Source organism: Bos indicus, chromosome 8 (assembly GCF_029378745.1).
Source record: "Bos indicus isolate NIAB-ARS_2022 breed Sahiwal x Tharparkar chromosome 8, NIAB-ARS_B.indTharparkar_mat_pri_1.0, whole genome shotgun sequence".
NCBI classification, from domain to species: Eukaryota; Metazoa; Chordata; class Mammalia; order Artiodactyla; family Bovidae; genus Bos; species Bos indicus.
The window spans coordinates 86,356,067-86,417,259 of NC_091767.1; the positions used below are offsets into that span (position 1 = coordinate 86,356,067).

General features: G+C 41.8%; 1 protein-coding gene across 3 annotated transcripts; it reads left to right on the plus strand.

Moving 5' to 3' along the window:
- Positions 1-36,165: 36,165 nt before the first annotated feature.
- NFIL3 (nuclear factor, interleukin 3 regulated) lies at positions 36,166-49,559 on the plus strand. Of its 3 annotated transcripts, XM_070795170.1 has the most exons (3): positions 36,166-36,381; positions 42,517-42,643; positions 47,692-49,559. In XM_070795170.1, the coding sequence occupies exon 3, from the start codon at positions 47,867-47,869 to the stop codon at positions 49,253-49,255; it is 1,389 nt and encodes a 462-aa protein (XP_070651271.1). In that variant the 5' UTR covers positions 36,166-36,381; positions 42,517-42,643; positions 47,692-47,866; the 3' UTR covers positions 49,256-49,559. The 3 variants fall into 3 exon arrangements, with proteins under 3 accessions (XP_070651271.1, XP_019822178.1, XP_019822180.1); XM_019966619.2 differs by lacking the exon at positions 42,517-42,643; XM_019966621.2 differs by lacking the exons at positions 36,166-36,381; positions 42,517-42,643 and adding an exon at positions 36,615-38,020.
- The last annotated feature ends 11,634 nt before the right edge of the window (positions 49,560-61,193 follow it).

The following is a 61,193-nucleotide window of genomic DNA, read 5'->3' on the forward strand; positions in this document are numbered from 1 at the left end:
GCAAATGACAAGATTTGATATTTTTATGGCTAATAATACATTTTTAAATTTCTTTATCCATTCATTTTTGACAGACACTCAGGTTGCTTCCCTATCTTGGCTATTCTAAATAATGCTTCTATGAACATTGTAGTACCTGTATCTTTTTCAATCAGTGTTTTAATTTCTTCAGATATATATCTAGTAGTGTGAACTGCTGAATCATAAGGTAGTTCTACTTCTAATTTTTGGAGGGATCTCCATAATATTTTCCATAACAACTGCACCGATTTCCAATTCCTTTAACAGTACACCAGGGTTCCCCTTTTTACATCCTCGCCAACAATTGTTGTTTCTTATCTTTTTGATAATAGCCATTCTGACAGGTGTAAAGTTATACCTCATTGTGATTTCGATTTGCATTTTCTTGATGGTTAATGATTTCAAGTGTCCATTGTTCATCTGTAGGTCTTCTTTGGAAATGTGTCTATTCAGGTGCTCTGCCCATTTCTAAACCAGGTTGGTTCTTTGATATTGAGTTGTATGCGGTCTTTGTATATTTTGGATATCAACCTTTTATCGGGTATATCATTTGCAAATCTCTTCTCCCATTCAGTAGATTGCTTTTTTATTTTGTTGGTGGTTTCCTTTGCTATGCAAATCTTTTTAGTTTGTAGTTTTACTTTGGTTTCTTTTGCCTTAGGAGACATATCCAAAAAAGGGTTGCTAAGATTGATGTCAATGTGGTTACTGTCTATGTTTTCTTCTATAAGTTTTATGATTTCAGGTATCATACTTAAGTCTTTAATACACTTTGAGATTATTTTGTATATGGTATAAGAAAGTAGCACAGTTTGATTCTTTTGCATGTAGCTCTCCAGTTTCCCTGACACCATTTATTGAAGAGACTGTATTTTCTTCATTTTGTACTCTTGCTTCCTTTGTCATGCTGTTGTTGTTCACTCACTCAGTTACGTCCAACTCTTTGCAACCCCATGGATTGCATTTCACCAGGTTTCCCTGTCCTTCACCATCTCCCGAAGCTTGCTCAAACTCATTTCCATTGAGTTGGTGATGCCACCCAACCATCTCATTCTCTGTCGTCCCCTTCATCTCTTGCCTTCAATCTTTCCCAGCATCAGAGTCTTTTCTACTGAGTCAGCTCTTCGAATCAGGTGGCCAAAGTATTGGAGCTTCAGCTTCAACATCAGTCCATCTAATGAATATTCAAGATTGATTTCCTTTAGGATTGACTGGTTTGATCTCCTTGCATTCCAAGGGACGCTCAAGAATCTTCTCCAACACCACAGTTCAAAAGCATCAATTTTTTGGCACTCAGCCTCCTTTATAGTATAACTTTCGCATTCATACATGACTACTGGAAAAATCATAGCTTTGACTAGACAGACCTTTGTCAGCAAAGTAATGTCTCTGCTTTTTAATACACTGTCTAGATTTCTCATAGCTTTCCTTCCAAGGAGCAAGTGTCTTTTAATTCTGTGGCTGCAGTCACCATCTGCAGTGATTTTGGAACCCAAGAAAATAAAATCTGTCACTTTGCGTTGTTTCCCCTTCTATTTGTCCTGAAGTGATGGGACCAGATGCCATGATCTTTGTTTTTTGAATGGTGAGTTTTAAGCCAGCTTTTTCACTTTCTTCTTTCACCTTCATCAAGAGGCTCTTAAGTTCTTCTCTGCTTGCCATAAGGGTGGTGTCATCTGCATATCTGAGGTTATTGATATTTCTCCAGTCAATCTTGAACCCAGCTTGTGCTTCTTCTGGCTCGGCATTTCTCATAATGTACTCTGTATATAAGTTAAATAAGCAAGGTGACAATATGTACTTGATGTACTCTTTCCCAATTTTGAACCAGTCTGTTGTTCTATGTCCAGTTCTAACTGTTGCTTCTTGACCTGCATACAGGTTTCTCAGGAGGCAGGTAAAGTCGTCTGGTATTCCCATCTCTTTAAGAATTTCCCACAGCTTGTTATGATTCACACAGCCAAAGGGTTTAATGTAGTCAATGAAGCAGAAGTAGATTATTTTCTGAAATAGATGTTTTCCTTTGTCATAGGTTAATTGAACATATGATAGTGGTTTTTACTTCTAAACTCCCTAGTCTTTCCCATTGATCTATGTGCCTGTTTTTGTGCCAGCATCATACAGTTTTAATTACTATAGCTTTCTAGTATAGTTTCAAGGCTGAAAGCATGATACCTCCACCTTCATTCTTTTTTCTCAAGATTGCTTTGGCAATTTGGGGTCTTTTGTGGCTCCATATAAATTTAAAACTTTTTGTACTATTTCTATGAAAAATTCCATTTGTATTTTGAATAATAATTGCATTGAATCTGTATATTTCTTGGGGTAATAGAGACATTTAAAAATATTAATACTTCCATTCTGTGAGTATAATTAATCTTCCCATTTATTTGTACTGTCTTCAATTTCCTTCCGCAATATCTTATAGTTTCCAGAATACAGATCTTTCACCTCCTGAGTTAAATTTATTCCTAGGTATTTAACTATTTTATGATATGATTATAAATGAAGTTGCTTCCTTAACTTCTTTTTCTTATATTTAATTTTAGTGTATAGAAAGGCAACAGATTTCTTTATATCATTTTTGTATCCTCTTGCAACTTTACTGAATTCATTTATTAGTTCTAGTAATTTTTTGGTGAAATATTTGAGGCTTTTTTCTAACATACAGGATCATGTCATCCACAAACAGGGACACTTTTACATCTTCCTTTCCAATTTGGATGACTTTTCTTTCTTTTTCTTGCTTAATTTCTGTGGCTAGGACTTTCAATACTATGTTAAATAAAAGTGGCAAGAGTAAGGCATCCTTGCCTTGTTCTTTATCTTAGAGGAAAAACTTTCAGCTTTTGACTATTAGATGTATTGCTAGCTGTGGGTTTGTCATACATAGCCTTTATGATGCTGATGTATGTTTCTTGCTGGAGAAGAAAATGGCAACCCACTCCAGTATTCTTGCCTGGAGAATCCCAGGGACAGAGGAGCCTGGTGGGCTGCCGTCTATGGGTTCACACAGAGTCAGACACAACTGAAGTGACTTAGCAACAGCAGCAGCAGATGTTTCTTCTATCCCACTTTCCAAGAATTTTTATCATAGTGGGTGTTGAAATTTGTCAAATGCTTTTTCTGAATCTATTGAGATGATTATATGATTTTTATTCTTCATTTTGTTAGTGTGGTATATCACATTGATTGACTTACAGCTGTTAAATCATTTCTGCATCTCTGGAATGAATCTCAGTTGATCATGGTGTACTTTTTTAATGTATGGTAGAATACAGTTGGCTAATATTTTGTTGAGGATTTTTCATCTATTTTCATCAGAGATTTTGGGCTGTAAATTTTTTCTTTTCTTTTTTTTCCTTTACTTTGGTTTTATATCAGGGTAATAGTAGTCTCATAAAATGAACTTGTATGTGCTCCTTCCAATTTTTGGAAATAATTTGAGAATAATAGGTATTAACTCCTCTTAAAATGTTTGGTAGAGTTAACCTGTAAAGACATCTGGACCTGAACTTTTACTTGGGGGAATTTTTAAATTACTGATTCAATTTCATTTTAAGTCATTGGTCTTTTCCGATTTTCTATTTCTTCATTATTCATTCTTGGAAGATCGTATATTTCTAGGAGCTTATCCATTTCTTCTAGGTTGTCTAACTTCTTGACATAAAAGTATGCCTTGTATACTTTTATGATCCTTTGTGTTTCTGTGGTGTTTGTTGGAATTTCTTTTCTTTCATTTCTGATTTTATTTATTTGAGTTCTTTTTTTTTTTTTCTTGAGGAGACTCCTTAAAGGTTTTTGATTTGTTAATATTTTCAAAGAATCAGCACTTAGAGTCATTGATTGTTCCTATTTTTTTAGTGTTTATTTCATTTATTTCCTCTCTGATTCTTATCACTTTCTTCCTTCTACTAACTTTGGACTTTGTTCTTCTTTTTCTAGTTCCTTTAAATACAAATTTAGATTGTTTATCTGAGATTTTTCTTCTTTCTTGAGGTAGGCCTGTACTTCCCTCTTAAAACTGTGTTTGCTGCATCTCATTGATTTTGGACAGCTGTTTTCCATTTTCATTTGTCTCAAGGTATTTTTCACTTTCCACTTTGATTTTTTTGTTGTTGGTCATTGATTGTTGGGTAGCATGTTTTTAGTCTTTACATGTTTATTGTTTTTCCCATTTTCTTCTTGTAGTTTATTTCTATACCATTGTGGTGGGAAAAGATGCTTGATACGATTTTAACCTTCTTAAATTTGCTGAGTCTTTTTTGGTGTCCTAACATGAATTCTATCCTCAAGAATGCTCCACGTACACTTGAAAAAATGTGCAGAGCTGTATCAAGGTGTGTGCTTTGGCAGCCTATCTTCTGATGGATGGGCTGTTTTCCTATCTCTCGGTTGTTTGGCCTGAGGCTTTCCAGCATTGGAGCCTGTAGGTTGTTGGGTAGAGCTGGGTCTTGGTGCTGAAATGTAGAACACCAGGAGTGCTCATTCTGATAAATTTTCCCTGGAGCTTCTGCTACAAGTGTCCTGTACCCACCGTCAGGAATAGTTTACATTCACCTCCCCAGGAGAACTTTCAGGATCCCCAGGCAAATGTACCCCAGATTCCCATGGAGGCACTGTGTTGTGCTACATCCCCGTGCATATGATACCTTGTATGCACTCTCCAAGAGTCAGGTCTCTGTTCCCCCAAGGAGCAGTGACCAAAACCATCCCAAAGAAAAAGAAATGCAAAAAGGCAAAATGGTTGTCTGAGGAAGCCTTACAAATAGATGAGAAAAGAAGAGAGAAACAAAAGGCAAAGGAGAAAAGGAAAGATATACTCAAATGAATGCAGATTTCCAGAGAATAGCAAGGAGAGATAAGAAAGCCTTCTTAAGTGAACAATGCAAAGAAATAGAAAAAAAACAGGAGAATGGGAAAGACTAGAGATCTCTTCAAGAAAATTAGAGATACCAAGGGAACATTTCATGCAAAGATGGGCACAATAAAGGACAAAAACCACAACTACCTAACAGAAGTAGAATATATTAAGAAGAGGTGGCAAGAATACACAGAATAAGGTGGATGAAACTGGAGCCTATTATACAGAGTGAAGTAAGCCAGAAGGAAAAACATAAATACAGTATTCTAACGCATATATATGGAATTTAGAAAGATGGTAACAATAACCCTGTGTATGAGACAGCAAAAGAGACACTGATGTATAGAACAGTCTTATGGACTCTGTGGGAGAGGGAGAGGGTGGGAAGATTTGGGAGAATGACATTGTAACATGTAAAATATCATGTAAGAAACGAGTTGCCAGTCCAGGTTCGATGCACGATACTGGATGCTTGGGGCTGGTGCACTGGGACGACCCAGAGGGATGGTATGGGGAGGGAGGAGGGAGGAGGGTTCAGGATGGGGAACACATGTATACCTGTGGTGGATTCATTTTGATGTTTGGCAAAACTAATACAATTATGTAAAGTTTAAAAATAAAATAAAATTAAAACCAAAAAAAAAAAAAAAAAGAATACACAGAATAACTGTACAAAAAAGATATTAATGACCTGGATAACCACAATGGTGTACACTCACTTAGAGCCCGACATCCTGGAGTGTGAAGTCAAGTGGGCCTTACGAAGCATTACTGCAAACAAAGCTAGTGGACATGATGGAATTCCAGCTGAGCTATTTCAAATCTGAAAGATGATGCTGTCAAAGTGCTGCACTCATTATGCCAGTAAATTTGGAAAACTCAGCATTGGACAGGGGACTGGAAAATGTCCATTTTCATTCCAATCCCAAAGAAAGGCAATGAGAAACAGTGTTCCATACAACTGTGCTCATTTCACATGCTAGCAAGGTAATGCTCAAAATCTTTCAAGCCAGGCTTCAGCAGTACATAAACCAAAAATTTCCAGATGTACAAGCTGGATTAGAAAAGGTAGAAGAACCAGAGATCAAGTTGCCAACATCTACTGGATCATAGAAAAAGCAAGAGAATCCCAGAAAAACACCTACTTCTGTTTCTTTGACTACCATAAAGCCTTTGATTGTGTGGATCACAACAAATTGTGGAAAATTCTTAAAGAGATGGGAATATCAGACCACCTTACCTGCCTCCTGAGAAACCTGTATGTAGGTCAAAAACAACAGTTAGAACTGGAGCTGGAAAATTGGGCTGGTTCAAAATTGGGAAAGGAGTATGTTAAGGATGTACGCTGTCATTTGCTTATTTAACTTCTATGCAGAATACATTATGAGAAATGTCAGGCTGAATGACTCACAAGTTGGAATCAAGATTGCCAGGCGAGGAGAAGTATCAACAACCTCAGATACGCAAGGTAACCACCCTAATGGCAGAAAGTCAAGAGGAACTAAAGAGCCTCTTGATGAAGGTGAAAGAGGAGAGTGAGAAAGTTGGCTTAAAACTCAACATTCAAAAAATGAAGATCATGGCATCTGGTCCCATCACTTCATGGCAAATAGAAGGGTACAAAATGGAAACAGTGGCAGATTTTATTTTCTTGGACTCCAAAATCACTGTGGACAGTGACTGCAGCCATGAAATTAAACGATGTTTGCCCATTGAAAGAAAAGCTATGACAAACCTAGACAGCGTATTAAAAAGCAGAGACATTACTTTGCCAACAAAAGTCCAGCTAGTCAAAGCTATAATTTTTCCAGTAGTCATGTACAGATGTGAGAGTTGGACCATAAAGAAAGTTGAGCACTGAGGAATTAATGCTTTTGAACTGTGATGTTGGAGAAGACTCTTCAGTGTCCCTTGGACTGCAAGGAGATCAAACCAGCCAATCCTACAGAAAATCAACTCTCAATATTCAGTGGAAGGGCTGATGCCAAAACTGATGCTCCAATACTTTGGCCACCTGATACAAAAAGCTGACTCATTAGAAAATACCCTGGTGCTGGGAAAGACTGAGGGCAGGAAAAGAAGGGGGCAACAGAGGATGAGATGGTTGAATGGCATCACTGACTCAATGGACATGAGTTTGAGCAAATTCTGGGAGATAGTGAAGGACAGGGAAGCCTGGTATGCTGCAGTTCATGGGGTCACAAAAAGTCGGATATGACTTAGTGACTGAACAGCAATATCATACTTTAGGTACTTCTCTGTTGAGTACATAAATGATTGAAAATTCTTTGTTGGATTGACCCCTTTATCATTATTGCAATACCCTTTTTCTTTTGTTACAGTCTGCGTTTTAAAGTCTATCATGGTTGATATAAGCATTGCTACCCAGTTTTGTTTTCTTTTCTTTTCTATTTGCATGGAATATCTTTTTCCATCTCTCCACATTCAGTCTATGTGTGTCTTTAGATCTGAGCTGAGTCTCTTGTAAACAGCATGTTTATGGGTCTTGGTTTTTTATCCATTCAGCTATACTACATCTTTTGATTAGAGCATTTAGTCCACTTACGTTTGAAGTAAGTAGTGACAGGTATACACTTTTTGCCATTCCGTTTATTGTGTTTTGGTTGTTTTGGTAGTTCTCTGTTCTTGTCTTTTTTTCTTGGATCCATCCTTTGTTGTTTCAAGGATTCCTTTAGTGTTGTGTTAGGATTGCTCTTTATTTTTTGCACGTCCGTTGTAGGTTTTTGATTTGTGGTTACCATAAGGTGTATATATAAGCTTTCCAGGTGGCTCTAGAGGTAAAAAACCCATCTGCCAAAGCAGGAGACGTAAGAGACATGGGTTCAATCCCTCGGTCTGGGAAGATCCCCTAAAGGAGGGCACGGCAACCCACTCCAGTATTCCTGCCTGGAGAATCCTACAGACAGAGGAGCCTGGTGGGCTACAGTCTTTGGAGTCACAAAGAGTCAGACACGACTGAAGCAATTTGGCAGGCACGCATGCATTTATATATACCCATATATATAGTTATCTATTTTACCGACAGTCACTTAAGTTCAAAGGCATTCTGAAAGTACTACATTTTTATCTTTTAACCTTCATATTAGCTTTTTAAATGACTTATCCACTGTCTTTACCATATATTTGCCTATACCAATGAGATTTTTTTCTTTCATGTATTTTCTTATTTCTAAATGTGGTATTTCTGCTTAAAGAAAATCTTTAAACATTTCTTTGGATGCCAATTTAGTGGTGATGATCTCCTTTGATTTCTGCTTGTCTGGAAAGCTCTTTATCTCTCTCTCAATTCTTAATGATAATCTTTCCATATAGAATATTCCAGGTTGTAAGTTTTTTCCTTTCAGCACTTTAAATATATTCTGCCACTTCCTTCTGGCTTGTAAAGTTCCTGCTGAAAAGTCAGTTCATATTTTTATAGAGTTTCCCTTGTATGAGATTAGTTGTTTTTCTCTTGCTGTCTTTAAGATTTTCTCTTTAACTTTCCCCATTTTAACTACAGGGTAGCTTGGTATGGCTCTTTTGGGGATCATTTTGTTTGGAACTCTCTTGTGTTTCCTGTCCTGATGTCTGTTCTCTTTCACAGGTTGGGAAGCTTTCAGTCATTAATTCTTCAAATAAGTTTTCTGTCTCTCTCTCTCTCTGTTCTCTTTCTGGGATTCCCATAATGTGAATGCTAGCATGCTTGATGTTGTCCCAGAGGTTCCTTAAATACTCCTCAATTTAAAAATGTCTTTCTTCCTTTTCCTGTGATTTCCATTATTCTACCTTCTATATCACTTATCTCTTCTTCTCTACATCTTATCTGCTGCTTATTCTCTCTAATGTACTTTTTTAATTTCAATGATTATATTCTTCAGTTATGGTTGATTCTTTTTAACTTTTTAAATCTTTGTTGAAGTTCTCACTGAGTTCCTCTATTTTTCTCTCGAGTTTAGTGAGCATCTTACCATTTAAAAAAAATTCTTTATCAGGTAAATTAATTATCTCCATTTCATTAGGATTTTTCTGGGGTTTTATTTTGTTCTTTCAAAATAATAGAAAATGAAACAACTGACAAAGTATTAATTTCAAAAATATACAAACTGATTGTGTAACTCAGGACCAGAAAAATAAAAAACCCAATCAAAAAGTGGGCAAAAGACCTAACCAGACATTTCTCCAAAGAAGACATACAGATGGCTAATAAACACATGAAAAGATGCTCACCATCACTCATTATTAGAGAAATGCAATGAGATATCACCTTACTCTTGTCAGAGTGGCCATCATCAAAAAATCTACAAACAATAAATACCGGAGAGAGAGTGGAGAAAAGGGAACCCTCTTGCACTGTTGGTGGGAATGTAAATTAATATAACCACTATGGAAGACAGTGTGGAGATTCCTTGTTTTGTTCTTTCATTTGGAATGTGTTTCCTTATCTCCTCATTTTGTTTGACTCTCCATTTTTGTTTCTATGAATTAAGTGAAAGAGCTACATCTCCTGATCTTGAAGGAGCGGTCTTGTGAGGAACATTCCCATGTAGATGACCTGCGCCTGGCAGTTCTGGCAAGCTTTCTGAGCCAGCATGGCCATAGGCTACGGGCAGTCCCTGAGAAGCACAGAACCTAAGGCCATCTTCGCATGGTGGCTGGAGCTGGAGTGGATCCTGCCCAGGGACAGTCCCTGAAGAGTGCCCCACTGAGGCTGCCTTGGAGGGGCAGCTGGAGTTAGAATGGGCTTAGTCTGGGGAGAGTCCTGGAGGAACTCAAAAGCACTCACCAGTGCCTCCAACCCCCAAACAGGCTCCAGCAATTTCCTTCCTATTTGGCAGGAAGTCTAAGGTTAGTAAATGGATTTCGTTCCTGTATAGTCAAAATGCCCTATAAACTCCGGGGATTTATTGCTGTGTCTCCAGGCAGGCCAGTGTGTGCTAGGCCCTCTCAGTTATATCCCTCTGTCCTGCAGTTTCTTGCATCAGGAGTTGCGTTCCTGTGGATACTGTGTCTTTCTTTTTCCTACCCATTTCTATTGTGCACATAGCTGTTCAGTTAACCCTCAGGTCTTCTTCAGGAAAAATTCTCTATATGTAGGTTTAGATGTGTTGTGTTTGTGGGAGGAGGCAAGCTCAGGTTCTTCCTACTTGTCCATCATCTTGGGTCCCTCCTGAATTGTGATGTTTCTTATGGAAGCTTTTAGAAAGTAAAATTTGGTTGTTATTATGGCCCTCTATAGAAAATGTATGGATCTTCTACAAAATCAAGGCACCATGGTTTTATGATAGTATTTTTCAGAGACAAAGACCTTGTTTTTTGTAAACAAACAAACAAAGCAGCAAATGCTGTTGTGATAAAAAGACTTCCTAAAAGATATTTTCCATGGAATAGGAATAATTTTTCATTTACAACTGTCTTGTTTGCTTATACTTAGGAAACATAAGTTATGAGTTATTTTATTTATTCTGTTCTTTAATTGTATTCCTCAAGGCTCATTCACTTGAAATCTCTTTTCCACATCAAAAGCTAATGCTTAATTCTATCAAATAAACAAAGCAAGAGATGAGATACTGTAAACTATAAAGATAAATCTCAAGTCAATATAGACTGTCCTCATTAAACCACTATGACTACTTATAGTGGTTTAATTCTATCAGTTCTCTTAATTAGATATCTAACAATACAAAGTTCACGCTATTCCTATGTTTTAATTTCAGGGAAAAATTCAGACTAATATGTGTAATAAATGACTGTTTTAGTGTATTGTCAGAAATGTCCCTGCTTAAGAATACAGTTTCAAATTATCAAAAAGATCTATCGGTATAACCACTTGAGGAAAATGCCAAATTGCAAGGATTTAAGAGCAGTTTTTGAAATATCTAGGCAAAAATTAAGTTTGTATCACTCCAAAATAATCTTGAAACCATCAAGATTATTTTAAAATTATTTTTGTTAATAGGTTATTATGTATAAAAAAGGCTGTTAGGCCATAAAACCTGATGAATGTTTGTATGCTGATTTTGTTTATCATGTTGTTATGGGCTGCTGCTGCTAAGTCACTTCAGTCATGTCCAACTCTGTGCGATCCTATAGATGGCAGCCCACCAGGCTCCCCCGTTCATGGGATTCTCCAGGCAAGAACACTGGAGTGGGTTGCCATTTCCTTCTCCAATGCATGAAAGTGAAAAGTCAAAGTGAAGCCGCTCAGTCGTGTCTGACTCAGCAATCCCATGGACTGCAGCCCAACAGGCTCCTCCGTCCATGGGATCTTCCAGGCAAGAGTACTGGACTGGTTCATATGTTTGAGTCCAGTATCAGAATGTGACCATATTTGGAGATTGGATCTTTACAGAGATAATTAAGTTGTATGAGATCATTCCTAGGTGGCTCAGTGGGTAAAAAACCCGCCTGCCAAGTAGGAGATGCAGATTCAATCCCTGGGTTGGGAAGATCCTCTGGAGAAGGAAATGGCAGCCCACTGAAGTATTCTTGCCTGGGAAATCCCATGGACAGACAAGCCTGGTGGGCTACACAGTCCAAGGGGTCACAAGAGTCAGACATAACTTAGCAAATAAACAACAATCAAATATGACTGATGTCCTACTAAGAAGTTTGGACATAGAACACAGTGTGAAAACACAAGAAGATGGCCATCTACCAGCCAAGGAGGGACATTTGGAGCAGATACTCCTTTACAGCCCTCAGAAGGAAATAAACCTTCTAACTCTTCAATCACAGATGCCTCGCCTCATAGAACTGTGAGAATATAAATTTCTGTTGTATACACCTAGTCTCTGGTTCTTTGTTAAGGCAGCCCAAGCAAACTAAAACAGGTGTTAATTCCAGTTCTCACTCTTACAGCCAATAAATATCTCTTGATCATATCAAGGACTGTGAATAGTCTAGGATTTTACTCTACTTTCAAGCTAAATATTTAGCCTGTTAATGCTTCTTGACTGCCAGCAGAAGGCATGAGGTTCCTGGGTCAGAGATAAGGACTTCATTACTGATGGCAAAAGCAGCAAGTGTACATGGGTTCCCTATTGCCTCCATATCCCACGGGGCCAAAACAAAGGTTCCATGATGAATGCCTGTAAGTGCAGTGAGTTGCGTTACAGGACAGGAGCACACAAACCTTAGGAGAATCATCACTACTATAGTAAATCAAATGAGGCCTCCTCTTTACCTGGGAAGAGACACGAGCTCATCTCTCAGGATTACTCACTGCAAACAACTCTGATAAGTGACCCAAAAAGAGTGGTCCAGGCCTTATATTCTTGGTATACTCAGCGAGAACACGCAAAAATACTCAGGATCAACTGTGGCTTGCCTCTCCAACAGAGTTATTATGTGCCAGGCACAATGCTATAGGCTCTAGTGATGGAGAGCAACAAGCCAAAAGATAATTACAATATGGAATATTAGGTGGTATGACAAGTGTCAAAATACACAGAAGCTTGGAATTTTTTAAAAGGATAGAGAGACTACCTGATTTTGTATAAGGAAGTCAATATGTGTTTCCTGTAAGATTTGATAGCTTAATTGACACTTAAAGGATCAATAAGAATTCTATATGTGAAGTGCTAGAGAAGAAGAATGAGAGGCAGTTCTAAGCAGCATAAAAATTAAAGCAAAGGCCAGGAGGCAAGAAAGGGAGATTGGTGTAATTGGAAATATGAAACATTTAATATATCTATAAATATATATGTTTATACTTACATGAAATCTCTAATATGGGCAAATTCATGGAGACAGAAAGTAGATTGGAGATTACCAGTGGCCTAGGGGAGTAGAGAGTTACTCCTTTGGTTACACAGATTCTGTTTGGGATGACGAAAAAAAATTGGAAATAGTGGTAATGGTTATACATCATGAATGTAGTCAATGCCATGAAATTGTATGCTTAAAATGACAAATTTATATATGCTATATCAGTTCAGTTCAGTTCAGTCACTCAGTCATGTCCGACTCTTTGCAACCTCATGAACTGCAGCACACTAGGCCTCCCTGTCCATCACCAACTCCTGGAGTCCACCCAAACCCATGTCCAATGAGTCAGTGATGCTATCCAACCATCTTATGCTCTGTCCTCCCCTTCTCTTCCTGCCCTCAATCTTTCCCAGCATCAGGGTCTTTTCAAATGAGTCAGCTTTTCACATCAGGTGGCCGAAGTATTAGAGTTTCAGCTTCAACATTAGTCCTTCCAATGAACACCCAGGACTCATCTCCTTTAGGATGGACTGGTTGGATCTCCTTGCAGTCCAAGGGACTCTCAAGAGTCTTCTCCAACACCACAGTTCAAAAGCATCAATTCTTTGGTGCTCAGCTTTCTTCACAGTCCAACTCTCACATCCATATATGACCACTGGAAAAACTATAGCCTTGACTAGATGACATTTGTTGGCAAAGGAATGTCTCTGCTTTTTAATATGCTGTCTAGATTGGTCATAACTTTCCTTCCAAGGAGTAAGGGTCTTTTAATTTCATGGCTGCAATCACCATCTGCAGTGATTTTGGAGCCCAGAAAAATAAAGTCAGCCACTGTTTCCACTGTTTCCCCTTCTATTTGCCATGAAGTGATGGGACCGGATGCTATGATCTTAGTTTTCTGAATGTTGAGCTATATTTTACCACAATTTACAAACATGAACAACTTGATGTTACATATCAAATCCCACTGAATTGTACACTTTAAACAGATAGATTTTATGGCATGTGACTTGTATCTCAATAAAGCTGTTTAGAAAAGGAGAGATTTAGGAGGTAGAATCAGTAAGAAACTGTAATTTACTATGCATTAGGATGTAAAAAATATTTGTCATTCTTTATGTCCACTCAGCAGCTGAACCTCTTCCTATGTTAAAGAACAGAGCCTGCCTCCTATCACAGAAGTTAAAAAAGCATCTATTCATTTTCCCAGCTTCCTGGTAGCCACAGCTCTGGCACATGATCTCTGACAATCAGAAATACCTACTCTCTTTTTTTTTAAATTTTTTTTATTATTTTATTTTATTTTTAACTTTACAATATTTTATTGGTTTTGCCATATATCAACATGAATCCACCACGGGTATACACGTGTTCCCCATCCTGAACCCTCCTCCCTCCTCCCTCCCCATACAATCCCTCTGGGTTGTCCCAGTGCACCAGCCCCAAGCATCCAGTATCGTGCATCGAACCTGGACTGGCGACTCGTTTCATATATATTAAACATGTTTCAATGCCATTCTCCCTACTTTCTTTATAGCTCCTCATCCCCACCTCCTAATCAGAAGATGATTTGAAACAGTAGAGTCATGCAGGTTGCTTCCCCATGGGGGTAGTGCCTATGAAGTTGGCTGCATCCCATTTGCAGGGGCATTGAATCTGGTGGCAGCACCAACAGAGAGATGGCAATGCCTTCAGGGGACCATTTCTGCAGTCTGCTTTGGAGGGTGGCTTCTAGCTCCATGGCCTTCAAACCTGGTTTGCCAACCAGTGCATAGATCCTATGAGTTGCCTGGTGTTTTTAAAATAAATGGCTGTTTTGCTTGCTTTAGTCAGAAATGGTCTCTGTTGCATGCAACCAAGTACCTTGAATGATGTAAGAATTTGTCCCAGGTCCTCAGGAGGTTGAGTGAAATATGGGATGGATTTTTCTGAACAATATGTAACTGAAAGGAGTAAAAATCCAGTTAGTGTTAGAGATAGGAGTACTAATAGCATCTGGCATGTATAGGTGAACGGTGAACTAGATTATCAACTGTGGACCCTGGAATACAGTACTCACTGAAACCTGACCAAGTGGTCTGAATAACCACTGTCAAGGGATAGAATAATAAGCTTGAAGACATGGTAAAGTCCTAGTCCTTACCCCATAAGACAAACTAGTCTCCAGTTTGCCAAGGTGTGCACACTCTAAGTTGCTTCAGTCATGTCCAACTTTTTGCAACCCTATGGACTATAGCCTGCAGCAGTCACTATAATTGAGCCACTGCCAGAGTGGCCATGCAGCTCCCTTGTAGCAGATCAATTAGATTGGGCCTCAGAGGGAGGGCCATGGTGAATTGGCACTCAGGCCCCACTCCAATCTCCTTAAAGAGTCATTTCATGTACCCACAGAAGCTGAATTCCCCCCCTCCCTTTATTAGCTTCTCTTGCAGCTGGGGTTTTGGATGCAAATTGAGAGAAAATTTGATGGTTCAGGAGGGGTGATGCTCATCTTCCTGTGGATTTAACAACTGCAGCAGGAAAAAGGTCATAGAGATATTGGGTTTTTCTGTGGCAGCGTCTCCAAGGGCCTGACACGTGTATTAATCTATCATTCAGCTGCATCAAAATATTTTATTCCAATCCTCATAACTCTAGACTCTGATCATTTAAAGGACTAAATATCCAAGAGGGAAATGCTCCCACCAGTTGGCACTGCAATTATGTGTTCATACCGGAAGTGAAATTGCCATCTGGCCATTTTATGGCTTCATATGACGTTCAGTCAAAAGGTAATCAGTGAGAAACTGTGCCGTTAGATGCAAAGACTGGTTTCAATTATCAAGGGGAAAGAAGAATGGTTTCACACGTGGGAGGAGGGTGGAGAGTATGGAGGGACTCAAGGGATTTTCTGGGGATCCCTAATAACTCCTGACTTTTCTTTTCCAACAGTATAGAAAAGAAAGTCTGAAACTCTATGATGACAGGATCACCAAATCCTGTCTCAGATCTTTCAGAGATAACTGTTTGCCTTAACCCACAAGATCAACTGAGGAATGACAAAAGAAAGGGAATAAGAATTCAAAGAATCACTTCAGTTCAGTTCAGTGGCTCAGTCGTGTCGGACTCTTGGCGACCCCATGAATTGCAGCACACCAGGCCTCCCTGTCCATCACCAACTCCCGGAGTTCACTGAGATTCACGTCCATCTAGTCAGTGATGCCATCCAGCCATCTCATCCTCTGTTGTCCCCTTCTCCTCCTGCCCCCTAATCCCTCCCAGCATCAGAGTCTTTTCCAGTGAGTCAACTCTTCGCATGAGGTGGCCAAAGTACTGGAGTTTCAGCTTTAGCATCAGTCCTTCCAAAGAAATCCCAGGGCTCATCTCCTTCAGAATGGACTGGTTGGATCTCCTTGCAGTCCAAGGGACTCTCAAGAGTCTTCTCCAACACCACAGTTCAAAAGCATCAATTCTTCGGCACTCAGCTTTCTTCACAGTCCAACTGTCACATCCATACATGACCACTGGAAAAACCATAGCCTTGACTAGACGGACCTTTGTTGGCAAAGTAATGTCTCTGCTTTTCAATATGCTATCTAGGTTGGTCATAACTTTTCTTCCAAGAGTCACTTAGTAGATATGATTATTAGAACTTTAAAATGATTGCAAAAACAATGACCATAAAAGTTTCCTGCATTTTCTTCCTTACATTTCAAGTATAAACAAAATTGTTTTAGATAATTTTTCTTTTAAAGCCTTTAAGAAGAAGGCTTTTTCTGTTTTATTGAGATATAATTGACAATGTATAAGCTCAAGTTATACAGCATAATGACTCGACTCACGTATATTGTGAAATTTTTCTCTTTTCTATCTTCTTCTTTCAAACTACAAAGGACATGTTGGTGCTCTGTTTAGTCCTTAGATTACACAAAAGAGAGATGTGGTCATTTTAGAAATAGATCAGAAATGGTCATTATCTAGGTATCCAGTAGAGCTATTCAAAACTCTAAAAGATGATACTATCAAAGTGTTTCACTCAATATGTCAGCAAGTCTGGAAGACCCAGCAGTGGCCACAGGACTGGATAATGTCAGTCCTTATCCCAATTTCCAAGAAGTGTAGTACTAAAGAATGTTTAAGCCATTGGACAATTGCACTCATCTCCCATGCTAGTAAGGTCATGCTTAAAATCTTGCATGCTAGTCTTCAACATTATGTGAACCAAGAACTACCAGATATCCAAGCTGGGTTTAGAAAAGGCAAAGGAACCAGAGATCAAATTACCAACATTCACCAGATCGTAGAGAAAGCAAGGGAATTCAAAAAAAACATGTACCTGTTTCATTGACAACACTCAAGCCTTTGACTGTGAGGACCATACCAAACTGAGGAAAGCTCTTAAAGAAATGGGAATACCAGACTGTCTATCTGTCTCTTGAGAAACCTGTATGTGGGTCAAGAAATAACAGTTAGAACCCTGTATGGAACAACTGATTGGTTCAGTATTGAAAAAGGACAACAACGCTGTCTGTTGTCACTCTGTTTATTTAACCTATACGCTGAGCACATCATGAGAAATACCAGGCTGAATGAGTTACAAGCTGGAATCAAGATAGGCTGGAGAAACATCAACAACCTCAGATCTGTGGATGATACGACTCTAATGGCAGAAAATGAAGAGGAACTAAAGAACCTCTTGACGAGGGTGAAGAAAGAGCAGAAAAGCCAGCTTAAAGCTAAATATTACAAAAAAACTAAGATCGTGGCATCTGACCCCATTACTTCATGGCAAATAGAAGGGGAAAAGGTGGAAGCAGTGACAGATTTCCTCTTCTTGGGCTCTAAAATCACTGCGTATGGTGACTGCAGCCATGAAATCAGAAGACAATTGCTTCTTGGCAGGAAAGTTATGACAAACTTAGACAGTGTGTTGAAAAACTGAAACATTACTCTGCTGACAAAGGTCCATATAGTCAAGTTAATGGTCTTCCCAGTGATCATGTACGGTTATGAGAGCTGGACCATAAAGAAGGCACAGCACCAAAGAATTGATGCCTTTGAACTGTGGTGCTGGAGAAGACGCCTGAGAGTCCCTTGGACAGCAAAGAGATCCAGTCAGTTATTTTAAAGGAAATCAACCCTGAATATTCATTGGAAGGACTGATGCTGAAGCTGAAGCTCCAGTACTTTGGTCACCTGATGAGAACAGCCAACCCATTGGGAAAATCCCTGTCTCAGGCAAAGATTGAGGGTAGAATGAGAAGACAGCATCAGAGGATAAGATGGCTGGATGGCATCACCGATACAATGGACATGAGCTTGAGCAAACTTTGGGACATGGTGAGGAACAGGGAGGCCTGGCCTGCTGCAGGCCATGGGGTCACAAAGAGTCAGACACAACTGGGCAACTGAAGATCAGCAACAACACACAGACTCTATTCTAGTGAAGGTGTTAACACTGCAATCAGTTGTAATTTTAGCAGTAGCATCCCTGTTCTAGGGTCAGAAATGCTAGTGATGCAAACAGAAGTATCTGTGAGCATATTCTGCGGCAGTTCTACTGGTTGATTCACTTTGACTCTGTGGCTACTAAGATGCACGGTTGTTTTCTAATCTTGCTGTGGAATCTGTGAGATACTGAAAGTCCTTTCACCAAAATCCTTCCAACTTAGATTAACCAGTGTTGCTTTCCCTGGCCAGCAACTCAGAACACTTCCTGATGTAGTATGTGAGGGAAGAGTCAGGGATGAAAGTCAGATATCCAGTGGATCATGCAACCTGGAAGATAGTGGTCCCATTGTCTGAAATGGGTACACAAGAATTGCTGCAGGTTTAAGTAGTGGGTGATGGTGAGATTAATTTTGAACAAATTGAGCTTGAGTTTACTTGGGGCAATCCAAATGGACAGTTCCAGTAAGCATTGGATGTACCAATCTCACCCACAGAAAAGAGATTTGAACTGGACATAGATTTGGATTCACCAGCCTATAAAGGGCAAAGTAGAGCCTGGCAAGTGTATGAGTTCTCCAGGGTAAGTGTACATAACGAGAAGAGGGCCTAGGAATTCTATGAGTAGATGATGGACCTTGCAGGAAAGATGCAAAAGTCAATGCACACTAAGATTGTGTGAGGGCACAGAAATCAAGGCTCACATGTGTTGAGCATCACTGACTGAACATCCAGTGGGGTGATGATGGGATGTATGCCTGTATGTGTTCTGCTAACCCTGCCGGGAACACTCCCAGAGAAATGGCGAGGCTGAAGGTAGTGTGCAGTGGAATAGGATGAAAGAAATCCCATCTGAAGCTCTGCAGGACACCAGGGCAAACTACAGCAAGGATGGCTGGCAGATTCCTTAAGCTTCTCTTTCAGTCATGTCATGATTGTGTTCCTCTTTTATTGAAGTGAGTAGGAGGTGAACAATCTATCCAGACTACCTGTTTTGAGAAGCTTGGTTGTGAGAGTAGGAGAGATTAAGGAAACCGGATGAAGAGAAAGTATAGGGTTAAGGGAGGATTAATTCAAACTATGGGAGAAAATAGGTCACAAATTCATTCTGGTTTTCACACAAAAGCTCTCGTTAGCCCAGGAAACCCTCTCATTCCCCAGTAAACATGATGGTTGGTCATTCTAAGTTCAGATGCTAGTTATACCATCTATTAATATTGAATGCAGAGAGAGGGACACCCGCTTACTAAGCAAGGTTCTGGGAAGATGGTGGTACTGAGACAGAGCTTGAGAAAAGAACAGTTATCAGCCTTAGGGGAGGCATCTCTTCCTTGGTGATGGAGAAACAGGAAGGAGTGTGTGTACTTGGGTAACCTTGCAGTGTTGGAAAATGGTAAGAAATGGAGGGAGTTTACTCATTTTTTCTTTTCGAGATTGCAAGACATGAGGTCATTTCCTGGGCCTGAGGTGGGAGGTGATGAAGTCTGAGGAAAGCAGAAAAGGTTTGCGGTCATCTCCTGACAGGAGAAAACAAGAAGTTTTTAGGGACCCACCTGAAGTTAAATCTGGTTATGTACAGTCATTCTCCTTAAGTATTCTTCTCCCCTTCCCCAGACTCCAGGAAAATAGTGAGAGGGGTAAGTTTCTAAAGGTATTAACCTCCAAGACAAAGAATAAGGGAAAGGAACCAGCCAGGGATAAAATAATTCAGCAAACTTAGTAGCAAGAGGAATTGGTCTTGCAGAGTGAAGGTGGCTACCCCACAGAGGCCCTGAGAAGGGAGTTCAGTGAAAAGGGACTCAGTTTCCCTTCTCAGGTGCCAGGAGACTGGGGCCAGTAGGCATATGGGGTGAAGTAGGGAGCTATTGGCTGACAGTATTGGTTGAAAGTCTGGATATAAAGTAATTTTTATCCTTCAGGCTTCTTCCTGCCCCAACACCAGCATGTCTGAAGGATTCTTCTCTGAAAAACCTAAAAGAAAGACTTTCATATCTTCATATTTGCTGCAGCTTGTGTGACTTATCATGCATAAGTCCCATGGAGAGTCTGGGAAGGACATTTCTATAAAGGAAATTTAGGGAGCTTACTACACAAAAAATAGAAATAGGAGTGGGTACTGAGCAGAAAACACCTGTCTATCACTGGGAGTGATATTTAAACCTAAAGAAAGAGAAGGAGAAAGCCATACAAAGCATTGAGAAGAATGTTTCAGGCAGAGGGAACAGCATATACAAAGGCCCTGGTGTGGGAAAGAGATTAAAATATTTTAAAAATTGAAGAAGGGAAAGTGTTGCTGATGACTAAGGACCAAGAAGAAAAGTGTGAGACAAATTTGAAAGGCAGAAGGGACCAGGATCACAGTTAGAGTGTGGTTTCTTTCCTGAGTATAAAGAGAATCCACTGAATCGGGGCTGACCAGAGCCTACTTTTTATACTGTATGAAGTTAGGTTGTTGTGAAGATGAAATTGGCTTGAACCAAGGTGATGGCAATGAAGATGGAAGGACATGGCTAGATAAGAGATGTGTTTGGGAGGTCTTCCTGCTACACCTGGACTCCTAAACACTGTCATTACCCAACAATCAAAGCATGTGTGTGTGCTCAGTCACTTCAGTCATGTCCAACTCTTTGAGACCCTAGGGACTGTAGCCTGCCAGGGTCCTCCATCCATGGGATTCTCCAGGCAAGAATACTGGTGTGAATTGCCATGCCCTCCTCCAGGGGACCTTCCTGATCCAGGGGTTGAACCCACGTCCCCTCATTTCAGACGGATTCTTTACCATCTTAGCCACCAGGGAAGCCCCTAACAGTCAGGAGGCTCTCCTTAAATTGTTAATCAGGTAATGTTTGTTGAATGAATGAAGTTCTGATATACAGGTTCTTTCTTGATCAGAAAATTAAGCAAAAACTACCATAACAACAACAACCATAATATTATTTTATTTGATGTAATAAGCACTCAATATAGGATTTATATATGAGGCAACTGAAGCCCAGAGAGGTCAAACGCTGTGCCTGAGGCCACATAGCTGGTCACTGGCACAGCCAGCAGCTCCAGATGCATGCTTGCAATCAATACACTGTTATCTCTCTTCACATACCAAATTCAGCCATTTTGACAATTTTAAAATAAATGACTTTTTTTGTACAAACAGCCTATGCAATTCAGTAACAACAACAAACTCAATTGAAAAATGGACGGAAGACCTAAATAGACATTTCTCGAAAGAAAACACACAGATGGCAAACAGGTGCATGAAAAGATGTTCAACATTGCTAATCATTAGAGAAAGGCAAATCAAAAACTACAGTGAGGTACCACTTCACACTGGTCAGAATGGCCATCATTAAAAGGTCTACAAGTAATAAATGCCAGAGAGGGTGTGGAAAGAAGGGAAACTTCAAACAACGGCTGGTGGAAATGGAAGTTGGTTCGGCCACTATGGAAAACAATATGGAGGTTCCTCACAAAACTAAAATTAGAGTTGCTGTATGATCCAGCAATCCCACTCCTGAGCATATATCTGGACAAAACCATAATTCAAGAAGACACACGCACTCCAGAGTTCATAGCAGCACTATTTACAATAACACAAGACATGGAAGCAACCTAAATGCCCATCAACAGATGAACAAACGAAGAAGATGTGGTAATATATAAATGGAATACTTCTCAGTCTTAAAAAGAATGCAATAATGCCATTTGCAGCAACACGGGTGAAACTAGAGATTACCATACTAAGTGAAGGAGATCAGAAAGAAAAAGACACATATCATATGATATCACTTATATGTGGAATCTAAAATATGACAGAAGTGAACTTATTTATGAAACAGAGACAGACTCACAGACAGAGAACAGACGTGTGGCTGCCAAGGGGAGTGGAGTGTGCGGTGGATTGGGAATTTGGGATTATCAAATAGAAACTATTGCATGTAGAATGGATAAGCCAGATACTCCTATATAGCACAGGGAACTATATTTATTATCCCATGATAGACCATAATGCAAAAGAATATGAAAAAGAATATATATATATATATATATATATATATATATATATATACGTATAACTGAATTACTTTGCTGTACAGCAGAAATTAACACGGTACTGTAAATCAACTATACCTCAATAAAATAAATTTTAAAAATTTTAAGTGATTTTTTAAAAACTGAAGCACATTGGATACTGAGTCATGTGTAAGAAAGAACCAAAGATTAGGTTTATAGAAGAGACTGGGTTGAGAATAAGGGTTCGAGTACAAAATTTCAAAGGAAATTTTTAAGCAATGTAACATCTATGATTATATTCAGGAAATTACAGCAATCAGCCAATTACAACAGCTTGCAGGGGCAAGCGGCAAGCCAAGATAAGGTGACTAAGTTTAAGCAAAAACATAATATGCAGATTGGACAGGCAAGAAGCAGACAATAAGTGCCAGAGGCAGTAACTGCAGGTGTTAAGCAGGAGAGAAATTCTGCATACAGCTCAAGGTTGCCTGGCAGATACTGGTCTTACAGAGAGGACAACCTTGGCAAGAAAAGTTGATCACCAGGAGCAGCAGCTTCTCTAGGGAAAGGTGGAATGCAACTTTAAAATGCTAAAGCATTCTTTGATTCTGGTTTTCGAATTCAGAAATATGATCTCAGGAAATAATGCAAGTCCTTCCATTTAGGCTTAGGACCAATGAGGTTTGAGCCACAGTTTTCGCATCTGTTAACAAGTGAGCTCTAAACTCCTTTGGGCTTTAATGGGGGTAGAGGCTGTGCTGCCCTGCTTATATGTCAAATGACTGAATTTGACTTGTTTACAGAGCTTCGTTTTTAAAAAATACAAGTCTTTTTGAAACTTGTCAAATGATGTTAAGTTTTGAAGTACATATAGAAGAGTGAATATTTTACCCACATGAACCCCTACCTTTGTAGCCCAGAAATGACCACCATGAACAACTGGGTGTGCCTCCCTCCAGGGTTTCTGCATACATAATACACATGTTGAATCTTTAGGAACAAGTGGGATTGTGTTACCTATACTGATCTACTTGACTTACTACAATATTGCCATCTTTCAACATCAATATAAATAGAGCTACTTCTTTTTAATAGCTGCTAAGTAGCTCATTGTAGGAGTGTATCATTATTTATTTAACTAATGACCCTACGACTAGCACTAAAAGTTGTTTTTAATTTTTCCTCGTACAAATATCGCTGCAGTCAATATGCTTGCACCACTTGTCTTTGCTCATTTATGTGATTATTTCTGTGGGACAGATTCTGAGAAGTGTGTTGCTAGTTCTGTAAGACAAATTCTAGGAAGTGTCTAGGTTAAAAGGTGGGGACATTTTAAAAGCTGATACACACTTGCCAAAATTCACTTTTAAAATCTATATTCATTTGCACTAGATTTCGGAGAAGGCAATAGTAACCCACTCCAGTACTCTTGCCTGGAAAATCCCATGGACAGAGGAGCCTGGTAGGCTGCAGTTCATGGGGTCGCTAGGAGTCAGATAGGACTGAGCGACTTCACTTTCCCTTTTCACTTTCATGCATTGGAGAAGGAAATGGCAACCTACTCCAGTGTTCTTGGCTGGAGAATCCCAGGGATGGGGGAGCCTGATGGGCTGCCTTCTGTGGGGTCGCACAGAGTCGGACACGACTGAAGCGACTTAGCAGCAGCAGCAGCAGCAGCAGCAACACTAGATTTCCCTAACACTCCTCCCAACAATGGACTGTATCCCACTCCATCATTTCCAGATGGATAAGTAAAAAAAATTTCATTTTAATGCTATTTTTTTCATTATTACTAATAACGAAGTGACTCATTATGGTTCAAAGTCATTTGCATTTGATTTTTCTCAGAAATGAGTTATTTGTATTCATATCTTATACCTATTATACTATTAGACATTGATTTTTTTTTTCCTTTGGATGTATAAGAACTCAACATATTAAAAATATTAATCCTTTATCTAGAATAAAAATTATATTTTCCCCAACTTTTTGCTTTTAATTTTGTTTGTCCTTCATCAAACAAAACCTGCTTGACTCTCACTTAATTAAATATGTTTATCTTTTGGGTTTCACTTTGTACCCTATCCCAAGATTATAAACCCCTTTTCTCCCATAGTTTGTTTTAGTAATTTTATGTGTAATTTTAACAGTTAAGTCTTTAATCACATGAGAATATTTTTAAGTTCAGAACTAGGTGAGGGAATAACCAATGATCCCAATATGAGGCACTTTCCCGTTACTAGCAGACACTTTGGACCAGTTCTCTCAACGGCCACGTTATCTGGCTTCTATTTGGAGAGAGTGGAACACTAAAGAAAATATTTTCTAGACCCCCCCCAGAACTGAGGTTCTGGAAGGAAACTATGTTCCATCACGTAAATGAACTCATGAGAGATTTTGGAAGGCAGAAGACAATCGTCTTCCTATGGCTCTTGTATGTTGCCGTTAGCATTAGTCCTCCGGGGTCCATCTGCCAGCTTCCTGGGAATTCAAGAGCAATATGATAAGGACAGCTTCTTAATGTCACTTTTAATTCCAAGACTAAGTTTTGGACACCATGGTCCAGTTTCCTGAATATGACAGGCAGTTGCAAAGGCAAGGCTTCTTATTTCTGACACAGCTTTAGTGACAATGTGTCATTTAGCTCCTGTGGCTCCCACTGAATCAGCCCTTCTTATCCTTATTCCAGGAGACTCAGCCTTGAAAATGTTCCCATAGCTCTCCCAACAGTGTTGTAAACATCTAATTTCCTATATTAAATCACTTCTGTCCAAAATACCAAGAACAACTTCTATTTCCAGCACTGATATGGTCTTTGATTTCAGTGATCTTCTTTATCATACATGATTTCACATTTACATGTGAAATGAATCTATTTCTTGAATTTCAGTTCCATTTCATTGGTCAATTTGTATTTCAGTGATGCCACATTGTTTCAATTAGTACAGTTCTAATATCTGGTTTCGTAAATCAAATAAGTTCACCATGTTTCTTCTTTTTCAAAGTCAGTTCCATTATTTTAGAATATTTAACCATTCATTGGAAAACGAGAATCAACTTTTCAAGTTTTTCAAAATATCCATTGGAATTTTGATTAGGTGTGAATGGACTTGGTTAATATGGGGATAACTGTCATTTTTATAATATTGACTCTTTTAATCCAGAAATGTGTTCAGTCTTTTCATGCATACACTTCCTTTCATGTCTTTATTCAGTGTTTAATAGTTTCCTTTACATAGATCAGCTTGTCCTTTTCTGTTAGATGTAGTATTTTTGATTATTTAACCACTTTTTATGATAAATTATATTCTTATTATAAATAATACCTTTCCTCAATTATATTTTGAATATATTTAAATATAATATTTTAAATATAGTGAAAAGAGTAACATTTATTAAGCACTTTCTAGGCATGAACTCTCCTTTTATTTCTACAAGCTTTAGTTTTCCTACATACTTTAGATTAACAGAAACGTTAAATCATAGCTTCCTTGTAATAGTGAGAATATGTTTTATTGCTCATTGCTGTTTTCAAGTAATAATGGTTATTCTTTTTTATTTTTCTATTTTAACTGAAGGTCTTTATTGTTCCACTGTGAGGTAATGATTAAAATTATCCTGAAAAGGAATACTCTTCAAATAGTCTATAGTAAACACAGATATTTTTTAGTTATAAGACATTTTTTTAGTTGATAACTTTAAAATGTTTTCCTTTTATAACAACAAATACCCATATATCTGACTAGTCTCCATTAAACTTAACAAATGCATTTGGTTTTGATCAGTTGCTAAGTTGTGTCCAACTCTGCAACCCCGTGGACTGCAGAACACCAGGCCTCTCTGTCCCTCACCATATCCTGGAGTTTGTGCAAGTTCATGTCCACTGAAACAGTGCTGCCATCCAACCATCTCATCCTCCGTCACCCTCTTCTCCTTCCGCCTTCAATCTTTCCCAGCATCAGGGGCTTTTCCAATGAGTCCGTTATTTGCATCTGGTGACCAAAGTGTTGGAGCTTCAACTTTAATATCAGTCCTTCTAATGAATATTCAGAGTTCATTTCTTTTAGTATTGATTGGTTTGATGTCCTTGCTTTCCAAGGGACTCTCAAGAGTCTTCTCCAGCACCACAGTTCAAAAGCACCAATTCTTCAGTGCTCTGCCTTTTTTGTGGTCCAGCTCTCACATTGGTACATTTCTACTGAAAAGACCATAGCTTTGACTATACAGACGTTTGTCAGCAAAGTGATGTCTTTGCTTTTCAATACACAAACCTCTTTGCTTTGCAGCTCTAGGTTTGTCATAGCTTTCCTTGAAAGAAGCAATTATCTTCTAACAAATGCATATCATACCCAAAAAGAGTGTTGGAGAGGACTTGCCTGACACTTTTCTGACAAACCTCATGCTTTTTTGTTTAAGCCCTGTTACTTGTAACAGCATTACCTCTTGGCAAGAAACAAAACATTTCTGGGGTATAAAGGAGAGGACTCTTCCACTCCTGTGAGATATAAGAAAACTGGACACCAATTTCTCTGCAAGACTTAAAAATGTTGTTCTTTTCTGTTTGCTCCTTTCAATGAGGTATATATTATCAGGAAACCTATCTTTGAGAATATTACTGCCTTTTGTATCTTCTGCAGTTTCTGGAAGAGAGAAAAAACAAGGTATCTGGGCCTGGATTTCTAAGAAAATGGAGCACGAAGGCTTTCTTGGGAGGGACAACCCTCGAACTGCAAGGGGGTGGGGAAAAGGGACGCATAGCAGCAGGGAAAATAACAGGCAGTGATGTGTTACCAAGCTGACTAGAGCTTCCTAAGCAAACTCTGCCCTTGCTCAGTGATGTGGCTCACCATGCGGGTAAGCATTGTGGGTACCATCTCCTGCCTCTCACTGCTCAGAATTCCACCAGATGATGCACCAAATACTCTGTGGTTTGGGGTACCTGCCCCACAAACAGCTTTTGGGAAAGGCAGGTTCCCAGCTTCTGTGTTTGTCTGAATTCCTAAGTGATGGAGCCCAAATATCTACAGGATCTGCCAGACCTGCTGCATGAAAGAAGCTGGAAGGTAGCCAGCCACACTCCCACAGGGACCAGAGATAGCTGGAGGGGTGAAGGACTCCCAGACTAGGTCTCTCCACTTGGCAAACAGTCAAGGCCTAGGCTAGCTGAGGTCGAGGAAATCCAGAAGGAGCCCACACTAGGACTTGTATGCCTGCTGTTTTTCTAAGGGGAGTGGATATCTTCTTGTACTTTAGGGGAAAAGTCCTGAGCGGCACAAGTCATGGGGTAGCATGAGTCCTGCTTCAGGAACCACTCACAGATGGCTAGGAGCAAACAAGTCAAGGTACAGCACTTCGCAAGTAAGCACACACCTGGAGGCAGAAGTCAGGTGGGCCTCAGCTTCCTGCCCAGTTAACCCTTTCACGCCCAGATCCACACCGTAGAGTCTCAAGCTGAGCTGTGTCCCCAGGTTGGGTGAAGAAGTCACACAGCATGTAACTGCACAGGATGGTGGGTTTCCCATGTGGCACTGAGGCCTCAGGCAGTCAAAAAGGGGCAGCCTGAGTCTGTGAGAGTCATTTCCTAGACAGGTTGATAAGAAGTCCAGGGGTCCCCAAGGAGAGAGGGGTCTGGAATTCTCAAGGAGGAAGGACAAACTTTTTTTCCCCTCTACATTCCTTGGAGAAGGAAATGGCAATCCACTCCAGTACTTATTGCCTGGAAAATCCCATGGACAGAGGAGCCTCGTAGGCTACAGTCCATGGGGTCGCAAAGAGTAGGACACGACTGAGCGATTTCACTTCACTACATTCCTTAGGATTACATAACAATAATGTATCCTGCTAGAGGACAGTCTCTGGAAAAAACCTTCTGGCTAATCCTGTTATCTTAAAATGTAAATTATGAGAGTAGGTCTAGTGAGGACTTTACAACCTCCAGATATTCTTTTGATTATTCATTGTAATAACTAATTGGCGAGTATATAACTTCATTGCTAACACTAGCAAGGGGGTACTCTTTCTGCCCCCTTCTGATGTCTATGTCAGAAGCTTTCTCTATCCCTTTTATACTTTAATAAAACTCTATTGCACAAAAAGCTCTGAGCTATCAAGCCTCGTCTCTGGCCCCAGATTGAATTCTTCTCCAGAGGCCAAGAATCCCAGTGTCTTTTCGTGGTTCAGCAACAACCTTTCAAGTCTGACTCCTGGCCCCAACACCTCTCGCCTCTGCATGGGTGAGATGCCTTAAAACAGCTGACACCCGTCAAACAATGTGGTGCCTTAGCCCTTGTGCTTAGTTGCCCAGATGTATCTGCCTCTTTGACGCGTTGGACTGTAGCCCGCCAGGCTCCTCTGTCCATGGGGTTTTCCAGGCAAGAACACCGGAGTGGGTAGCCATTCCCCTTTTCCAGGGGATCTTCCTCACTCAGAGACCTAATCTGCATCTCCTGTGTCTCCTGCTTTGCATTCTTTACCTGCTGAGCCACTGGGGAAGCCCTTGTGGTGCCTTAGAGGAATCCATTGTTATAGTGCACTTGAGAGGGATGGAAACACTTGCATGGCATTCACAAAATGGCATTCACCATCTCACTGGATGGTTGGCACTCACATAAATCCTTAAGGACACCACTTCCATGCCCTGATGCTGACACCTGCACTCACCCTCCAGAAACCACACCGCTTCCTTCCCTGGAGCAAAAGGGGAGCATCTCAGGGGAGACCCCTTGTGGGAGGGAGGCCCGCAGCTCAAAGCCCCAGGACCCCCGACATCTGGCACTCCCTGGTCATTGGGGTTATCATGCTCACCTGGCCCCACTCCATGGGTCTCTGCCTCCTTGCCTGTCTACTCTAGGGCCTCTATGTTGTCTTCCTTGTCCCCATCTTTCCATGCCTTGCCACCTCGGCTCTTTACACCTGAACGAAGAACTTGTTTCTAGTTCTCTCCTGTCAGCATTCACCCTGTTTGCCACTCCCAGCTGGCCCTGCCTAGCACACAGCTCTGAGAAAACACCCAGCCCTTTGTTTCCTTCAGAACTACAGCCGGCTCTGGATGTCTGCAAGGCTACCCAGGCTACTGAGGGTCCTCTGTCTTACCTCCTTCTTGGGTAAGAAAACTAGTATGTAAAGCACAGCCCCGCGGCTGGGCATTCTGTCTCTATATGTCTGAAGTTACTTCCATCCTGACTAATGCTAGTGGCCCATCTGCCACGCACTTCACTCAGGGCTTTCCAGAAATCCCCTCACACTCTCAACAATGTTAGGATCAAGTATAAGGTCATTATCATACTACTTTCTAGATGAGGAAACTGAGGCAGCAGGGTTTCACTTGACTTACCCAGGATTGTTTAGCATGAGGTAGAGACCTATGGAATCCAGAGGCGTTGAGCTCTGGAAACCAGGCTTTCAACCCCTTCCTCACACTGATTCTTCTGTATGACATTTTACATAAAAATATGTTTAAAACATTTGTGTCACTTTAAAAATTTTCTAAATTTCTTTTTAATTGGAGGATAATTGCTTTACAATGTTGGATCGGTTTCTGCTGTACAGCAGTGTCACTTTGGTAGACCTTGTCTCTCAACATTTGTGCTTTACCTGCCTGAACAACACACAAGCCTCATTGGCATGACCACTTGGGGTTCCCCTTGCCTGGACCTGGTCTGCCTTCCTCACCTGCTCTCCCACTGCCAGATTTCCTCTTTCATCTTTTCCAGGAACGGCTCAACAAAAGATGGTCAATTAATGGAAGAATGAATGAACTTCTGTCCCTATCCACCTCTGGTATACTCTCTTCAAGATGGAGCCAATCATGCATATATATGGAATCCAGGAAGCTGGTACCAATGAACCTATTCACAGGACAGCAATGGAGATGCAGATATAGAGAGCCGACTTATGGTCCGGGGCGGGGGAGAGGAAAGAGAGGGTGAGATGAATGGAGAGAGTAGCATGGATGCATATACACTATCATATGTAAAATAGATAGCCAAAGGAAATTTGCTGTATGACTCAGGAATCTCAGACCACGGCTCTGTAACAACCAGAGGGGTGGGAAAGGTAGGAGGTGAGAGGAAGGTCCAAGAGGGAGGGGATATAAGTACACCCATGGCTAACTCACATTGATGTATGGCAGAAATCAAACCAATATTGTAAAGCAGCCATCAATCAGTTAAAAATAAATATATATATACATTTTTTAAAAGATGTAACCAAGCAGTTGTTGAAGTGAATTGAATAAGGGACTGACTATCCCTCAGAATTTATTGTCCATATTTAATCAATAGGGATCCACATTCTGCACACACACTCACATATATGTGTGGAGTCCCACATATAAACAGATACATCTTCAGTTGATGATACCATTTCCCTAACGCAGACACATTTTGATTGGGGTAATAATAATCATACCTAACATGAATCACTACCTCATATTGGATACTTTCCTAAGCAGTTAACATACCTTAGCTCAGCTTATCCTCAGAAAAATTTGAGATTGATTATATTATTATCAAAGGCTGCCAAAAGGAGAAACTAAGGCCCAATGCAGTTAAGGAAAGTATCTTGCCCCAGCCGTATAGCCTGCGAGCGGTGGGGCTGAGACTCTGACACACCACTGTCTGCTTCTCACTATTGGGCTCTACTGTCTGTTGGTCTGGATGACTGGCTCAGTGTCTGCTTTCCTGTCATCCCAATAGGACACCAACCCAGCAAAACCCTCCGCAAATGTGTGTGTACTGCTTACGGAGATCATCACACAGCAGGAGCTGAACTAACGTCTCACGCACTTCTGCTGAGTTGCTCAGAGTCTATTAAACTGGAAGTTTCTCAGAAGACCAGAAATGTGGTCAAGCACCCAATTTCCGGGCTTCTAGTGTATTTACCAAACTGATAACATTCATTTTAATCTCTTGTTGAAACAAACCACACCTGCAGAGGACAATTTTTGTCTCTGTATCCGTCATTGTATGCATTTCACAGTGCAATTTCCTCTGGTGCATGCTACAATTAGGAAGAGTAAAGGTTGTGGGTGAGCCAGCATTAACCTGGGGCAGCTTCTCTGAAAATGCCAAATTTGTAAGGTTTCCTTGCTGCACTACATGCCTGTGGCTTCTCTTGAAGAATCACCCCCATTGCAATGCCAGAAGGCATGCTACAGAGAATCTGCCCAACTCCCTCGGGCCTTTTATGAAGAAAGCAGGTTCAGAAAGATAGAATGATTCCCTTAGTGAGTCTGGGGTAAGGAATGCATTAGAACCCCAACCTCCTGAGTTGCAGCCTTGGCTCTTTCCAGCGAACTACCCTGTGTGTGACTTTGCAGAAATGTTTAGATAAGGTTTGCCTCAGTGGCTGGAGCTGCATTGCAAAGTGGACGTGTCATCTCTTATTCTTAGTAAAATGACTTTTGTTAGAACACATTTCACAATTTTATATTTCACACTCTCGTAACCCAGCTAACTGTGTCCCAGTCACCAGCTAACTGCTGCCACATGCTTGCTCCATCACTGGAGGTTTTGCAATGAACACAATTAGCTGCTTCCCGAGTCTTGACCATTTTTAGTACATTCGCTTGTCTCTCTTCTACTTTTTTGTTAGTTTCCTTTATTTTGACACCTTTACTCACATAGACCATTGAATGTGAGTGAACAAAAGTGCTAATTGAAATGCGTGCCATCTGTGGCGGCTGAATTTGAGGACATGTTTCAATTTCTGTAATGGTATACTTGCAACATTCTCTCTTCGTTTGCAAAATCACCTCTTTCTGATCTTTTCCTGGGTCTTTTTGGAAATAAATGCTTTGAAATGTATTCAGACCATCAGCTGCTTTTGTCTGGGGAAATCATATAGTCACTGTAGAGATCTAATTTCTTTCTTAGCTTGAGCAAGCACCATTTAATAGGACACATTTCAACTTACAATACTTTAAAGACTGTACTTCCATGGTGAGTGTTATTTGACCATCTTCTATTACTCAATTTCCCACAAAAAGTAGTTTTTGAAGAATAAGGCCAAGTACACTAATGGAACCACGTGGCAGAAGCAGGGGGACTGAGGCTGGAAGACAGAGTGGAAATTTTGAACACTCACAATATCTGGGTTGTGGCTGGGCCAGGTAGGGGGCAACAGAAAAGAGAGGGTGGAAAGTTGGTAGAGGAAAGAATCCAAAGGAGTAATGAGGATTTGACGATTGAGTAAAGGTCAAGGGAAAAAATAAGGATGAATCAAATAAATCAAGAGAAAAAATGAAAAAGAAAAAAAAGCAGAAAGCATAAAGGTCAACAACAGTGGATGAATGGAAAGGGAAGGATCAGAGCAAAGCTAAGGACTGGAAATAACATGAAGTGTAGAAATAAAACAAAGTACACGAGGGAAATAAAGAAATGCCATTCCAAGAAGTTTCTGCCTGAATATTCAATGACTCATTAGGTCAAAACACCAGCATAAATTGCATACTGATGGGTGTGAGCAGGCCTCCTGTGGGTGACCAGCCTTGACCGTTGCTTCCACACTATCTCACATTTTAAAGCCTCAATGCAAAAGCAAAACAAAACTATAACCTATGGATTCCTAGAAATTGTTTCACCTTCTGTCCATAAAGTTTAATAAAAGGACACAAGAGCCTCAAAAAAAACCACAGTGCAGTGGAAGGACAAGGGTCCTGGACACAAAATGCTGGCTGTGGGGCCCTGAGGTCCCCAGAGAATTTTTAGTTATGGAAAGTTTTCTGCAAAGAAAGCCAGAAGCCAAAAGGTGGAGCTGTCCAATCTGGATCGCTGGGTAGGCTGCCTGTCTTTCAGCTTCCACAGCTTCTTTTCCCTGGGGCATCTCTTCAGAACTCCTCCATCAGAGGGGAGACCCTCCAGCCCCCATCTCCCTTAGATGGGGCATTTTCTTTTTCTCTGCCATGGTCCACACACAGGAAACCTGAATTCTCATTAGATAGCCCAGTTTGCAGCTACCCCTGTGTGAAGGGGCCCCAGGTAAAAACTTGTCAATACATATGTCTTGTTAGGTATGTTCTCCCTCAAAACATATGCTATTGTAGGGTGCTTCCCATCTCAAGAAGAAAAGGTTATATTCTTAGTCATTCCCCTCTCAAGAGTCATTCCCCTCTGCTGTTATATTTGCTCAGTCAGAAAGCGTGTTGGTAGTATAATCAGATGAGGCTGAATATGGTTCATTGTCTTCTGCCAGAAGTTCTCATCACAGTCCTGACCTTCTCTTCCCTCATTCCTCCCAGCACTAAGAGGAACTGAGGGTAAGGAAGTTTTGACTTCACTACTTCAACCAGACCCCTCTTCCTCCTCTTCTCAAGGACCTGGTAGCAAGCCTGTTCTACACTCTGGCTCATGCTGACTTTCTGGAAGCTTCCCCAACCTGAGTAATTTGTTTCCAATGTTTCAGTTTGTATGCTCCATTTACTCCTGTTAATCTGCAAGTGCTTGCCTAGTCTGTGAATGTTCTAGGGTATAACATTGGACACATCACCTCTTGAGTCATGGGGACAGATCCTTCATTGTATTCTTTAGTGGTTTCTTAATCACCAGGAGGAGCTAAAGAGTTATTTTCTAAGCTAGTATCACAGATATCTTTTACGCTTCATATGATTTCCAGGTAAGATGGCAATTAAAAATGATGCAAGCACAGTCTCAAATATACTCAAGTAATTAGAGGAGCAAAAGTTTTCAAAATTCAGCATAAAGAACCAGTTTCCAGGTTCAGAGAATTCCTCCTCTATCACCAATTGGGATGACTCCATGCATTTCCCCTACCTTTCTTGAATTTCTAAGTTGTTTTTCTATGAGGCTACTTACTACCCATCCTGGGCATCCCTGGTGGCTCAGATGGGAAAGAATCCACCTGAAAAGAAGGAGACCTGGGTTCGATTCCTGGGTGGGGAATATTCCATGCAGAAGGGAAAGGCTTCCCACTCCAGTATTCTTGCCTGGAGAATTCCATGGACAGAGGAGCCTGGTGGGTTACAGCCCATGCAGATGCAAAGAGTCAGACATAACTAAGCAACTAACACTACACTACCCATTCTAGGACAGCTTTGGAATTCTGCGAAACTATTTAAATAACAGAACAATGTGGACAACATGTTTGTAGGTTGGGATTGAGGTGATATGCTCTTAGTGTCTCTGGACTTCTAGGGACTAGAGGCATTTTTAACCCTGAAAAGGTAACTGACATGCATATGGTTTTAATTTCATCTAAGAGAGATTTTCAAAGCTACAGTGGGCATTGTGAGGATTTGGAAAAAAAGAAATGTATTAGTAAAAGTGAAAGGAGCAGAAAATATAAACTAAAATCAGGATTCATTTTCACCACAGGAGTCAACTCTTTGAAATAGATGTCTAATATAGGTAGCTGACTCAAAAGCCACACACAGATGTGCTTCTCGAATTGGTGAGCCTCTGGAAAGGTGAATTTGGGGAAGATGCTAAAACCCCTACTGCATGTCTGCGTTGACAGGGCCCTGTTGGTAAGTCTACACTTTACCAGATGAATTGTGAACATGCGTGTGTTCTGAACCACAATATTGCCCTTGGAGAATAGTTTGAAATGTGAAGCCTTCCGAAAACCTAACTGCTATGTAATAAGCATGTTTAAGTATCAGTCTTTGGGTACTTATAATTCTGTAATATGAGAATGGGGAAGACAGAAAACAGACAAGCAGCAAGCAGAATTTCTATTGACGATGGAGGTCGGTGATGGTAACTGGAGGAAAGGGGGTGTTCACTCTACTCTTGGGTGTTTAGTTCAGATTTTTCTTTTTCTAAAAAGTGAGTTTTTATCATAGGAAAAAGAAGTGGGCACTCGTGAAAGGCATTTAGCCCAACTCCCACATAGTCCAGGCAGATCAGGAGACCCTTCTGCACCTGCCACATTCTCTGTTTGGGCAAGTCTGTGCATCACTGTCAGGAATATGGCTCCCTTCGCAAAGGCTGGCACTGCTGCTCTATGTGTAAACGAGCCCGGTGTATGTCACGTGCCTTTTCAGTCTTTGGCTCCATGACTTAACTCGTCGTGAGGTGTCCTTTCTCCTATCACTTTATGTCTCTTACGTAGCCAGAGAATTTTTGGGAAAAGCCAACCACATCCACTTAGAGGCAGAAAGACAGACTTGCTCCTAGCTTCAAGATCAAGGAGACCGTGAGCAGCCGTCTCAAGCCCCAGCAGCAAACGCCAGCGGGCGTATCAGCTGGGCGCACGGGGCCCGGGAAACTGCATCCCGGGCAGCCACTCTCGGCGTGGCCAGGGGGATTGGGGGAGTGGCAGATGGACCTCCGCCAGCTTGGTTTCCCCGTCATATTATGCAAAAACTTCGCAGCCGTCATCTTCGTCCTAATTGTGTAGTGAACGACATTTACTCGTGCGTTGCGCTTCCCCACCTAGCCAACCCCTCGCTCCCGGCCGTCGCGCTCTCAGTGGAGACGCGCGCGGAGCATTGTAACCGCTGCCTACGCAGCACCCCTGGGCTCTGATCCGCTGCCTGGCCCTCTCCCCTCGGCGGCCCGTCTGGAGTCCTGGCCGCTCGCCAGCGCCCCCAGCCTTCCCTCTCGCCCATCTCCAGGAGGAGGGGTCCTCCAGGAGTGTGCGCGGAGGAGGCGGCGGAGGTCCCTGCCACGCCCCGGCCAAAGAGGCCTGCGGCCCTCAGCCCCGGTACTCGGTCAGCAACAGGTAGCTCGGCCGGCGTTCGGGGAAACAAAACGCGCCTCGGCGAGCGAGCAAGGGTCGCTGGGCTCAGGAAGGCACCTCGGTGACCGAGAGGGTGAAGACAGCGTTGAGGGGAGCCGGACGGCGAGGCGGAGGTCTCCGGCCCCTCCCCAGGCTCGCCCCAACCGAGGCGACCTCGCCGGCCGTTGCGCAACCCTGGAGCGGGGCGCGGGGCGCGGAGCGCTGGTCCTCCCGGCACTCAGGCGACGGTGGTGACCGCGGCCGGGAAGGGACGCGGGCCGGGTGCTGCTGGCGCTGCCGGGAGGAGGAGTGGGCGGGGGCGGAGTGGGGCGGGGCCTCGGAGAGCCCGCCCCCGCCGTCTGCGGCCATTGGCGGCGGGCTGGGGGCGGGTGCGGGCGCGGCGATTGGGGCTGGGGCCGCCCGTCACGGCGGGGCTGGCGGGCGGCGACGTAGCGCCGCGCTCGGAACTGACCTACTAACACACATCTCCCGGCGCGGCCACGGCGCCCGCGGACCAGGCGCGCCGCCTGCCTCCCGCGCCGCGCCCTCACCTCCGCCTGCCGCCCCGGAGGCCCGGCCGAACCCCGGTCCCCGAACGCCGTCGGCTCGGCTCCCGGCCCCCGTTCTTTCTTCCCGCCGCCCCGACTCGCCAGCCGGAGAGCAGGATCACGGTAAGCGCTCCGCCCACCGCTGGCCGGGGCCCGGCGCCCGGCTCCCCGCGGGCTCCTGAGGCGCGCGGCCGGCGGGCGCTGGGCGCGGGGCGGGCTGTGCGTGGGGCCCGGCTGTGCGCGGGGCTGGCCCGCGGCTGCGAGTGTGCGCGGGGCATTCATTACATAAACTTTTGCTGCCTTGTCAGGAGGGGACTCGCCACCTTAAGGTGGCTGCTTTGATTGCAGCGCCCTCGCTCCGGCACGTAGTCCGGGCTGGCTTGCGCTCCCCCCGCTGCTGTTGCATAATGTCTCCTGATTTCAGGAAAATTGATGTTTTGGTAGAGGAGAGCGCCGGGGAGGCTGAGCCGTCTCTTGGGGAAGGGCTGCGCTCTCTCCTTTCTGGTCCCTTCAGTGGGACTGGCAGCGGAGGAGAGAAGGGGGGCTGAGTAGTGGGGAATAGTCTTGATTTTCTCGTTGAGAAAGAGCGTCGGTAGCGTGAACGGTGACGGCATTCAGAGAATGCCTGCGCTGCGTTTGTTTGTGTCCGGGGCTGAGTCTGCACAGACGTTTTCCACCCTGTTTGTCGTCAGCGTGTTTTACCAGCGCTCGGGGAGGTTGTGGGATTTGTCCTTGCATACATTGCATAATCTGCCCACGGTGAAATACTGGCAAGGATTAAGGGTTAATGTGCGAATGTGCGCGTACGTGGGCAATGATTTGGTAATTGTAGTGCAGCGTTGGGTATTGGATCATTATTTGCGTGTATACTACGTCCCAAACGAAAAGGATGTGTCTTTTTTTTTTTTAAACACTCCTACAAAACATAAAAGGAAGAATTCCTCGGGTTGTATTCTGATCTTGGATACTACCCGAGCTCGTCCCTTTGGTGTTCTGAACTATTCTTTTTAAATCTGGGACAAACCATTGTGACGTTCACCTCCCACCTTCCTAATTTTAATGCATTCCGTTCGATCAGCCCTTTTTTTTCACCTTATTGTCATTGCTTTTTCAGACACGACAAGACAGCACATAATAGTTTCCTGGAAATGTTGCATTATGTAACTGACGAATTTGCTGGCAGTGAGCATAGGAAGAGGGAGCTAATTACGTGATTTTATAATCTTGCTACAAAGAAAGTAGGACAATCTCAGCCTTTAAAATGTCACTGTAACAGTTTTTTAAAAGGATATTTTAAACAAGCAAGTAGACAACTGGGTAAGCATTGAGTTTGCTCATGTTGCCGAATGTGCGTCTTTTGCCCTAAATGAAATGTGCGTTCTTCTAAATTTAGCCCTAACTATCGCATTTTAACAATTGTGGCCTCACAGCGCTATTTCTGGTGTTTTCTCCAGGGCTGTGTGCAAATACAAGTTCAAGGCCATTTGCTGTAGTTTTAACTCCACGCCTTCCGAGAGACCTTTGATAAGATTGTATTTTTAGGAAGGCATTTCGCAGAGCCCGGTGATTTGCTGGATGCTGACTCCCATTTATCTTTTTAAAGGACACTTTAGGAAAGTGCTGTTCCCTGAGAACAGCAGGGGATGACCGAGTGTCATCTTTTGGTCTTGGCTTTTGTAAATAACAGCGAATGAGGCCACAGTATTATTTCACATTTTTTTTTTCGTCCAGACCAGATATGATTTATGGGAAACAGATATAGGTTAGTAGACTGTATTTTTTTTAATGGATGTCCCAGTTTTATTCATGTGAGAATTATATGACTATGTAATATACTCAGATTTTAAATTTATTCCTGGACTCTTATGTAGTGTGTGTGTGAATATATGTGTATGATGGTGTGTGTATGTCAGATTGTTTCCCCCTAATGTAATAGTAAAATAATTAAAGAGCAGGGTTGTGGAGGGTTTTTCAGGGGCGGGGAGAGGGCAGAGAAGGGGACAAAGATTACAGAGATTCACCTCTGGAACAAATTTATTGCCCCAAGTAATTGAAGTCGCTTTCCTAGAAGCTAATATTGCTCCAGGGCCCCAGTGTCAGACCCCCGACCTACTCAGGAGCTCGGGTTGGGAGCCCTGGGCCTGAAGGGGCCGTGTAGCGCCACCTTCCGATCGCGACCTTAGGGGTGCTCCCTTCCTCCCAGCGCGTTCCTCCCAACTGCGGCCCCTTCGGGTCTGGGGGTGTGTGGGAGGGTGTGGGGGTGGCGGGCGCGGACCTCGGTCAACGGCAGGGAGCGCCCTTGGGCGGCGCTTGGACCGGGGCTGCAAGGCGGCCTGCGCTCCTCCTTCTCGCCCCCTCCCCACATTCCTTTGTTCTGGCGCGGGGGTCTAGGCTGCACCGAGGCCCCTCTGCGCCGCCCACCCGGCGGGGGCGGGCCCGGGGGGGCGTGGCGCGGGGGGCGGGCGGGGGCCGCCGAGGGACCGTCCGCTGCCGGGGAGTGCGGTGCTCCCTAGGTTCGCTTGGGCGGAAAGAGGGAAAGGGGAAGGGAGGAGGGACAGAGAAGAGGGCAGCTGGAGCTGGGGGATCGGAGCCGAGCGAGCTGGAGGGACCCAGGGCGAGGCCGCTCCGCGCGGAGAGGGCTGCCCGGCCCCCTGAGCGCTTCAGCGCCGCGGCCCGGGCTGCTCCAGGGGCCTGCCCCTTGCTTTTTTTGCGCGCTGAGCTCCTGAGCACCGCCGACACCTTTGTTCGAGAAGGCGTCATTGTGTGTCCTTCCGATTCTTGTAAAATGAAAAAGACCTAAGAAAACCACCAAATGTCAACAGACCACAAAAATTGGAGGTGGGGGGTGGGGGTTGCTTCAGTATTGATGATGATGACAAGGAGGACCCCAACTTGACGAGTCAAGTGTATATATATATATATTTTTTGTGTGTTGGTAGATATATATTTTGAACACTAGTTATGTGGCTAGACTAGAGAGAACTCGAATCCCCCCGAGTTAAATATTTTAAAAAATCACAACACTTGTGTGGATGGGATACCGCTGTCCTGCTGAGTAAGACTACGGTACTTTCATCCTGGCAATAAGTCTTCTGAGACTGTGCTCATGCAATAAATCGCAGTAAATTCAGGGCAGCGTCACAGTTCTCTAAAAGCCATCAGCGAAAAGTGTATTGTTTAAAAAGTTGGCTTCTATGGGATCAAATCCTATCCACCCCCCTCCCCCGTCCCTAATGGTTTCTTTTGAGTTTCAGGCAGGTCAGTAGCTAGGAAACAGTGAAGTGCTACCTAGGAATACAGGCTCTGGGCTCAGAAAAGCTGGGTCCCAGGCCCTAGTCTTGGGGACTGCTCTGATAGGCCTCCGAGGTAAACTGAGGGAATAAATCCTGTTTATTTAGCTGGAGAGTTGTGGGGAGCTCAGTAAATGCTTCCTGTCTAAGTGACTTAAGTGACCAGGAAGCAGGTATATGTGCGTGTGTATGTGTGTGTATTTTAATATTCATCTTTATTTTTCACTGCCTAAGTCTCTGTGCAGTAAGGGTTGAAGTTTGAACTAAGCCTATAGTTAAAGATTCTTCTTGAAATACTGTGCTTTTGTTGTTGTTGTTGTTCTAGTAATGATTAATTTTTTTCTCAAAACTATTTGCTATTTCATTCAATGGTAATTTTAGTTTGAAGGAAATTCTTGACAGGATTGCAGAACCTCATACTTCCCAAGTCATTGGGTTAATGTTCGGGGGAACTGTTTAAAGGAACAGAGAGAGGTGAGTTGATGGTAGCGTTAATTGTGTAAAAAGGGCCAAACAGCTGTCTTTTTCCAGTTCCCTTGACTTGTTTTGATGGTTTTCCTGGGCCTGGATAATCTCTGGGTCTAAAATTCCAGTCAGAGATCACAGGCTGGTTCGACCTCACAGATGAGCTATCCTGGGAGGCAGTGTGTGCATCCTTTATGGTTAAAACCCTAGGATATGCCCCATGAAACTGTCAGTGGTTGACCTATTAATGTAGAATTAAATTTCATTTGGTTTATCCTTGTAACATAGAACAATGCTTCGCTAAGAATTACAAGAGGCAAAAATTAGGCCTGGAACTAATCATAATTGTTGCCTTGATGCTGCTTATTCTTCAGAAGAGATGATGAGCTAGTACTTACTAAAATGGACCCTGCCTGTGCCAGGCATTGTGTTGACTCTTCTATTATCATCCCCATTTTAGACTTAAGAAAGTGGACCTTAGGAGAAATTGATTAGCAGTCCAGGCCAGGAACCTGAAAAATGGGTTTGTGGGGGAGGGGGGCTCTGTCTCTGTCTCTTCCCTGAGTATGAATGCAAGCTCACTGGAGTTTTTGAAACAATTTCCTTTTCTGTGTTAAAGACTTATCTTTGCTAAGTGCAATTATAACATCACTATGATGCAACAACCTGAAAATTAAAACCCTTTGTTTGGGCCCTTTCCCATGTTGAGCAATGTGCTTGACTCACCAGCTGAGTGGATATTTCTAGTTGACCTTGCTTTGGTCCATAGAGTCAGTTCCGAGACGTGAATGTGATTGCAGCATAGAATGGAAAAGGTGCAGTCATATTGCCGAGGCTTTATTTTTACCCGAGTAAAATCACACATACTTCATTATTTCCATTGTAATCCAGATGGCATTGATGCTGTTCAGAGTTGTTTATTTTTAATTTGTATTAAGGAATGAGAGCACACTTGGGATTCAATTCAAAATATGACAGAAACAATGTAATTGAAGTTTCCTTTAATATTCATTTCTTGTTTTTGTAAGGTATGCCTGTATTTCACAGGGTTAACACATTGTTTGATATCCTGTTATTTTTCTAAATTACATTTGAGTTGATTTTTATCCAGATTGGACTTGTGTGAGAATGTCGAAAGACATTGACCTTTGATCACAGACATTACATAAGAGCTTTTCAGTTTCAAAATGAAGTTATATTACCACCACCCCCAATTATCTCTCAAATTTCATTACAAATAACTTTCTTGTAGTTAAAAAAACACTGTTTCTCATATGGTTTTAATTAGAGTATGCTAGCTTGTTTTTATGATAAGAACGTTTAGTAGAGATTTACTAGATACCTTTTGTAATAATCTGTGCTTTGAGCATTCATTTTCATTGGAAGCAGAATGATGTTTATAAGCCTTTTAGTTCTCAGAACATGGTGTCTTTTATTAATTAACTTTCTAGGGATCTAAAACTGGAATTAAGTAGCCTTCAAATAAACACTAAAAATAAACATTTAAAATAATCTGTTCTACTCATGAGGCACATAGTAAATGGCATTTGTAATCGTCTGCTCACTGGGAAAGAAACTGAACAAGAAATTAAAAAGTCAAGCTGAGGAAAACTGGAATGATTCCTCAGTGTAATTAGGAACATTCACAACCTTGCCCTTTCATACCCTTTTCTCACCCAGCCCTGCGCGCACCCTGTTTTCCCCATCATTGCCACATGTTGCATGTATTCTGGCATTACTTACCTGTTGCAGAAATTTCCTATAACTGGGTTACTTCATGATTATTGGTGTCCCTTAGGATTTCAGATTAGTTGCTAGTTAATGAGAAGTTATCTTTTTGAAAGTTTCAAGAAAACAAATGGTCCCCATTTTGAAGTGACTGCAGATGTTTTTGTTGTTGTTAATGCATTAGTATTTCATCACCCCCACCCTTCCAGTTCCCCTCGCTCAAGCCTTGAAGTTGTTTGGTTGTGTTAGCATCTATGCATTTACCCCCAGCAGTCTTCAGAATATTTCCATTGAGAGCTCGCTTACAAATAGTGGACTCTTTTTATTAAAAAAAATAAAAATAAAAAGTTAGCTTATACTATACTATTTCATATTTCAATCCCGTAAATTATATCAGTGCTATAGTAAAATGCAATGTTGTCATTGTATTTATTAAGTTTAAATCTAATTTTCAAGTAGCCCTTTGTTGAGGATGAGAGAGCAAGGAATTTGAAGTATTTTCATTTATCATAAACTTTCTCTGGTTTTGACACATTCATTTACAGAAGTATCCGAATAGAAAATGTTGGTCAGTTTGTTGCTATGCTAGGATAGATTTTGGCAGAGCGTGTGAGAATCTGTTTATGTGTGTATTCATATCTTGATCAAGTATACATTTCTCTCTGACTTCAGGGTTGAAGTCTATGTTACTAGAGACAGAATTATATTATTAATGGGAGGCATTTATGAGGTTTAACATAGTTTTCTTAATTGAAAAAAACATTTTATTTTCTAGCCTGATTAGAAGATCCTCGTGCAACTTCAGGGTGTCCCACCCCCAGATTTTATTCTCATCCAGGAAAAGAAAATAAAGCATTTTATTGAAACAATCACATCATGGATTTTACCCACAGGAAGAAAATGTAGGTTAATATTTGCTAGTATTACTAGTTTAAAGAACTGTGAATTGATTCATTAACTTTTATCTTTTTTCACTAAAATGGCACTTATCTCAAAAATAAGCAGTTGTCTTCCTAGTGGAGAGATGTAGTTTAACATAAAAGATTTTTTTCCTTTAATGGTATCTATACTATATCTCCAAGAGTGTAAACAGCACATTCAGAGAGTAGAGGAAAAATGAGGTAATTTTGTCAAAATATTTCCAAATCATTGGGCATATCAAATAGTACTTCATCTTGTATTGACAGAATGTTAAAATCAGAGATTAGAATAGAAGCAATTTGCAGTCTCTCTCAAGAGATAATAAAATTTTTTCATAGTAGGTTTTAATGTCTAAGCTATTAGTCAGCTTTTAGATGCTTGAAACAAAATGTTTCTTTTCTTGTTTTGTAACAAGTTTAAATTGTCCACTAGTATTTCCCTGAGAGATGTGTTGGAGGCCAGGGAAGATATAGGTCTGTTACTGTAAACATAAGTCATAAGGTCCCTCCTCAAAAAGAAATTAGGACTAGAATTTGTGCTGTAAAGCTTTATTTGTTTAGAGAATTTTCTAAACCAAATTTAATCTTAATTAAAAACATTTAGGTCATCTGACTTAAGTAGAATTTTAAATCTGGGCTTACGAAACAACTCCTGCCTGTAGAAATCTCGTGATGTACTATGAAAAAGCATTAATTAGCAATGGCACGTCCGTGTTAGGTGTGGGAAAATATGTCATTGGAATGTGATGACTCCTGCTCTTAAATTTCTCTTTTTATTTGTGTTTTTAAGAAGCAGCCATATTATCTAATGGGTGTAATGAAACCGATCGTGCTGAACACACCAGCATCATAGAATTGGCATTTAGTGTCAATTACTCACCAGAAAGGAAACTAGCGGTGACTGATTTAACACAGCGTTAGTGGTGATCTGAAAACTTGAGGCAGAGGTGAAATGACTGTTAAATTAATCATAAGGGAAAACACTGGAATCTGAAATAAAGGTATTAGTTGAACATAAATACTGATGTTTTTAGAAAGCACTGCAATCCACCTTTGCATGCTCTTTAAATGTATTGTTGAAAGGCACAGATAGATTCTCTCCCCTCAACATCTCTGCCCTCTAGTGCTGCATGATCTTGGGAAAGTCCCTCAGTCTTCTGTGTTTTAACTGTACCCTATTCCCATGTTGAAAATTGATATATTTTGGGTTTGTGAAAAAAAAAATCGCAGATGACAGTGCCAACAGCTGTAACTTTTCTTTTCTTCTATTTATTTTAGCATATAGGATTGCCAGGAGATTAAAATTTTAGAGACAGATGAAAATTTAGAATGCTTTCTCAATTCATTAAATAATCACAGATATAAAACAACTCTGAGGAAGATGGAGAAAAGTTCCAGATGGTACCTTTGTTGTCTCAAAGAAGTTCTGGCCACATCTAATAGTGCTTTGCTGCCCCCAAATCACTTAGTTGCTGCTGCTGCTGCTGCTAAGTCGCTTCAGTCGTGTCCAACTCTGTGCGACCCCATAGACGGCAGCCCACCAGGCTCCCCCGTCCCTGGGATTCTCCAGGCAAGAATACTGGAGTGGGTTGCCATTTCCTTCTCCAGTGCATGAAAGTGAAAAGTGAAAATGAAGTCGCTCAGTCGTGTCCAACTTTTAGTGACCCCAGGGACTGTAGCCCACCAGGCTCCTCCATCCATGGGATTTTCCAGGCGAGAGTACTGGAGTGGGGTGCCATTGCCTTCTCCAAAATCACTAAGTAAATGGGTATATATTACACAGAAATGAGAAGAACAGAACTGAGAATCTTAGCTCTTCCACTTAACTAGCTGTGTGACACTGGGCAAGTTGCTTAACTTCTCCCAGCCTTAGTTTTCTCATCTGAAAGTGGTTATTATCATGAAGGCAGTGAAATAATGACAGGCCAGGCTCAGGGTGCCTGTTGCATAGTCCGTATTGAGTAAATGGCACCTGTAATGATTGTTTTTATTGTCACCATACCAAGAAAAAATCAGCGTGGCTAGAAACGTGATACGTACACTGACTCCCCATGTTGGCAGCGTTCCTACCACACCCGTGGATGAGTACAGTGCTCTTCTGTATTCATGAGCCTGCCTCTCACCAAAGACTAAGGGGTCCCTGATTCTTGGGAGTTTGATTCTTCCTTCCATCTTTATCGGCCCCAAGTCTGGCTCAGTGCCAGATATACAGTAGGTGCTCCATATCTGTTGCATAAGACAAGTAATGAATAAGAGAAGTTCTCTCTTAATAAGTAAAACAATCTTTTTTAGAATTTATGTAATAATATCAAATTTCAAAGAATGTATCAGCAAGTTTTTGGCTACATAGCTCTCTTAGGTAAGGCAAATAAGTCTCAGTCAAATGACGAGCACCTAAGAGGTTCAGTTTGTTGCTAGGATACAAATATATTAATTTGCTCCCTGAACTAATCGGCATTCTAGTTGGGCATACAAAACAAACATGTAGGAAGATACACGTTGTACAAAATCAGCACCTCTCTCTATAGTATCTTGAACTGCTAGTAAATTCTTTTCAACACAGAAAAGTTATTTGATAAATAATATTACAGAAGATACCCTTATGTAGTATGTGATGATTTGCTGGTGGAATCATAGAGGCAGTTACTATGTGCAGATGAGGGAAGAATCCAGATTCTAGTATACCTAGTGAAATTGAAATCGGAAGATTAACTGAAAAGAAATGAGATTTTTCTGCAGGTTTTGAACATACCAAACAAAGTTATAGAGATGAAGAAGTGGACATACAGTACTTAGACACATAGAAGTGGGTTAAGAGATTTTAGAATAAGTGAGATATTTTTGTTAAACAGAAGTAGGATTATTTTCTCTATGCATGTGGCAAGGGCTGCCTGCCTGCCCTCACTCACACTAGACTCAGCGTGATTCTTTGGAACAGGAGATTGAAATCAGAGTCTTAACTCACTCAACATAGGTTTGAAATGATGAAACAGATATGAAATGATGAAAGAATGAAAAGTTTAGAAAGAGTAATACAGACAGAATGGTGGGGCATTTCAAAAGCATAACTGTAACAATTCATAGGTTAGGTGAAATGTAGAAAGAATTTAATTTTTTTCCAAGGAAAGGATAAATTTAAAAATGCATGGAACAGAAAGATGGTCAAGTGAAAAAAATACTCAGAATCATAGTGTACAAGGAAATAAATAGTAGTACCTGGGGATACAGTGGAGATTTGAAATGCATCTTGGAAAAGTTCAATATAGTTATCTTCCTGGAGTTGGAATTTTTACTCTTGCTTCAGCATTCATTTGATTTTAGTGGGGAGGACTTAACAGATTTAAGAAATACAAATTATTGACAGAAGGAAATAATCCCTTCAGTAAGTAGAAGGAAAAGGAGTTTTCATGTCAGACCAAGAAATAATAAGTGCAAATATAAGAAGTAGTGTAGTTTACTAAGTGATAACTAGGAAGCTCCCTTTCTCACACCATCACGGCCTGCTGTGGCAGACTCGTTGCCTTCATTTCCCACTAAAGTATATTATCAAAGACAAACAGAAGCTCAGTATTCATAATCATTAAGTTTTGCTGAATTGCAACTCACTGTTCATATTGGCTCAGTTTGATGGGCGAAAATGTGGCATTAAACCTTATCCTTGATGATCCTGAAATGATTACATCATTCCTTCTATTCCTTCTGGAAAAGACACAAGAAGCTGGCAGGCTTTTCCAACTGATAAAATCAAACTTCATTAGTCAATGTAAAACTATGCACAAGAAAGAAAGAGGGACATGGAAACATTAACTCTTTCTAATGGGGCAGGAGAGAGTGCCATATACAGATAGTGCTGAATAAACAGTTGTTTTACCATATCGCCTTCATGAAAGTATAACCTACTGGAAAACTAGGCAGAGAAACCCTGTCCAGAAACACAGATCCTAAACTACCATGAAAAGATTGTTATTGGAGCCTAATATGGATTTATTATCTCCTGTCAGGCCAAATTCAGATTATAAATTTGTCATCAGTGGAAAAGGAAGCTAGTTGATAGTCCTGTTTTCGAGTTCTTATATTTTGTTTGAAACTAATTAGTAAAATAGAAAGAAATTCTTTCCATAATTACATGCTCTCAGTTTAAAATAATTTTAAGTTTCAAGAAGGCACTGTACTTAAAAAAAAAAATATCTCTTTGAATAGTAACCATTTGTTTTAGGCTGAAGCTACTATATCAGTGAAATCTTTTAGGACAGAATTATCAGGACCAAAAAAGGCATTGTAGATGCTACAACCTTAAGTGAATGTTTGATAAATCAATTTGAGGGAACCAGGGGTAAAAAAGCATTTTCTCATAGCACAAATGCGTCAAAGAGACAGCTTTATTGAGAAGAGTCCTTTTCAGGTGTGCTGAGTCACTTGGCAGAATGACTGTGACATAAACCACATAAGAATTAAACAACTACAACTCAGTTGTTTGTGTGACTTTTATTTTTGTTTTTGTGGAAATAAAAATCTAGCTCCATTTCTGTTTTCCATATAATTACAGAATCTGTCTACTGACATTAAAAGGGTTTACTTGGAAAAGTTCCTTTTATGAGGTGAACTGGTTTGCTTGGCAGTCATATAAATGCTATCTAAAGGTATTCAGAAGCCCCACAAGATGCAAGTACTATTTAAAAATGTACTAACCAGAGGCGATCTGTCATTTCCTTCCTGTAATGTCCTATCCCCACATGCCCCACCCCACTGTTTTTTCTCCTGAAACACAGCCGCCTTCTGTTTCTCCCCAGGGCAGATCTGTTCTTTTCTCTCGCTCCCCTGGACCACATACTCCCCTGCTGACCGTTCTCAGTGGGGACTTGTCCTTTACAACTTTACAGTATAGGTATTTGGGTACTTACTTTCTTTTCAAAGTTGTAAACTCTTTGAAGGACAGAACTATTTCCCCTCAATGCTTCGTCTAGTTTCTTGTACATAGCTGGCAATAAATATTTACCAAATAGATAACGATTTCTCTTTGTGTATTGCAGGTCATCTAGAAGACCCCTACTTTGTTCAGTGAGAGGAGTGGGAGAGATTTATTCTGGATGGTAGAACAAAAGGAAGAATATTGATGGATTTTAAACTGCAGTTTTTAAAGCACTTGAGAACACTGAGGAAATAACTTCTTCTCCTGCACTGCTCATATAGGTTAAGGTGCAGCTGATGCAGCTGAGAAAAATGCAGAGCATCAAGAAGGAGCAGGCATCTCTTGATGCTGGTACCAACGTGGACAAGATGATGGTGCTTAATTCCGCCTTGACCGAAGTCTCCGAAGACTTGACGACAGGGGAAGAACTCCTTCTCAATGAAGGAAGTGTGGGGAAAAACAAGTCTTCAGCATGTCGGAGGAAACGGGAATTCATTCCCGACGAGAAGAAGGATGCCATGTATTGGGAAAAGAGGCGGAAAAATAACGAAGCTGCCAAGAGGTCCCGGGAGAAACGTCGACTGAATGACCTGGTTTTGGAGAACAAACTCATTGCACTGGGAGAAGAAAACGCCACTTTAAAAGCTGAACTGCTTTCCCTAAAATTAAAGTTTGGTTTAATTAGCTCAACAGCCTATGCCCAGGAGATTCAGAAACTCAGTAATTCTACAGCTGTGTACTTTCAAGACTACCAGACTTCCAAATCCACTGTGAGCGCCTTTGTGGATGAGCATGAGCCCTCCATGGTGGCCAGCAGTTGCATTTCTGTCATCAAGCACTCTCCTCAGAGTTCTCTGTCTGATGTTTCAGAAGTATCCTCGCTAGAACATTCACAGGAGGGCCCTGTGCAGAATGGCTGCAGAAGCCCAGAAAGCAAGTTCCAGGTCATCAAGCAAGAGCCAATGGAACTGGAGAGCTATGCCAGGGAACCCAGAGATGACCGAGGTGCCTACCGAGGGGCCGTGTATCAGAACTACATGGGGAATTCCTTTCCCGGATACTCGCACTCTCCCCCTTTGCTGCAGGTCAACCGATCCTCCAGTAACTCTCCGAGGACATCAGAAACTGATGAAGGTGCAGTAGGAAAGTCATCCGACGGAGAAGATGAGCAGCAGGTTCCCAAGGGCCCGATCCACTCTCCCGTCGAACTTCAGCGTGTCCACGCCACGGTGGTTAAAGTTCCAGAAGTGAATTCCTCTGCCTTGCCACACAAGCTTCGGATTAAAGCCAAAGCCATGCAGATAAAAGTGGAAGCCTTCGATCATGAGTTTGATGGCACGCAAAAACTTTCCTCGCCTGTTGATATGACGTCTAAGAGACATTTCGAACTCGAGAAGCATACCACCCCCAACCTGGTACATTCTTCTCTCACTCCCTTTTCAGTCCAAGTGACTAACATTCAAGATTGGTCTCTCAAATCTGAACACTGGCATCAAAAAGAACTTAATGGCAAAACTCAGAGTAGTTTCAAAACTGGAGTGGTGGAAGTGAAAGACAGTGGTTACAAAGTCTCTGACCCAGAGAATTTGTTTCTGAAGCAGGGGATAGCAAACTTGTCTGCAGAGGTGGTCTCACTTAAAAGACTTATAGCCACACACCAAATCTCTGCTTCAGACTCTGGGTAAAATTACTACTGAACAAGCTCTGGGCCTTTAGAGATGTCATTTGCAATAGATGAGTACGTTTTGTATTAGCCTGAATTTTCACTGGACCTGTGATGTCATTTCACTGTATAACGTTCACATGTTGTCTGTTGGGTGTCTTTTTGTGCACAAATTATTATGAAGATTAGACTGTGTTATCACTCTGCCTTGTGTATAGTCAAATAGTCCATCGCAAAGACTGTATATATTGAACATTATTTTTGTTGTTCTATTATAAAGTGTGTAAGTTACCAGTTTCAATAAAGGATTGGTGACAAGCACAGAACTTTTGCTCTATTGCACTTAGTTTTATGGGAAAGAAAGCAATTTAAGTTACAAAAGTAGATACTGTATTAAGATACTCTGCATTTTACTTATTTGCAGGAGTTTTCTCCCATCTATAGTAAATGAAAGTCACTCAGTCATGTCCGACTTTGTGACCCCATGGACTGTAGCCTGCCAAGCTCCTCTGTCAGTGGAATTCTCCAGGCCAGAATATTGGAGTGGGTAGCCGTTCCCTTCAGGGCATCTTCCCAACCCAGGGATCAAACCCAGGTCTTCCACACTGCAGGTGGATTCTTTACTGTCTGAGGGAAAACTAAAACATAAGTTCAACACATAATTTTCTTTTCCTAGTTTGGTCCAGGGTATGGTAAGTTTGAAAACCTTCCATAGGAGGAGAATAGAGAAAAGGGGGTGGGGAGTGCATTTTCTTGCATCTGAGCCTAGTAATTTACTAAATTACTCCCTGTTATATAGTTTTCTTTAAGGTTTCGTTTTCTATATCCTTTTTGTTTTTAAGTAGAAAAATCCAAGTTGTTTAGCATCAGCATGCCTTTAGTCATCTCTTTTAAGTATGACACATGGAAGTGAATAGTTGAGTCATTGACCCCCTTTGTTATTTAGAGGTTCTATTAAAGAGTGGATTAAAGACTAAGGATGAAGTCATTTTTATGTTATTGTAAATCTTAACAGTTCTAGGGTATAACAGTCTAGGAAATTAAGCTAGTGAAATACTGTTTTTACTTAGTTTCCAGAATTTCAAAGAACACATCAATGATCACATTTCATCATATTCAACCTGAGTATATGTAATGACTTGGCTTTTTACAGTTTGTTAATGATGACTATAAATAATAGCTCCAGTTTGGAAACTATAATATAGAAGTCCAGAAGAAAGCGTCATTCTAAGTAAACCAGTGGCAAGATCATGACTGATGGTTGGTCCAGGATCCTCAGTCGTCCCATGGAAGTAAGTGTCCTTAAATACACATTCTAAGTAAACCAGTGGCAAGATCATGACTGATGCTTGGTCCAGGATCCTCAGTTGTCCCATAGAAGTAAGTGTCCTTAAATACACATTCTAAGTAAACCAGTGGCAAGATCATGACTGATGCTTGGTCCAGGATCCTCAGTCGTCCCATGGAAGTAAGTGTCCTTAAATACAGGCAAGCGTGTCTTCTGTTGCAAGGTGGGACTGGCTTCTGGGTGGGCTGGAGGGGTGAGCGGATGTTGGTTAAGAACAGCTTTCTCCAGAGCTGTTCTCACCAAAGCCTCTGCAGAACTGCTCCCACACTGCCTTCTTTCTCATCCTAGCGATGAGAAGTATGTGTGTGTGTGCCGGGGGCATAGGGTGGGGGTCTTGAGGCTTCATAATACATGTGCAGGATGACTTAGCCCTCACTCTGTTACCCATATCTCCCAATTATAACATCCCAGTTTAGAGGGCCCCTGCCTTTTTGACTGCCTGATTTTTAGTATTTTAAACTTCCTACACTTTTATATTTTAAAAAGAGATCCTTTGAGTTAAAGGGAATGCTGGGACACACACACAGGCCATCCACTTTGTCCTTTTGGACATGGTGACCAGTTTCCTCTGAAATCTGATGCTTAGGGAATTTGTTGCCAGTCTCAGCCCTTGGACTTGTCTTTTCAGCAGTTTTTAGTGACTGGATGAGGCCCAGAGGCACACCTATATCATCTGCAAATGTTACAGGGCAGAGGAGGGTTAAGATACTGGATGGTAGTCGACATCCAAAAGTATTTCACAGCCTAGAATGGATGGAATGACTATAACAACATGAATCAAAATAGGACAGGGTGTAAAGTCAGGTTCCTGTGTTAAGTGGGAAAACAAAAGGCTGTCCAAGTTCACAACTGGGGAGAAAACAATAACTCCATATGGAAGAAAAAAAGCCCTAGTTCCCTTCAGTATGCCCAGTGCAGTGCTGGGCTGTGTCAACAGTGTCCAAAAAAAGAGACCGAGGTCCTGCTGTCCTGGGAGCATGCCTGCCAAGAGATTCAGTAGTAGACTCCCAGGGAGATTCTGCAGCCATGAAATAGAAAATATTAAGAAAACTGTTGATAAATTGCCCCCAAAAGGGATGAACCACAGACTGTGTGGTACTTACTGTAAGTGTCCAAGTGGATAATAGCAAAAAAGGTCAATCTTGAGTTGTTTTCAGAAGAATTGAAATGTGACTGTCAGATAAGGAGCAAAGCACCCTGCCCACCTGAGGCTATGTTACCTCCCCTGTGAACTGCTAACATTAGCTACTGTGGTAACTATATTGCATCTGGATGCCCCCCTCCCTAGTCATTTTGTCTTATAATTTCAAGCATCTAAGATTCTGTGGACATGAGTTTGGTGATGGACAGGCAAGACTGGCATGCTGCAGTCCATGGAGTCCCAAAGAGTTGGACATGACTGAGCGACTGAGGACATGGCTAGGATATTTAAAATGGTACTTCTTAAGCATAAAGGAGGACAACAAGGACCTACTGTATAGCACATGGAATTCTGCTCAATGTTAACATAGATGGGAGGGGAGTTTGGGGGAGAATGGATGTATGTATACGTGTGGATGAGTCCCTTCACTTTTCACCTGAAATTATCACACCGTTAATCAGCTATGTGCTATGCTTAGTCACTCAGTTGTGTCAACTCTTTGCAACCCCATGGACTGTAGCAAGCCAGGCACCGCTGTCCATGGGATTCTCTAGGCAAGATTACGGAAGTGGGTTGTCATGCCCTCCTTCAGGTGATCTTCCCAACCCAGGGACTGAACCCAGGTCTCCCATATTACAGGGGGAAGTTCTTTATCATCCAAGCCACCAGGGAAGCCCAAGAATACTGGAGTGGGTAGCCTATATCTTCCCTAGGTATCTTCCTGACCCAGGAATCGAACCGGAGTCTCCTGCATTGCAGGCGGATTCTTTACCAGCTCAGCTACCAGGGAACCCCTAATTGGCTATACCGCAAAACAAAATAAAAAGCTTAAAAAAAATAAAGGCTGACATAACAATTCCAGACTCACTAGGAACCAAAGAGAGATTAAGTCAGATAACACTGTGATACTTCTGCTCTACAGTGTCAGCTGAGGAAATGCTACCGCTTCTCTGTCCCACTCACAAGGTTCAAAACAGTGATGTAAAATGTGTTTAAAGGCAAATGAATCTATGTGTGCTAAGTCGCTTCAGTCGTGTCTACCTCTTTGTGACCCTATAGACTGTAGCCTGCCAGGCTCCTCTGTCCATGGGATTCTCCGAGCAAGAATACTAGAGTGGGTTGCTATTTCCTACTCCAGGGCGATCTTCCCAATCCAGGGGATCCCAACCCAGGGATCTCATGTCTTCTGCATTGGCAGGCGGGTTTTTTACCACTGGTGCCACCTGGGAAGCCCAATAAGTCTCTAACTATACTCAAAAAGTAAGAGAGGGAAGCCCCAGAGCACCAAAATTCTTAGGAACTCCCAGAAAGATGTCTATCAGGCAGGAAGTGGCAGCCAGGAAAACACAGAAGCCCCATATCAGTCACTGGCCATGAGCAGAGAGAGGGAAGCCTGCATGGTCAGCAGTGGAACTAAGGGGGAGGCTGCAGCAGAAACGACTGGATTTCCCCTCCACCTGCCCAGGATGAGGTGAGCAAGGAGTGTGGTGGGTGGGTGGGGAGAGTCAAGACAGGCAGTGTCACGGGGCCAATGTGTAGAACCCAGATATGCGTCCCCTGTAGCCTGCCTACAGCACACCCCTCCTGTGTTCAGCAGTATCTCATTAGTATTGTGCCCGCTTTATAAAGGAAAATACCTGGACTCTCAGAGGTTAACTTGCCAAAATTTCTCACAGCAGCCAGAACCCAGGCCCCACAGGACCAGGACAAGGCAGGCCAGGCAAGTATCATCTGACACTTTAGTTTTCCCTTAAAATAATCCAGGGAGATGAGACTAGAGTCTCTCTAATCTGCAGCAAAGAAGGGGGGAATCTAAGGAGGTGTCCAAGTTGTAAGTACCCTTTCTTTGCAAATTAGTGGAAGTGCTATGTAAGCATCTCCTTTTGAGTGAAATCATTGTTGTGTAATGACTCATTTTCATCTTCAAGGAGCGAATAGTCCCAAATAAAAACCACTAACATCTGGGTAGGTCTAAAAAACCATGTTAGATTTTTTTTTTATGGTAGCTATTGAGCTTACTTTTGAAAACTAAAAATTATTTCTCAAAAGGGAGAATCACTAGCAGCACCCGTGTGTGTGTGTGCATGTGCGTTCATGCACTTCGTGGGGCAGGTGCTGGGGCTTGTTTAGGAAGTAGTACAACCACTGGAGTGACACTATGGTGTCCGCAAACTACTCACACCAGGAAAATTTAAATAAGGAATACTCAAGTTTCCAGTGAAGATAGAGAAATAAAGAGAATTTAGAATTGCAGTCAGAGTTGCAGTTGAGTTGCAGTTGAAATTAGAGTTGCAGTTGAATTAGAAATGTAAACTAGGATGTCTTATGGGAGGGTGAAGTAAAATATGACTGGTTTAAAGACTTTGGCAGCATTTTCTGCAGAGCTAGCTTTTCCTGATTCTAATGAATATAAGGGAAAAAAATAATTCAAGATCTAATGGAGGTAAGTGGGAGCAGTCTTGGCAAAGGAGAGCAGGTAGCATTAGACGGTGACAAAGAACTTTACTTAAAAGTCAGGAGGGCATGCCACTGTCTCCATTGAGTCATGATGGAGATTGCCACGGCGTGATTGCTGTTGTTGAGTATTGATAGTGTTACTGGCAACAAATAGAAGTATTTCATAAAGTAAACTAAGCGAAGCAACCCAGGCAGATACCACTGCCATTTTTCATATTTTCATTTTTCCTTTTTCCATTTTGTCAGCCTTGCCACGTGAGGAGGAAAAGGTTACTTTGGGGAAAGTGCTTGAATAAAGTCCAAGGTTCTGCAAGTCAAGAATAAGACCCACTTGAAAGTGCACATGAACACAATTCTGAAGATAGGAAAGGAGAGGAAGATCATTCAGTAACAATACATGGTGATTTAACAAAAGGGAGACTAGCAGAAGCCTCAGAATGAACTGTCCTTGAAGTGAGCAGATATTTCAATGTAACAAGTTTTCCTATAAGTTATTCTGGGGCTTCTCTTGTGGCTCAGAGGTAGAGAATCTGCCTGCAATGGAAGAGATGCAGGAGCCACGGGTTTGATTCCTGAGTCAGGAAGATCCCCTGAAGAAGGAAACGCCAACCCACTCCAGCATTCTTGCCCAGGAAATCCCAAGGATGAAGGAGCCTGGCAGGCTATAGTCTGTGGAGTCGTAGAGAGTTGGACATGATTGAGCGACTAAACGACAACAACAACAAAAGACCCAGTTAATAAAAAAAATAATAATAAAGTTAATCTAATAGCTATACCAGATTTACCATGAGAAGGGACTTTTTTTTTTTTTTTTTTAGAAAATAACTTTGATGTACTATTGGGGTCACAAGGGAAGCCCTAAAAACAGTGATGTCAGCAGGTCCTGGGCACCAAAAGAAAGCGGTTGGGTTGCTTTGCAGAGAAAATGAGAGCAGAAGAGGGTGGGGTGGTTTGTGCTGTGTTCAGGAGGCTACTTTTGAAAGGATGGGGGTAAAGAGAAAAGAGGAGAGAGACAGGAGAGAGGAGGCCCAAGCAGGCCACTGATGAGTATGTGGCAAATACATTAATAACATTTCCTTCTCAAATTTTCAGTAAGTCCTACTAGGTGCTCGGCTGGTTTGTGAGTGGGTTTTTGTTTGCTGACTTTGGGTCGGCATTCGGCAGAGCAAGGCAGCTTGCCTGGGAGTAGGGGTGGGGAGGGTTGGCACCCAGAGGAAACTGAAGAATCTAGATGGGCATTTGGACCTTGACCACCCATGTAACTGAGGCTAGCAGACTACGTTAGCTGGATCTTGGGGGCTTAGAGAAGCCCTGCCCATTATTAAGTATGAATTGCCTCCAGATGCCTTTGTGCTGTGTGCTATGGAGGAAACAGCAAAAAAGGACAGTATCTCCTCTTGAGTTTTGAATTTGCTTGTGGTGGAAAGACCAAGACACTAAAAGTGGGAACAGCCAGTAGACATTACCAAGAGGTAGAATGTATGGGGGAAAGTATGCCTGCGAGAGAAGCTGAAGGGCGGACTGCAGCCATAGCAAGGACCTGGGGGACACCCCAGCAAGAAAAGAATGGGCTGCAGGGGGCGTTAGCACTTGGACCTCAGGGAAGAGCTGAGTAGCAGTGCAGGTATTCTCGATCCCTGAAGAAGTGAATTTATTTAGAAGATCGATAAGCCATGTATAAAGTAGATGGCCAGTGTGAATTTGCTGTATGATGCAGGGAGCTCACACCTGGTGCCCTCTGACAACCTGGAGGGGTGGGATGAGTGGGAGGTGGGAGGAAGATTCAGGAGGGAGGGGACATACATATACCTATGGCTGATTCATGTTAACATACGCAAGTGTATTGGTTGCTTCAGTCGTGTGTGACTGTGCAACCCTGTGAACTATACTGCCAGGCTTCTCTGTTCATGGGATTCTCCAGGCAAGAATACTGGAGCGGGTTGCGATGCTGTTCTCCAAGTGATCTTCCCAACCCAGGGATTGATCCGGTATCTCTTAGGTATCTTGCATTGGCAAATGGGATCTTTACAACTAGTGCCACCTGGGAAGCCCGTTAATATATGGCAGAAACCTTTTCTTTTTCCCAATTAATTAATTTATTTTAATTGGAGGATAATTACGTCATAATATTATGATGGTTTTTGCCACACATCAGGTATCAGCCACAGGTATACATATGTTCCCCCCAACCCCATCCTGAACTCCCCTCCCTTCTCTCTCCACCCTATTCCTCTGGGTTGTCCCAGAGCACTGGCTTTGGGTGCCCTGCTTCATGCATCAAACTTGCTCCAGTCATCTGTTTTACAAGTGGTAATGTACCTGTTTCAATGCTATTCTCTCAAATCATCCCATCCTCGTCTTCTCCCACTGAGTCCAAAAGTATTTCTTTACATGTGTCTCCTTTGCTGCCCTGCATGTAGGATTATTGCTACCATCTTTCTAAATTCCATATATATGCAGTTAATATACAGTATTTGTTTTTCTCTTTCTGACTTACTTCACTCTGTATAATAGGTTCCAGGTTCATCCACCTCATTAGAACTGATTCAAATGCATTCCATTTTATAGCTAAATAATATTCAATTGTGTGTATGTTCCACAACTTCCTTATCCATTCATATGCCAATGAACATCTAGGTTGCTTCCTTTTTAATTGGAGGATAATTGCTTTATGATACTGTATTTGGTTGATGTATGGCAGAAACCAAAAACAATATTGTAAAACAATTATCTTCCAATTAAAAATAAATAAATTTTAAAAGACAAGATTGGTAAGAAATAAAATTTAAAAGTAAGTGTAGAACCTTTTGTCGAAGGACTTTGAATTCCAGGTTTGAAAAATTACCCCTGCTTCGCTTAGGAATGGCTAGAGGAAAACACAGTCTCGGTCTCCTAACTGCCTGCTGAAAAACAAATTCAAGTGTGCGGTCAGGAGAGCAGGTGGGCAAGGGTGAAGGGAAAGATTTGCGGAAGGCCAGAATGAATCAGGGAGAGAGATTTGTGGTCAGAGCACAAAGGGGGAACAGAAAAGGATGTTGTGAGTAGACACATGAGCAGAGGTCTCCGGAGTTTTGGGGAGGGGGGCTGGGTTGAAGTCATGTGGGGCTGGAGTGTGGGCTCATCCCAGGAGCCCCACGACAAGGCCCACTGGGCAAATGTGAGCAGACAGTGTGCGCTCTCCCGGTGCCCGGACAGCCGCTGACGCTGACCTCCACTACAGCCCTGAGCCGCCCTTGTGCCTGGCCTGGGTGCAGATTAAAAGTGACAGAGCATCTTCACGCATCCATGTTGCCAGGTTGGAAATTTCCTAAGGGTGCTCCGGAGTCACCCTCTTCCACTTACTCTTGAAGTCTGGACTCAGAGCTTCTCCCAGCAGGTCCCCTAGACCTGCCCAGCTGTGCACTGAATTCTCCAGAAAAGAGGATGGGGAGAAAGGTGAGAAAACATGGCAGTGCTGAACCGAAGCTGCTGAGAAGAAACCCCAGGGAGGCTACTGGCAGAAGGGGGCTGTGGCCCTACACTCCAGGAGGTTGATGGGACGGGAGGCTGGCTCACCTGGGCACAGAATCAGAGAGGTCAGTGCAGCAGTTTTCCTTTTCGGAACTTACCCAGAACTGCTAAGTTGCCATACAACCAGCCTTTTCCAGCAGGCAGTTCATAAGATCGCTTCTTTTCTCTCCTTAAAATCATGTCACCATACAATATGAAAAATCCAAGTGTGAAATTTAGCTGAAAAGCTCTGACATGCCTGCATGCATCAGCATTTTCTGGACGCTTCACCAGTAATGAATTGAGCCAATCAGGGTTCCTGAGAAGGTGGATTGGAGTGAACCTATTCTGTTTTCTACAAAGTAGGATAAATGTCACAGTAAATGATGTTTTGCTTCTTTGATTTGTACTTGCTTTTGTACTGTAGGCCAAGTGGCAACTGAGATCACATCTAGATCACTGCTGTGCAAAATTGTGATAATTATTTTGATAATTCAAGTGAAAGGATTCTGAAATTTTTGATATTGTAAATGAACATCTTTTTCCAAAAAATCAAGATAATTGCCTTGCTATGAATATGCAAATTAGGCCTAAAGCTTGCAAAACACACAGAAAGTGTGTTTTCGCTAGGTAGAAGGAATCATCTTAGCACCTCTTTAGAGTCATGCAATAAAGCAGAAATGCAGAAAGTGTCACTCTTGTGTTCACTGAATTTGAAGGTAAATTAACTTCTGGCCAAAATGTTCAGTGATGGAGAAAAGTGTTATATAATAACTGATGAAAGCAATAAACAATGGCTACGCAGAAGGAAATACAAGCAATTACTAGAATCTACTACTTTTTGTTTGTCACTGCCTAACATTTTTGCCAATTTCTCTGATGCCTAAAAAACACGAACAGGGTGCCAAAATTGAACTCTGCCTTAAAAATACAGTAATATGTGTTTTTGATGAAAGCATAATAGAGAAGTAATAACAGGTCATATTCCTGAGCATGCCTTTATAAGAACTCAAGGTTTTAAACATATAAAATTATTATGTGTGTCAAGTCAGGAACACAAGCAGCATTTCCTCTGCACCCTCTTTTCTCATCCCCACCCCACTTCCTCACTCCCACATGACTGGAGAACAAACTGATGGGGAAACCAGGGTTTGGTGACAGCAGATTCTGAAACTTCATTCAGAGGAATATTCTGCCTGTAGTGACAGAAATTGTTTGCCTCAGGAAGTATAGCTGGTCAGAGTAAGGATATGGGAGCGCTGGGTTTCAACACAGTGTCAACAGTATTATCTATACTTCTGAGAGCTTTTATGGTGTCCATCAGGGAAGTGTGACTTAACGAGCTGTATTAGTCAAGTGTGTTTAGAGAAACAAAACCAATAGCATTTAAGAATATCTATATCTACTTCTCCCGGAGAAGGCAATGGCACCCCACTCCAGTACTCTTGCCTGGAAAATCCCATGGGCGGAGGAGCCTGGTGGGCTGTAGTCCATGGGGTCACTAAGAGTCGGACACGACTGAGTGACTTCACTTTCACTCTTCACTTTCATGCATTGGAGAAGGAAATGGCAACCCACTCCAGTGTTCTTGCCTGGAGAATCCCAGGGACGGGGGAGCCTGGTGGGCTGCCGTCTATGGGGTCGCACAGAGTCGAACACGACTGAAGCGACTTAGCAGCAGCAGCAGCAGCATATCTACTTCTCCATCTACTGAGAGAGAGAGATTGAGATTTATTATGAGGAATTGGCTCATGTAAATATGGGGCCTGAGAGGCCCACAATCTGCTTCTGTAAGCTGCAGAGCCAGGAAAGCCAAGCCAGTTGTATAACCATCTGAGTGCAAAGGCCTGAGAACCAGGAGAGCAGATGGTGCAAATCTCAGTCCGAGGGCAGAAAAAAATGATGAGATGTCCCAGCTCAAGCAATAAGGCAGAGAGAGAGAGAGAGAGAGAGAGAGAGAGAATTCTCCCTTCCTCTACCTTTTGTTCTAGTCAGGACCTCAAATTGGATGAGGCCCTGCACATTGGGAAGGGCAACCTGCTTTACTCAGTCCATGGATTCCAATGTTAGCCTCCTCCAGAAATACCCTCACAAATACAGCCAGAATCATGGTTAATCTAGGCACCCTGTGGCCAGTCAGTTGACACATAAAATTAACCATCACACCTGCCTAAGCTCACAGAACTGGCAGGTAGCGGAGTCAGGATGTGATTTCAGGAGCCATGTTCCTGACTGGTCCACACTGCCTTTTATTCAAACTAGTGGTGCTTTAAAAGGCAGTAAGAAGAAAGAAAAAAAGAAAAAGGACAATAAGTATATTATCCTCTTGGTTTAGGCCTATTTGCCTCATGTCTGTGGGGTGCTACAGCAGTCCCTTAACTCCCAACTCTTCTTTACTATGTGCTTATATTACATAATATACTACATACAGTATACACACATACACACACACACACACACATATGTCTGTGTGTATGTATATACATCTGTATGTATATGTGTGTGTGTTTGTATTCACACACTAAACCACCACCATGTATTATTACTGGTATTTCTGATTTTCCATCTAAAAATTGTTCTCATGTTATATATTTAAAACTAATACAATGTTATATGTCAATTATATCTCAATAAAAATGTACACATATATGTATGTGTGTTGTGTATATACTATATATATAGTATATTATGTAATATACATATATATACACAAGGGCTTCCCTGGTGGCTCAGATGGTAAAGAATCTGCCAGCAATGCGGGAGACCTGGGTTCTATCCCTGGGTTGGGAAGATCCCCTGGAGGAGGGCATGGCAACCCACTCCAGTATTCTTGCCTGGAGAACCCCCATGGACAGAGGAGCCTGGCAGACTACCGTCCATGGGATCACAAAGAGCTGGACACAACTGAGGGATTAATCCCACACATATATACATACCTCATGCCCACTGTTGCAGATTGACCTCCACTCACTTTTTTAAAACCTCAGTAGGTCCTCTTGTTAATAAATAATAAAAGCCGAACTCCTTTATTTGGCACTCAATATTTTGGCCAATACTAATTTTTCCAGGCTTATCTGTTACCCACAGATTTGAGGCAAAGACTCAGACTCAACTTAGTGACTAAAGTACCACCATGTATTATTACTAGTGTTTCTGATTTTTCCATCTAAAAATTGTTCTCACATTGTACATTTAAAACTAATACAATGTTATTTGTCAATTATATCTCAATAAAAATAAATTTTATTTTAAAAAAGATAAAAAGTATTTGATATTATACCCCTTAAGGACAATTTGAATAAATTAAGTCACCTGACAAGTCTCTGAAAATGCAAAGGAAAACTGTCCTAGTATTTTAGACCAGAGATTTCCAACTTTCATTTGTTTATCACACAGTTCTAGCTATACCAAGAAAAAGTACATCCATCCATCCATTTATCTATCAGTCTCTCCATCCACATCAACCCAATTCTCACACACACTCACACTCAGTGCATGTACTAGAGTCAAAGCATTAAATGATAA

Bases quoted from the DNA above. Each gene is read 5' to 3' on its own strand.
- NFIL3 (XM_070795170.1), top strand. From the start codon at position 47,867: ATGCAGCTGAGAAAAATGCAGAGCATCAAGAAGGAGCAGGCATCTCTT.